Consider the following 57,455-nt stretch of genomic DNA (forward strand, 5'->3'; position numbering starts at 1 on the left):
GGCTGAGCTGCTCCCATCCAGCGGTCCCCCAGAGGGCGTAATGGCTGAGCTGCTCCCATCCAGCGGTCCAGATTCAGCGACCGACCTGCAATGTGACCTTGGGGAAGGCACCACTGCACTTTCTGGGTCGGCTTCCCCTCTGTGTAAAGGCGTGGGAGGAGCAAACAGGTGCAGGAGCATGGGAAGAATTTTGCACACTGTGGGGTCCGGGGCTCCTCTGGTGGGTCCATCAAGGTTTGCGAAAGCCAAGAGGGACGCAGCGGCAGCGCTGTAGTTTGTTTTGCAGCTGCCTGGTGGGGAACAAACCCTGTCCGATCCCTACCAGGACTCCAGCCCCCCCTCTGTGTTAACCTCTTCACTGCCCCAGGGAGATCGGAGGAGGGGGTCCTGGTGGGCCTTGTGGCGCAGAAGACCAGGCAGAACCGATTGGACCAAGGGGTGCGGTACGGGAAGGAGCACTGTGCAGAGTTAAGCCTCCTGAGTTCTGGTCCAGGCTCTCACTGTCACATAGGCAAAACCCTCCCCCAGGTGGAGACTGGAGTCCATGATTCCTAAGCACCAGCTACCAGAGCTTATGACTCGGGGCCAAAACAGAGAAGATGGGAGAGGTGGATGGAGACCGGATGCCCTAGCAAAGCCGAGAGGGACGGAGGACGACCTAAAGGGTGTGGGCAATGTCGTCAACGGGCGGGGCAGAGGCGGGGCCAGAGCATGCCAGGCCTTGATTGGCTGTGCTGGCTATCGCTCCGCCCGAATTCTATAAGAGGCACAGGCGGCTGGCTAGGCGCGGGCGCGGGGGCTGCGGCCACATCGCTTGCGTTCTCGACGTCCATCCTCCCCCGCGCAGGGGCAGCCGGCCTAACCCGAGGACCGACTGCTGCAGACCGCCTGGGGGCGGGGGATGCCGGGCTGCCGCATTAGCGCCTGCGGCCCGGGGGCCCAGGAAGGGGCAGCGGAACCGGGGTCGCCGCCGCCGCCGCCCCGGGAGCCCCTGCCATCCCCTCAGCCCCCGCCCCCGCCCCCAACTCCGACCTTGACCCCGGCACCGACTCAGGCCTCGTCGCTGCCAGAGGCGACCCCGGCGTCGGAGGGCTTGGCCGAGGGGCAGGAGGTGCAGCGCTGGCGTCAGGGCGCTGACGGGGGTGCGGGGGCCACCGGGCCGGCAGGGGGCGCGGGCGGCGGCCCGGGTGCGGCGGGGTCCGGGGGGCGCGCCCTGGAGCTGGCCGAAGCGCGGCGGCGACTGCTGGAGGTGGAGGGCCGCCGGCGCCTGGTGTCGGAGCTGGAGAGCCGCGTGCTTCAGCTGCACCGCGTCTTCCTGGCGGCCGAGCTGCGCCTGGCGCACCGGGCCGAAAGCCTGAGCCGCCTGGGCGGTGGCGTGGCGCAGTCCGAGCTCTACCTGGCGGCGCACGGGTCGCGTCTCAAGAAGGGCCCGCGCCGGGGCCGCCGCGGCCGCCCGCCCGCGCTGCTCGCCTCGGCGCTGGGTCTGGGTAGCTGCGTGCCCTGGGGCGCCGGACGCCTGCGGCGGGGCCGCGGCCCGGAGCCGGATTCGCCCTTCCGCCGAAGCCCGCCCCGCGGCCCCGCCTCGCCCCAGCGCTGACCTCAGCGCCGCGACCCCTGGCCACCCGACCGGCCGTTGCCGAGGCGCGGAAGGAGGACTGCGGGCCGCGTCCCTGGCGCGGATGGATGGACTGGTCGGTCACAGGAAGAGACGGTCGGGCGGCCGGGGGACCAGTAAAGGAGGCTGAGGTGCGGTCTTAGCGGCTGGTGCTTCCAGGGGGCGGGGAGGGTGGTGCAGCGGGCCGGATCTCCCTTCCTGGGGCTCCTGGAGCCCGCTGGGTCCCTAATAAAGTTGTCCACCTTCTGTTTCGGCCTCTCCCAGACCTGGGAAGCGAGGCGGCAGCACCAGGTCCCTAGGATAGAGATGGACAGCTGGAGGGTGCTCAGACCCCAGGAAGGTTTGCCAGCAAACTTTTACCAGGTGGAGCCCGCTGCGCTGACGCAGCACTCCCTCCGCCTCCCCTGCCTCTCCTGCACCTGCATTGACTTTGCTGAGTCCCTTGGGGCTGTAAGAAGAGTCTTGCCCTTGAGGCTGCTGTTTTCTGACACCTCCTAGCTCCATACCTTTGGGCGGACAGAATAATGAAGTCCCAAGATGGGGTGGGGGCTGGTACTGAGTTCTCTCCTAGGCCCCTGTTTTCCATTGGTGAGATGGAATCCCAAAGAGATTGAGGGGTTTCGTCACACAGTGCGGCAGCCCTTCCTCTTCTAGGAGAGGGTTTTTTCTCATGCCCTCATGCAGCTCAGCTCAGAGTACAGCCTTAGATAACCAGTGTTTGGAAACTGCCTAAAGCCTCACTTGTTCTCTGAGGGACCCCTCCCCCCACCTGGCTCTAAAATGGCTCTGCCAGGGATGGAGTCAGGTAACATCTTTTAACAGGCCCAAGGGGGCAGGTATGTCATTGGCTTCTAGAAAGGGGGTCCTTAAAGGGCCAGACCTGAAACGAGCTCTGCTTCTCTTCCTGTCCACATGCCCTTCCCCGGCCCCCACTCAGCTGTGAATGGCCTCACTGCTGCTTTGCTGCTCACCAGCTGAGTTGACTGCAGCCTTCACCTCCAGGAAGGGCTGTAGTGAGGTTAACACAGGGCAGAGGTCTGACTTCTCCCCCATAAGTCATGGAAGAATGGTTTATTCTCTTAAATCACACCTAGAAACAGGCAGGGCTTTCGCTGGTGGAGTCAGGAGCTAATTTAAAGTCCTCATTTTGCAGAGTGGCAAGGTCACATGCCAGCAAAGGGACAGAACTAGATCCCAGGCTTTCTCTTCGTGTCTCTCCCTGCGTAGGGGCAGGGGCTAGAAGAGAGAACCGATGTCCAGCTTGTCCGTCGTGTGACCTGGAACAACTCTGCCTCCTCTTTGGGCTGGTTTCCTCAGCCTCTCTCTGGACATAGCTGCCCCTCCTCACGTCAGGACCTGGGAAGGGGGAGTTGGGGGTAGAATGAGAATGTCCGAGTCAAAGGAATCTGGTTTAATCCTAGAGTCCTGAGGGTCAGGTGTATTGCTCTGAAAGGCAGAGTCCCAGGGGCTCTCACCTGACCCTCCATCCCCCGTCAGCCTTTTCTTTCCCCAGGTACCAAACTTTTGGGTTGGTTTCTTAGCTAACAGCCAGGCCTTCCTGAACCCATTTTTAGCTGGGGAAGGAAAGTCCAGGGGAGGTCTCAGAGACTGAGGAGAGCTTGGGGACCAGGAGAGCAGTAGGTGGCCCTGACATCCTCTGGCCTCCCCAGAGAGGAGAACCTTCTGAAGCTACTCTGGTCTTTGGGGTCTGGAGGTGAAGAAAGGACAATGACTTTGCAGGAGTGACACAGTGAGGAACTATGGCCACAGCACTGGGGTGTAGCCAGACTGTTTGTTTTCTGGGTTGCACAGTAGAGCACTTGGTCCAGAGAAGCTTTTAGCTAATGGTGTATAGTGCTCTGTGCCACCACAATTTTGCCTTTCTCTGGGATTTATTAGTAATCAGCTTTGTCCTGATTTGGAGGTGGAGGTGGGGGGAGGGAATTAGAGATGGTAGAAAATGGAGATGGTGCTGGAGTCACAGGCAGCTCTGCCTCCTCCCTCCACTTCCAGATGTCCCACTGCTTCCCACCAAGGACCTTGGTCAAGTCATGTGGCGCTCAGTGGCTTGAACCCCAGCTCTTGGTTTAGTGCTCTGCCCACTACCCCCTCAGCCCAGGGCCTCCTCTAGGAAGCTCCATTTTCTTCTCAATCAACAAACATTGACATCTACTCAGTCCAGGGGCTCAAGAAGCAGCACTTAATCAGAGGGTGTCTGCTTTGAAGATTCTGTGTCTCCCAGTCCTCCTCTAGGCAGCCTTCCCTGACAGTCACCATCCCAGGGGACCCTCTGGGGGCTGGGCAATTTGTGGTGTTTAGAGGACTATCTTTAGGCCTTCATAAATAAGTATAGCCTCTGATCAAGAAATTGACCCCCTTCCCCGCCCCACCCCCACCCTCACCCCCCATGACTTCCTGAACACTTTCTTGATGGCCTCCAGCCCTGGGGACTGGACCTGTGCATTGAGGACATTATGGCTACCAGTGAATCTGCGATCTCAACAAAGGGAAATGAGGGAGGAGGAGCCTTTCTTCAGGTTAATGCCTGGGGCTGGGGAACCAGTTCAGAGCTCTAGTTTGGGACCTGTCCCTCCCCTGGGTAAGCCCCTTCCCTCTCTTGGCTGGCCCTAGCCAAGTGAAGGCATCTCTGGGTGGCGCCACAAGAGGGCAGTGTGGGGCTGCTTCCCTGGGTACCTGGGCGTAGCCTGGTGCAGCTAGCTAGACTCCCAGTGTCCCCGCCCCCAACCAGCCTCCTGATTGGCAGAAGAGGGGTTAGGGGAGGTCACTTAGAGAAGAGGTTCAAAGGAAGCCTTCTGGTTGGGCCAGTCCCATCAGGAAAGACTTTCCTGGAAAGAGGCTGCCCCTGTTGATCACCAGGAGTCACTTTGCTTCTCACAGATTCGTTAGACTGAAAACTCAACAAACATTGATGAACACCCTCTCCCACTGCCACCTGGGGACCAAGGTGGCTTCCTAAAGATGAGGCTAATGCCACAGGTCTTGGCTCAGGTGCTCCAAGCCCGCAAATGGGCGTCTCCAGGAGGCTCCTTCTCCCTGACAGCAGCTCTGGAGAAAACTGGGGGCCCAGGCTTCTCTGGGCTGGAGAGGTCTTTAGAGCCAGCAGGGGAGGGGGTGTTTGGGAAAGCTGGGAGGCCCCTAGCCTATTTCTTCCCCCATTAGTCCTGACCAGCTGCACCATAGCCAGGAGTCATGGGAGAAGGAATTCTTGGTTCTGGAATAATATATTAACCGCCTCCTCTATGCGGCACTGCTAAGCACTTTACACCCACTATCTATTTCAGTCCTCCTAGCTATTCTGCAACGTAGGGGTTATTCCCATTTCCACAGGTGACTTGTGCAAGGTCATAGAACCTGTATGCGGGAGATCCCTTAAACATCGGGCTATGTGACTTCATTTATCAGATGAATGTGGGGGGGATTCTGGGCTCTCACCTTTATGTCTGGGTCCAGTGATCCCTGGTTCTGGGAGAGATGTGATAAGATGCTAGAGGGGTAGCAGAAGGTGCCCCTCCCCAAGGTCTGGGCACACCCCCAGAGGCTGGCTCCCCAGCCTGGTTGTCTGGGTTCTGGGGGAAGGGATAGGGGTGAGTTAGGCTGAGTCAGCACACCTGGCTTCAGGCAAAGGCAGCCCAACTATGCTGAGGGCCTGTGCTTGCCTTGGACGTCTTCTTCCTTCCACACCTGGGCTAGGATGTTTGGTGCCAAGGAGAGCAAGGACCCTGGGATGGCAGAGGAGGAGGATGATAGGCTCCATAGTGGGGCAGAAAGTACCCCAGGCTTGGAACAAGACAGACCTGGGATTCTGTCCTGGCTTGGAACTTCTCCTCTGGGAGACCTTAGGCAAATAATTTACCTTCTCCCTGAACCAGTTTCTGTGTGTGTGTGTGTGTGTGTCTTGGGCAGCTAGGGAGGAGATAGCTTCTGAGTATGAAATGAGGGGCCACATAGCACATAGTGGAGATCTGTACATGTGTAATGGAGCAGATCTGCCCAGCTTAGGAGAAGCTGCCAGGACATAGCCCCCAGCAGTGTGGGCCTTTGCTTCTGCAGAGCATCACCATATGAGGAATCCCTGGAACCTCCCCGTCTCTCCACCATGGGCCCTGGGGAACTCCATAAGGGGAGAGATGGAGGAAGGGGCAGGCTTTTCATCCCAGGAACATTCCATTCTAGCTGCTCAGACCAGTGGGGATCCCAGCCAAGGACAAAGGCTCAAGGGAACCTCTGCTTACCCCAGGAGCCCCCACTCCTTCCAGGACAGGAGTCAATGGAGCCCAGTTCCATAATATTACCCCAGCACCTTCTCTCTATAATGGCCCCTCTTAAGGAGGTAGATGAAGGTTTTGGGTGGGGCTGGGTGGCTGTGGGGAAGAGGTCATTGAAAATCTTGAAATTGTTCTCTCCAGCGTCTCCCAGCAACTCTATGGATCTGAACTCCTGGGATTCTTTTCCTTCCCTGAGCACCTCCTCCAGGAAGACTCCTTCACTGGACCCTACGCAAGGCGGAGCCTCCGTACTTCACAAGGGCACTTAGTTTTACAGAGACAGGATTCTGGGGAAGTTCCTGTATATGAATTTCTTTATGTATGCCACATTTGACTTTGGCTTATGTTGTACAATTGGAAGTCCCTGAGATGCAATCAGATTATTCTAAGAGTGTAAGCAAACCTTTCCAATGTGAAAGTGAAAAGGATTTCTTTAAAAAATAGAGTCATCACTCTTAAACAAGTCACAACACGGCTTGGTAGCTGCCCTCGCTTCTCAGTCTAACAGCTTGGAGACCTGTTTGAGGGAAACCAGTTTGAGAAATCCCTATCGTCATTCACTGTTCTTGCCCTGTCCCTGTGGGAACATGCCTGTGGCCCCTTAGAAACACGATCAGCTCTGGCTCCTGAGGGAACACACCTCTTTCTGAGAAAGAGGTAGTGGCTACATAGTTCTAAGCAAAGTTTTAAATGAGAAGAGGAACCACGCTTATTCCAATGTCCTGGTAATAGAGGGAAGAGGGTCACATGTACTCACCCACAGCCCAGAACTTATAGAATTCTGCGAAATGAATGTATATTGAGTCAGTCCCCTGATTCATACATTCAGGAAGAATAAATTTCAATGATGTGAGACAACTGCATGTGGTTTTGCGTTTACTTTGCAAGTGTCCTTGCCAATTTTCCTTTATGTGTCTGTCACCACTCTTTAAGTTGGCAATTCCTCGAGCAGTTTCTGTTTAGTTTCATTTGACAGTCTTGGGACTGTTGACTGATTTGCAGACTGATTCTTCCTTGACCTGGCTCAAAGCTGACTCTCTCCAGGAAGTCTCCCCTGATGAAGGCTGTGATGAGGAAGTCAGGGGTTGGGAATGCACATGTGAGATGTGTGACTGGGAGGGAGGTTGTGCATGTTTGTGATAACCTGGCAGCATACGACCATGCTGGCCACGGTATGGACCTGTTTGTCAGTCAGGGTCCCAGCAGGAGACAGGCGCACTCAAACTGGGCAGAGATTTAAAAGGGACTCTTTCCAAAGATGTGGGCTTAAGAAACTAACGAGGAATGGTGCTGCTCTCAGGGGATAGCAAAAGTTGGAAGCCTTTACAACTCCTGGCCCTAAGATGGGGGAGGGAAGGAGAGGGCAAAGGGATGAGAGGACAGCTGTGTGGAGAGTCCCTGACAGGAGCAGTGGCCTGTGACTGAGATAGATGAGTAAGACAACCTGGTAGGGCGGGAACAGGGGAATAAATACCCCATTCTTCTCCAATTTCCTGTGGGGCCTCTCATTGGCCAAACCCAACAGGAAGGTAGGGAACAGGGGAGTCATTGATGCACAGTTCCCAGAGGTCATCCTCCTCAGGGCAAAGAGCAGGGAGAAGGGTGGGGAGTGGGACTGGAGGGGCCAACATTTTGTAGCTGCGTGGGGGCATATCTCCGGTTCCCTAATGTTTACAGCAGGGCTTCTTTACCCCTCTGGAGTCCCCCCACCTGCTGTGGTCATAAGGGGTGGGTGGGTTGTTACTTGGAGAGCACTGTGGGGCATGGGGCTTTCCTTCCTCACCCTTCCCCTCTCTGGCTCTGGGATTTCCAGTTCTTGATAACTGCCTGTCCTGGCATCTTACATGGCTGCAGGAATTGTCCACAAGAGAACAAGGCCAGCCACTGAGTCCGTGTTTTTCTCCCACCCACTGTCCCACTCTTAAACATACCCACAGGCATGCCTGTTAGCACCGCAGGCCTCAGACATAATCACCATAAGTCATGGCTGTTGTCACATGTACCTCAAGAAAATGTCCGTCTTGTCACACTGATACACTCTGCCATAGTCATGCATACAATGGCAAATGTCACAGAAATATAATCTGTCACTTGCCAACATGCCCTGTCACATATATGTATAGGAGACATACCGTCATGCTCATCCATGGGACATCAGAGTGTAGGGACAGGATGGTGCAGGGGTTAACAGCAAGGGCTTTGGAGTCAGACCAACTTCTCTGATCTTTCTGGCATTAGTTTCCTGGTCTATGACATGGAGATAATTCTTGCTCTTGTGGAGTTGTGAGATGAAATGAGGGGTACTGATCGGGGAGACCTAGCATAGTTTTGGCCGGGAGTAAAGCACTCTAGAAACAGTAGCTGTTACTGGGAACTCCTGTCTCTCTCCTGCTTCTCACCCCATGCAGGTTACACATGGACACTAGTGAGCACATGCACCTGCATAAGGCCAGCTAGACACCCTTGGGCGCATGCGCCCTCCCCAAACATGCCTCCTGGGCACATGTGCACATTATCAGAGAAGCTCCCTCTGCCTGAACACTCTTCCCCCGATCTGCATGGCTTGCTTTCCACTACCTTTAAATCTGTGCGATCAAATGTCACACTTTCGATGAGGCCCACCCTGACTTCTTTTAAAATTCGCAAACTCCAGCTATTCCACTCCCTTACCCTGCTGTGTATATTTTTGAGCATCACTGACCTTCTAAGACTATATAATTTAGTTTATGATCTGTAATCTTCAAGAGGGCAGGGATCTTAGTCTTGAGTTTGCTGACATATTCCCAGTCACTAGAACGGGTAGCTGGCTCCCCGGGGGCTGACTGCCGATATATGCACTTAAGTACCATTGGTTCCGGGCTTCTCACCTTCTGAAACAAACATATCCAGGTGAAGCCAGCTCCCTGCCATAACAAGCTAAGCCTCTGTGCTTATACTGTGAGCATCCCCTATGCCCCCAAATCAGGAGCTGGGACAAACTCTGTCCCTCCCAGGACCTTAGTTAGGTGGGCATGGGCAGAGTGAAGACTATTTTAATCACCCAGCAAAGGAAGCCTTTCTACTCACCCTTCTAGCCATTTTGAGCCCAGCAGGGACCCATTGAGCAGGTGAGGTGGCTGGACTTACCCAGATGACCTGGGGCCTCCTCTGTGGCCTAGGTTTTTTTTTTCACTCTGGCTGAAACCATCAAAGCCACCACTTCAGAGGCCACTAATGAGGATGAATGTGTTAAGGGCTTTGCAATTCATGGATCAAAGGGGCTGGGTAAACAGTGGGAAGCGTCCAGGACCATGACTGGCTGATGCCCTGAGGGGAGAGCTTGACATTCACTCTCAGACAGCCTGGTGTGGCCCCTGGTGTTGGAAAGGAGACAACAAACTTGCTTAGAACAAGTTGGAATGTGCCCTTCGGCATTTGGGGGTGACAGAACCGGAGGACTGAGGGAACCTCTCCCAGATAGGGTGGCCAAACCTGGGCTCAAGCTCTGGGGGTCCCTAGAAGTCCCCCAGTCTTAGCTGCCACTATTGGAGGTCGTCTCCAGTCTGGATTCACCCAACTTGTTTTCCACTTGCTTCCTGGGAAGGGATGGGGTAGAGTGGGCAGAAATGGGGCCAAGCAGCTCTGAGCACCACAGTGTGAGACCAGGTCCAGGATCATTTGGATTGTAGGTGGGAAACACTGAAATAATTACTCTTGACCAGGAGACTTGCTGAGGCAATGTGCAGGTGCAAGTCATACTTGTAGACATGAGCTCCTAGCACAGTTGTCAAGCTGGGGCTGGTGTTGATGGAAGAAGGGGCATTCCCTCAGCCACAGCCCAGGACTCAGACCTCCCCCCCAAAGTCCCCTCCCACCATATAAGCCAGACTCAGGCTCGGGGAGGCAGCCACAGCCCCCACAGCAATGGAAGGTCCTTCTCCCAGGAGAAAGCATGGTGCTAGGCTCAGTGTAGACAATTTTTATTGGCAGGTGTTAAGAGTGCAGAGGTGGGGCATGGTTCTCCTCCCCCAATTGAGGACCCTGTAACCAGACCAGTGGGGTGGGAACACTTGACTGTGGCCAATTTGGGCCCTGTACCCTCCTAAGAACAAGCTCCCACACAGGAGGGCTCCTCGTGACATGGGGGAAAGGAGCAACACCCTGGAAGGGTCTTGGGCTGTGTCCTACCCCAGGCCACTTGGTCCTGTTCACCACATACCTTGACTGTTCAAGTTAGGAGTGTTAGGGGACTGGGCCAAACGTATCCCTCTCCAGGTATCTGTCTCGTGCCTCCCTCTCCCTCCCCAGTGATTAGCCAGGTTGGGCTACTAGGCCTGTGAGTGGCCCAGCCTGACCCAAAGTGACTAGTTCCCATAATGCACCATATTTCAGCCACTGTGTGGGCTGCAGACCCTTGGGGCTGCTGGGCTCACTATAGGCTGGCCCTAGCCAAAAAGACCCTTCTTAGGCCACAGAAATCAACCCACGATGATGGACATTGAGACTAACACCCCAAACATGCTTTGTCTCCTAACGGCACTTAACCCCCAAGACAAACAGCTCCTGCACCCCACAATCATGTTGGTCTAAAAGTGTGCTGCAATAAGCAAAGAACCCCAGCTTGGCCGTAAGCCCACAGAGGCCTCACTCAGGGAGTCTGGTCTGTTAGTCGAAGGCCCAACCCTGTAGCAATGCTGGGCCACCTGGCACAGGCTGCCTGTCTCTGGTCATGCCCTCCACACAGGCCTTGAGGCCCCGCTCCATCTGGGGAGACCCAGTCTCTCCTGACCAGGGTCTCAGTCAGTTACAAGGCAGCCAGGTGGGATAGCAGGAGTGGGCCCAGGCCAGCAGAGGCTGCACAGGGGTCACATAGTAATTGAAAGTGGCAGGCACAGCCCCATCAGGGCCTGGAGGGCGCCAGGCCAGGGCAGCGGCAGCCGCTGGGCCCTGCTCAGCCAGTGCCTGGAGTGCCATGGTGGCGATGAGGTCCAGTGTCTGGCGACGCTCGTGGCTCATGAGGCACACAGTGCTCTCGTTGACCACCTGATGCAGTGTCACCAGGCAGGCGTAGCGGCGGGCCGAGTCGGCCCCGCTGAAGTGGGCCTCCAGGTAGCGCTCCAGGGTGCGCTGCTGCTCCACCAGGTCCGGGAAGTCAATGAAGAACCGGGAGCACATGTAGCGTTGCAGGGCGCGCACATCGGTGCTGGGCTGTGGCCGGAAGCCACGCACCAGGAGGTGGCAGTACTTGAGGAGGCCGCCACCGCGGATCTCTTCGGGGTTGCGAGTGGCGATGACTCTGTGCCGCAGGTGCTCCAAGGCTTCGTTGAAGTCCCCGTACAGGCTCTCGCCCGTCACCGTTGGATGGAAGGCCTCAGACATGGGCGTGGATGAGCACTGGCCGAAGAGCAGCAGGGAATCCAGCATGATCTGGAAGGAGTCTACGCTGAACTCGAACTGGCGCCTGACTGAGTCCACAAATTTGAGCTCCATGTTCTTGCCGCTCTTGTTGGACAGCGAGATGAGGCTCCAGCGGTCCGTGTCTGTGCACACTTTCACCAGCTTCTGCACGTAGGCCTCCTTGAGTGTCAGTGGCGTGATCTTGGCCCGGCTCACGCCAGCCGGCAGGAAGTCCAGCAGGCAGGCCAGCACCACCTCCTTGGTCAGCTGGAAGGATGCCTCGCTGCGCAGGTCCACGCGGAACACTAAGTCTAGGTCCTTATAGCCCAAGCCATTCTCGGGGTGCAGCACGTGGCTGGCAGCTGAGCCGTGTAGCCGCACACCATGCACGCGCAGTCCCTGTTCTTCTAGGCTGCTGCGGACGACCTGTGGAGGGGACAGCAGGAAGGAGAGGTGTCAGGAGCTTGTCCCCCATCCCCAGGTCTGCTATGGGCTTCCAGGTAATAGTGATAATAATATCAACCACTGTTGACCACTTATCAGCTGTCGTGCCTTTGGAAAGACATTTAACTCTCTAAGCCAAACTTCTCTAAGCTAGAGGATGGCCTATTTGGAGGAAAGCCTCAGAAAGGACAGCAATAATAACAAATGCAAGCATAGAATTTACTAAAAGCCAGGCACTGATCTAAGCACTTTATACATTAGGATATAAATTTTCGTCATTCTCACAATAACTCTGTGAGGTAGGTACAAATATCCCCACGTTAGAGATGGGGAAATGGAAACACAGAGGGGCCAAGTAACTTGCCCAAGGTCACCCAGCTGGTGAATGCAGAGCTGGGAATTAAACTCAGAGTCCATGTCTTAGCCACTATGCTATCCTACTTTTCTAAAACTGTAAGTAAAACACTTGGTTTTGTGTCAGGCATAATGCTAATTGCTCAAATGTGTTTGGAACATAATTATTAGTTCACATTCATTACTACATTATTCCTCACAATAATCTTATGTTTGAGTATTATTATTCCAATTTACAGATGGGGGACCTGAGGCACAGAGAGGTTAACAAACATGTCCAAGGTCAGAGAGTGGCCAGGGTGAGACTAGAACCCACGTCAGTTGGATTCTCAAATCCATGCATGCTCTTTTGACTCTGAGATCCACATCTTAATTCATCTTTACAAGATCCCGGTGAGGCAAATATTATACTCATTTTACAGATAAGGAAACTGAGGCTTACAGTGGTGAAATATCTAGGGGAAGCCATTCAGAAATGGCAGGCCTGGCAATTAAGACCCAGACCCTTTCCACTCTTAGAAAGCCTCCCCGACCAAGCGGGAAGAGATGTAGCAGATCCCATCTGCTGACACAGGGACACGACAGGCAAACCTACAAGTCATCTTAAACCTGCTCCTCTAGCCAGAGGCGTCTTCCCAGGCCTAGAACCAGGTGGGGAGAAGAGGGGAGCTGGGCTGGACACTCAGAGACCCAGAGTGCTTCATACACTGTCCTGAAAGTGACCAGGCAGCATTCCTACCCTGAGTGATTCTGCAACCCTTGTTGCCAAGTCAGCGCCTGCCGCCTGCTGGAGGGGCTGCCCTCTTAGCCTCAGGAGGAATTACTGTAAAGAATGCATCTAAGTGCTGAGGAGGCAAGATGCAGTGGAGCAATCTGAGGCGGGCGGCTCCCTCCAGGAAGGCTTCCGGGAGGAGGACCTTGACCGTGGGCAGGTATTTTCATGGCTATGGGGAGTGAGCAACTGGCCATCAAAAACTTGTGATGGGGTGAGGGGGACGCTGGGGGCGGGAAAGAGGAGTAATAGATGCCAGGCACTAGACCTTACCAGGATCTATAAGAGAGGTCTTTATGATCGCTAAGTTATAAATTGGGATACTGAGGCTCACAGCAGTGAAGTCACCTGCCCAAGATAAGACTCTGAGTTTAATTCCCAGCTCTGCATTCACCAGCTGGGTGACCTTGGGCAAGTTACTTGGCCCCTCTGTGTTTCCATTTCCCCATCTGTAACGTGGGAATATCTGTACCTACCTCACAGAGTTATTGTGAGAATGACGCGAATTTATATCCTAATGTATAAATCTTCAAATCCAGGTATGACTGACTCCAAAGCATAACCTCTTTCTACCGCATTACCATTTTCCACGGTTCAGAGGATGCAGAGACCAGAAACTAGGGTTCTAATCCTCCCTCCCTCTTAAAATTTCAAAGCGAGGCCAAAGCTTCCAGTCACTGAAGCCCAGAGTCAGAGTAGTTACGGAGCAGGAGGTTAGGGTTGGGGAAGGCCTTGGCCAGACAGACAGGGGAGGCTGGAGGTAAGGAGCCAGTTGCTGCAGTCCAGCCTGTGGGACTTCTAACCCACACCCTGGCAGCTGTATCCATGTAGGCCCAGGAGAGAAATGGCCAAAGACTTTGTCCCAAGGACCCTGGTCAGGCCTGCAGAGCAGACCAGCCCCCTCCCATGTCCCATTAGAGCTGATTAAGCCTTACTCAGTGGCAGCTCCTGCTCCCAGGCGATGCCCACCCCAGGGCATGGCATCTGGCCTGGTGAGTAGGTAGCAGTACCCTTGTTAAATCGCCTGCGTCAGGCCATGGGGTTGGCTGTGTCAGCCAGCCAGACGCTGTTGTCTCTCCCAGGTGTGACTACAGCCAGTTTGGCAGATAGTCCCCAGATACTGCCACACCCAAGGACTGCAGGGCAGCTTGGAGCCTCCTGAATCAGACGAGGGGGCAGTGGCTACACCCTCCTTTCTCCTGTGCCAAGGCCTTCCCCAGAACCACTCTGCTCCCAGGCCACTGCTGAGACCTGCAGGGAGACCGTAGGTGCTGCCAGATAGCAGGCTTATAAAAATTCAGAGCCACCTAATGCAAGTCCTAGGGCCGCAGCTGGAGAGATAAGATTGTGACCTTGGACAAAGGACTTATCCAAGGTCACACAGGCAATAAATGGCTGAACTTAATTAGAACCAGGCTTCCCAGAGGGCAGGGACCTCTTACAAAAGAGTGGGCCCCCTAGCCCAGGTACAAAGAAGAACTGCATTTCTTGCTGCTCAGATTGCTGCTGTAGGCGAAACCTTGCGGGGAGCAGGGGGGGGGGGGGGGGGGGGGACACGGGGGGGGGGGGGACGGAGGGGGGGGCGGAGGAGGAAGAGGGAAGAGGGAGAAAGATTCTAATTCTAGAACTGTGGGGCAACCCAGCACTAGTAAGAAGCCCAAAGTCAATAACCAGCGCCCCCACCACACACACCCAGCACTCCCACAATGCACTTCACACACCCAGCACTCCCACCACACACACCCAGTGCCCCCACCACACACACCAGCACTCCCACCACACATACCCAGCGCTCCCACCACACACACCCAGCGCTCCCACCACACACACCCAGCGCCCCCACCACACACACCCAGTGCCCCCACCACACACACCAGCACTCCCACCATACACACCCAGCGCTCCCACCACACACACCCAGCGCTCCCACCACACACACCCAGCGCCCCCACCACACACACCCAGTGCCCCCACCACACACACCAGCACTCCCACCACACACACCCAGCACTCCCACCACACACACCCAGCGCCCCCACCACACACACTCAGCACTCCCACCACACACACACACCCAGTGCCCCCACCACACCCACCCAGCGCTCCCACCACACACACACACCCAGCACTCCCACCACACACACCCAGCGCTCCCACCACACACACACACCCAGTGCCCCCACCACACCCACCCAGCGCTCCCACCACACACACACACCCAGCGCCCCCACCACACACACCCAGTGCCCCCACCACACACACCAGCACTCCCACCATACATACCCAGCGCTCCCACCACACACACCCAGCGCTCCCACCACACACACCCAGCACCCCCACCACACACACTCAGCACTCCCACCACACACACCCAGCGCTCCCACCACACACACCCAGCGCTCCCACCACACACACCCAGCGCCCCCACCACACACACTCAGCACTCCCACCACACACACACACCCAGTGCCCCCACCACACCCACCCAGCGCTCCCACCACACACACACACCCAGCACTCCCACCACACACACCCAGCGCTCCCACCACACACAAACACCCAGTGCCCCCACCACACCCACCCAGCGCTCCCACCACACACACCCAGCGCCCCCACCACACACACCCAGCGCCCCCACCACACACACCCAGTGCCCCCACCACACACACCAGCACTCCCACCATACATACCCAGCGCTCCCACCACACACACCCAGCGCTCCCACCACACACACCCAGCACCCCCACCACACACACTCAGCACTCCCACCACACACACCCAGCGCCCCCACCACACACACCCAGCGCTCCCACCACACACACCCAGCGCCCCCACCACACACACACACCCAGTGCCCCCACCACACACACACACCCAGTGCCCCCACCACACACACCCAGCGCTCCCACCACACACACCCAGTGCCCCCACCACACACACACACCCAGTGCCCCCACCACACACACCCAGCGCTCCCACCACACACACCCAGCGCTCCCACCACACACACCCAGGGCCCCCACCACACACACCCAGGGCCCCCACCACACACACCCACCCAGCGCTCCCACCACACACACCAGCGCTCCCACCACACACACCCAGCGCTCCCACCACACACACCCAGGGCCCCCACCACACACTTCCCAACAGCTTGTGAAGCTGCCAGCTGCAGATTCCTGGCAGAAGAGGGACTTTCTTCCCTGTGGAGGCAATTGTACAGGCCAGGTGAAGGCACCTGTTCCCTTTGGATTCTAGAACCAGAAAGGGTGTTGGAGAGCAGTCCAATCCATCCCCATTGAACAGATAGGAACACTGGGCCCAGCAGAGGAAAGAGGTCCTAAAGCCAGATGTTCGACCTTCCAGTCCAGCTCTGAAGTCTCTGCTGCCCTCCCCACCACAGCAGGCAGCTCTCTGTTCTGTGCCATCTCTGGCCCTTGTCTAGGAGGACATTATACTATTACCACATTGTAACGTCAGCTCTCCCACTTGGCTGGGAGGATCGGGAAAGCGGGAAGGCTAGGTCCCAGTCATATCTATGCCCCCCCTAGGGTTCCAAAGAGGGCTTGGCACCCGTAAAGGCAGTTTGGATCATATTGGTACTTCCCACCCAGGGCACCTCTTGTCCTTGCAGAGGGAAGCTGTCCCACTGGGCTCCTCACTTCCTTCCCCATTCCTGAAGCAACAGTCCTGGAGGTTCAGAAGTTGGGGCCCCAAGGTTGACCTGACTGTCCCGGGGAGAAAAGCCTCAACTGGTTTCCTAATTACGGAGGCATGCCTCTGTGAGGCGCCATGGGCTGCACATGAGTCAGCCCTGGAGAATCTGCTCCCACCCTTTCCCATTCCTCAGAAGGGAGGGCAAGGTTAATCCCCCAGCGAGCACCCCTGCCCTTCTGTGGAAGCGAAGGCTTCACCTCGCTTGTCAGCTACTGCCCCAGAAAGCCCATCTCTGGTAGGCACGTGCAGGAATTGTGGATGATTTTCTGGTTTCTGCTTATTCCACAGACCTAGACGTTGAATCTTGGGAACTGGGGAAGGAGTGAAAACACCTTGTACCTGCAACAGTGGCTCTTGGGAAGACCCAACATTCTCTGGGTTTGATATTCACCTATTTAGGTCGTCTTAGGCAGCTCATCTCTGGGGCCTCAGCTTCCCCAGCTATAAAATGGGTACAACAATGACCATATTCTGGTATTTCAGAGCATGACAGTGCCTGGTCTATGAAAGAGCAAATTTAGGGTTGCTGAAGGTCAGGTGAAGGGAAGAGAAGTCTGAGGAAGAGGAGAGGGGTTGCCAGAATTCTCTTCTGCTCGTCAGTACAGAAATGGGGCTTGGGATTTGGGCTGACACTCATTTCCAGTCTTGGGAAGGGGAAGAAACACCTAAACCGGACACCTGAGGTTGCCTCCCAGCATGGAGGCATCAGGTCTGGCCTGGTGCTTAGCTAACCCCTCCTACCACAACCCAGCTGAGAGGGAGACTCCTTGTCCACATAATAGCTAGAGGGCTCTTGAGCAAAGGGCTATGGGAGCACGGGACAGAGTCTGCCCCCAGAACTTTGAGGAAAGGAATGAGAATGAGGCCCAGGAATGATGATTTGGGGACGAAAATAACTATTTTGGATGCAAGAATGTATACCTACCCACCCAGGGCTGCCTGGCATCTTTTGTCCTTCGAGGCAGGACTGTTCTTCCCCAACTGCTGTGTCTCTCCTCATCCTGTTCTCCTCTCCTAGCCAGGGCCTGGGTGAACAGTCCGGGAGGAATCCGGACTCCCCAGGGGCGGGGGAAGGGAAAGCCAAGTGGGGAGGGACTATGAGGTGCAGGGGAAAGGGAGTATGGTCTACTATCAATGCTGTGCGGTTTTGTTACAGCCCCTGTCCCTCTCTGAACCTCATTTCCCCTAGCTGTCGAGCGAATCGAATAGACTCCGGGTTCCTTCCAGCCACGAGGGCCTCAGGATAGAGACCCCAGGCCCTCCACCCAGCGCCCTCTCACCTGCACGATCTGCCGGGGCTGCACGCTCAGCGTTGGAAAGTTGCCGCGCCCGTGAATGGGGATTGGCTCGCTCAGGAGCGCGTCCAGCCGCTTCACCTGCGGCCAGCCTAGCCCACTCAGGTGCGGTCCGAGCGAGGCTGATGCGGCTCCCGGGTCGGGGCCGCCGCTTGCCTGGGCGGCCGTGGCCACCGCCGAGGCTGCAGCCGTCCCTACCAGCGCAGCCGCCCGGTCCGAGCGCTCCACTCCGTTCTCCGGCATCATTAGCCCGGCCCGGGACCCCGACGGCAGAAACCCGGGATGGTTAAGGGGAGGAGGGCGAGGAGAGCGGAGGGGCCGGGTCCCAGACGGGAGGCGCGGCTGCAGGGACCGCACGGCAGCGACGGCGAGGCAACCCCAGGGCACACCTGTGACAGCGGCGACCTACCGACCCTAAAGCTTGTTGCTTCGGGCCCAGTTGACTTTTATAGGCCGCGGGCGACATGCCCATTGGTCCAGGTGGCTGTCACACAGCGAGAGCATCTCTCAACAACCCTACCATTGGTCAGGAAAGCCATGGAGATTCTGATTGGCTGGAAGGCACTCCTCCGCCCTGCCCTCCTTCTCGGCTGAATTCCCTGCTTTGGTCCTTCAAGAACTTCTGTTCACGGTGATTGGCCCCAGCGGAGCCGGCCCTGACCCTGGACTTAAAGGGATTGCGCTCTCTAGGGGCAGACGGGAGGGAGTTTGCGGCGGTTTGTAGCGGAGTCCGACCACTAATGAGTTCCAGGTGTTTTTGTTTGTTTTTGGCCCTGGAAGGAATTTAGAAATCACCTGGCCTGGTCCTAGTCATCCACTATTTTCAGAAGCCCAGAGAGATCGCGCTATTTGTTCAACTCTACACAGCGCTCCTTTGCTTTCCTGCAATCTTCCATCGTTGGAGAAAGGTAACAAACTCAGAATATACCGAGGTAGGGACTTTTTAACGCACTCTCTTGATTGTCCCTTGTCAATCAAGAGAGTGCGTTACAGCCTGGCCAGCCTTAAAGTCCAAGTTCAGAGAAGGGGAACAACTGCTTGAAGAAGGGAGGTACCTGCCTGACGCCCCAAGGTCACACAGCACCGAACAAGTCGGGCCTTTGTGCTGACTCTGGGCTGTAGAATCTGTGGGCGCATGCTCATTCCACTACACTTGCACAAACCCAGGCCCTTTATGGAGGATGGAAGGAAGCTGGAACTGGGGGTGGGGGGGGTGGGGGTGGAGGTGGGGTGTTGGTTTTCCTGACCCCGCGTCTCAGGCCCTTCTGCAGCCCCGTCTGCAGGGGCTTCTTGGTGGCTGGCAGAAATCTTTCCCGCCAGTCTGTTCTCAGCTTTCTCAGGTCCTGTGCTTCCTTAAGCAAGTCACTAACCCCCCTCAGTCAGTTCCTCATCTGCCCCAGGGAAGGTGGTCAGTAAATATTTTTAAAGTTTTGATTTATATATAGTTGGCCAAAGATTATTTCAGTATGACCTATGAAAATATGTAAGACGAAAAGAGAAAAAAGAAAAAATATAAGACATTTCAGATAGCGCTAAGAAGAAAATAAAATAGGGTAACGAAGAGGGAGCAACCATGTATGTATGTGAAAAAAGAGAGAGATAATGAGAAAGATAACTGGGGAGATCGATTACATCATTAGATGGTGTAATCATGGAAGGCCTCCTTAATGAGGTGACATTCCCATTGCTTCTGCTGGACTGACTTCTGCCCTATCTCCCCCCTGCTTGTTCCTAGACAGTTAGGGCAGCAGAGAAGGTGCTAAGCCACACATTCCTAGAACCTTGAAAGCTCAAGATGGGAGGTCTTTTGACAGTCATTTTGTTCACCCTCTTTGCACTTTATAAATGGGAAAATTGGGGTCCAGAAAGCAGAAGGGATTTTCCCCAGGGAGACTGGATGGGCCTGGAACTACATAGGGGCAGGGCCTTGTGAGAGTGGCCTGGTGCTGTGACCACCCCACACATTTGAATCAAGTTCTCTAAGGAAAGGCACAGATTTCTTTTCCTCTTTCCTTCTATCGGACCTAGGAAGAGCAATTAACAAATTCATGTACTGTGAATCGCCATTCTGTAGATACCTCTATTCCCAAAAGTAATTGGTCCAATGTTTGCCCAATCACAGGACATAAACATCATTGTGATGGTAGTGGGGTGACTTGAGGTTATAGGAAGAGGAGAGAGAAGATGACAGAGAAGGGGTGGGGGAGACAGAGAGAGAGAGAAGGGGTATACTCAATAGAGTTTTTCTTTTTCACCAAAACCAAAATTTAATTGTCCTAATGAATGGCTGGGTTACATACACTCTGAAAAGTCCAACTGGCTTTCAAATGTTATATATGAGTCTTTCTCCCCTGTACAAATTTCACATATTCATTCTGACTTTGATTGATTTTAAAAGGGAACTTAGTTTCTATGATCATTGAGTCTTTGTGACATGAGTAAGTCACTTTCCCTATCTGGACCTGTTTCCTATTTTGTAAAATGGGAATGAAATAGGAGTCAGTCTCTTCCATTCACACCTTCTATGATTTAAGGTAGTTGGAAGGGAAAAGGAGTTCTGGGAGAGTCTTGGTCCCTACATTGCCTCCTCCTCAGCTTTGGGTTGCCAAACAAGAGCTTGGAATCATACTAGGCACTAAACTTTTAAAAAAATATATTTTTTAATGATTTCAGAGAGGAAGGGAGAGGAGATAGAAACATCAATGATGTGAGAGAATCATTGATCAACTGCCTCCTGCATGCTCCCTACTGAGGATCGAGCCCGTAACCCTGGCATGTGCCCTTGACCGGAATTGAACCCAGGACCCTTCAGTCTGCAGGCTGATGCTCTAACCACTGAACAAAACTAGCTAGGGCAAGGCACTAAACTTTTGACACAGGAGCGGTCTCTCACTTCACCCGTATAAAGTGTACAAGTCAATATTGATTTGTATACTCACGGAGTTATTCAACCAGTGCCATAATCGATTTTAGAACATTTTCATCACCCCCTATGGAAACCATGTCCCCTTTAGCTGTCACTCCCCCATTTTTCCCAACCCCCTCAGTTCACAGTCCTAGGCAACCACTAAACTATTTTCTGTCTCTATGTAGATTGGCCTATTCTGAACATTTCATATACATGGAATCATATAATATGTGGTCTTTGCAATTTGTCTTTTTTACTCAGCATAATGTTTTCAAGGTTCATCTATGTTGTAGCATGTATTAGTATTTCATTTTTTTCTTTATCTGTTCATTGGGTCATTATCACCTACACTCAGGGCAGCTTAAAAGTCTGTGCCAACATGTAGTCAGCACTCAATCATGCTTGTCCTCACAGAAACAAGGCTAATATGCTAATTTGGAGCAAGATTCAGACAAGTGGTGTTTTTTCTTCCTTTTTTTGTGTGTTTTTTTCAGCACAGGAAGGGTGTAGAGAGAAGGAGATCACAGAGAATGAAGCTCTGAGAGAGAATCAGAGGGCTCAGGGCGAACTCTGAAGGACAGAGAGGGACAGCAGAGGGTAGAGCTGTGAGCAGGGCACTCCTGGGTCTCACCTCCCTCAGGTTCCAGGCAGTTCACAGAGCCCCTCCCTGTCCCCCAGCTCCTCTGAGCCTGTGCAACCCTGTGGGGAGGCAGGTGGAGATGACTGATGATTAAGCCCATTTCATGGGTGAGGAAACTGAGGCTTAGGAAGGGGTGATATACGTCTTTGTCTCATCTCCTCTGCTAGAGTGGAAGCTTCTCAGGCTCAAGGGCTGCCCGCTCCTATTTATATCCTCTCAAGGCTGATGTTGCCAATAAAAACAGGAGTGGCTGCTCATCAATGGTTCCCAGTCCCAGCAGATCCCACCTCCCTTTTATAACAAGTATCTTGCAATATCTTCTTCCCTGTAATGAAATGCAATTCATAGATAATAGATACTAATTATACACTCCTAATATTTTTTTTGGGGGGGGTGAAGATAATGCTATAACTGAAATGTAAAGAAGAAAAAGGAAGATAATCTGTCTTTTTATGGTTTAATTTTTCATTCAGATATAATTGACATATAATGTGTTTCAGGTGTTCAATGATTCCATATTTGTATATATTGTGAAATGATCACCACAATACGTCTAGTTATCTCTCACCATATAGCTACAATTTTTCTTGTGATAGAGAACTTTTAAGACCTATTTTCTTAGCAACTTTCAAATATGCAATACAGTAATGTTAACTATAGTCACCGTGCTGTACATTACATCCCCGGGACTTACTTATTTTATAATTGGAAGTTTGTAATGTCTTTTACTTATTTACTAGAGGCCCGGTGCATGACATTCGTGAACTGGGGGGAGGGGGGTCTCCTCAGTCCCACCTACACCCTTTAGCAGTCTGGGAGCCCTCAGGGGATGTCCGATTGACGGCTTAGGCCTGATCCCCAGGAGGAGCTTCCCTAAGCCACAGACATCCTTAGCGCTGAGGCAGGAGAGGCTCCCCCCACCTCTGCCCTGCTGGCCATCAGCTGGGCCTGTGGCTGAGCGGTGCTCCCCCTGTGGGAGCGCACTGACCACCAGGGGGCAGCTCCTGCGTTGAGCGTCTACCCCCTGGTGGTCAGTGAGCGTCATAGTGACTGGTCATTCACCATTTGATTGATTTGCATATTACCCTTTTATTACATAGGATTTTTAAACCTGTAAGTGCATACATAGGCCGACCAACCTCTTATAGAATAGGGCTTCTCAATTGGAATGTGCATAGGAGTCACCTGGGGAGCTTGTTAAAATACAGATTATGAATCAGCAGGTCTGGGAAGCACCTGAGTCTGCGTCTCTAACCAGCTCCCAGGTGTTGTTCAGCTGCCACCCCGAAGGCTGCAGAAGTAGGCGTCTGGTTCCCTGAGCCCACGGAGGGGCACCGCCCACAGCCACCCCTTCCCCAGGACCAAGCAAGGGGCAGCCCTGTCTGGGGCTTCCCCAATGGCTGCCCAGGAAACTGCCCGCCCTGCAACCCAGCCTCATTCCTGGCTGGGCGCCTGCTGCCGAAACAGCAGTTCCCACGGAGGAGCCCGCCCTGGGGAATGAGCCTCGGGGAAGGGAGGGAGGCCAGGAATTGAATTGACGTCCGAGTGGGTGGGGCTTGTGTCCTGCTCCCCCTCACGCCAGCCCCACCCTCCTCCCTACTAATGCTTGGTCAGTAAATCCCAGTGTTCCACCCACCCTCCCATCCCTTTTCTCCCAATGGTCCCTTCTTCTATTTTCCCTCAGTCTGGGCTGGGCCCCTGCGGTGGGGAGCCCAGATGACACTCAGTCTAGGTAGGGGCCAGCAGATAGGCAAACAGACATCTTTTATCTTTAAGCAGTTTTCTGTCAAAGGAGGTGGGTAGGAGGGAACTCACTTCTAGCTTCCTGGGGCAAATCCTTCTCTTGTCTGGGCTAACATAAAGGGGTGGGATCTGAGGATCCCCAAGGCTGGTCCAGCTCTAAAGCCCGGATCCCTTGATAGCGGTGAGGATTTTTCCAACCTTGAGGCGGAGAAGCCATCACAGTCCTTAACTTTGGATATTAGAGCTGCAAGGCTAAGTCTCTCACTATATAGTCGTGCACCAGATGATGAGGTTGGGTCACCTGTGGACCACATACATATACGATGGTGGTCCCATAAGATTATAATGGAGCTGAAAAGTTCATATTGCATAGTGACATCTTAGCCTTGTAGCATGCTGACTTTGCAGAGCAACGCATTACACACTTACTTACCATTGTGTTATAATTGCCTACAGTCTTCAGTACAGTAACATGCTATACAGGTTTGTAGCCTGAGAGCTGTAGGGAAGCAGAATTTGTCATCCTCAAATATGTCTCTTTGGCATAGGATTACTTTAGGCTGCTTAATTTTAAGGAGAGCAGACAGGGAGAAGCTCTGAAAACCAAGTAGAGGTTACACCCTTCGTAAGGAAAATATCCATTTGTGTCTCCCTTGCTGTACCTGGAAGTGGGCGTTGGGGTGACCTTTCCTCTAGTAACTCATATCAATTTAGAAGGCCAAGACTGAAATCTGCATAATAACCTTACTGTGCTTTTCCTGGTAGCCGCCCAGAGCTGTCTCCATCCTCAACACCTTTTATCTTCAGCTGGAAATAATATTGAAGGTGGTGGCTTCAGCCATTTGGGCCGGTTACAGAATTTTCCTGGATCCCGCCCATATATACAGGAGGTATACATATTATTAAACTTTTGTTTGTTTTTCTCTTGTCAATCTGTCTCTCATTAGAGGATATATCAGCCAAGAACCCAGAAGCATAGAGGGAAAATTATTTTTCCTTCCCTACAGAGCAAGAGGCTAGAGGCAGCTAGACCATATCTATAGCATCTAGGTTTGTGTAAGTGCATTCTATGATGTTCGCACAGCGCAATCGCCTAACAACCTATTTCTCAGACTGTATCCTATCATAAAGTGGCACAAGACTTTATAAATGGGGAAACTGAGACTCAGCCCATAAGCCAGATAAGGTCCTAGCCTTCACCTCCCATGCGCTCTCAGATGAAGTTCCTGGGCTTTCACAGCTCCCTCTCCTCCTGGGGACCTGGAGGCTACTCAGAGATAGTGGGGAGGGCGGGTTTAAGGCAAGAAGCCTCCAAATCAAACAGGAAGCCCAGCAGGGGCGGGCAGGGGCCTTAGAACAGAGTCTTTGCTTCTAGGCGTCATTTCCTAAGACGTGATGTGCCGCCACTAAAGCACGGAGGAGATGATGATGGGCTTTATTTGGTTTTGTTTTCACGGTTTGCTCTCCAGGCAGGAGCTCAAGCCCCAACTGCAGAGGCGAACAACGGTGCTGAACCAAGCCGGCTCCTGGCCTGCTCCCCTTTGGGCTCAAGGGTTAGGCTTGTCGTGATTCCAGGGCTGAGCCAGGGCCTGTGTCAGGCACAGATGGAGGTGAGAGTGTTTTCTGTGGCCCAATCAGTGTCCAACCCAGAAGCTGGGTGGGGCTCTCTCTGGGCTTGGGTGGGGATCTTTGTCACCAGGCTCAGACCAGTCTATGACCAAGGTCAGGGCTCCTCCTGGGATCAGGAACAGGGAGAAGCAGCCTTTGGTCCCTCCCAGGACAGACCCACCTCAAGATTCCAACTTTAGGAAGGTGAGTCAGGCTGCTGGGCTGAGAGCCACAGGCCTAAGGCTCCTGGGCTACTGCAGAGTCTCTGGTGAAGGTGATGCTCCTGAGCTAATGCCCAGAGCTCCTGGTCCACCGTCAGGTGTGTCTTCGGGGATGTGACCTCCGACCTCCCCTGCATGCCCCCACCCGATGACCTGCCCTCTGAGCTCAGCGTGTCAGCATTTTGAAAAACCCTAACTTAACTCTGGTGCCGTGTCACATATAGAAATTTTTTGATATCTGCAACCATAGTAAAACAAAGATTTATATTTTTGATATTTATTTTATATATTTAAATGCCATTTAACAAAGAAAAATCAACCAAAAAAATGAGGTGACACGCATGTCATAGGTTCGCCATCACTGCTCTAGAACAATGCACATGTTGACTGGCTCCTTCCATTGGCCCTGCTCCAGGTTCTGGAGTTTACAGAGGCAAGTGGTAGGGATCAAGGTCTCACAGTCCCCAAGGCTCTGTCCAGAGATATGCTGATGCACTGGGAAAAATATGCTGGGAAAAATAGCCCAAAGCCCTCCACTGTGGCTGGTTTCAAGTTGCCCACCTACATTCTGAAGAGATTCACAGAATCGGCTCTTTCAAGCTGGTGGGATCGAGCTCCGGCTCTGACCCAGGGCAGTCCCATTGCCTTCCACAGGCCCAGGAAGGGACTGGGGCCCTGCCAACTCTCATGGTCAGGGTGCCCTTGAGGCTTTCCTATCCTGTCCTTGTGTCTGTTGGTATGAGGTGAGGGTGATTATGATGTGGCTGTAGTTGACTTTGTGACTGTGACTGTGAAGACTGAGGCTTCAGTTGCTACCACTGGCCTCTTCTCAGTGACCAGGGAAGTGTCAGTCAAGGAAGTGCCACTGTTCACCTAGGGCCGTGATCGGCAAACTGCGGCTCTCGAGCCACATGCGGCTCTTTGGCCCCTTGAGTGTGGCTCTTCCTAAGCCTAAGGAATACCCTGATTAAGTTAATAAAAATGTACCTACCTATATAGTTTAAGTTTAAAAAATTTGGCTCTCAAAAGAAATTTCAGTTGTTGTACTGTTGATATTTGGCTCTGTTGACTAATGAGTTTGCCAACCACTGCCCTAGGGAAACTGCCAGGAGGTACCCAGGAGAATGAGGGCCGATTAGGGCTGGCCTCCTCAGGGCTCTATCATGGCTCCTCAGGGCTCTATCAGGGCTCCTCAGGGCTCTATCATAGCTCTATCCAGGACAGCGGAAACCCAATGTGGCCTAAAGGACACATGTCCTGCCACTTTCCCCCTCCCCCTTGCAGTGATGACCTGGTGAGGACACAGGAACCCAGTGTGGGGGGAGCCCTCACCTTACCACCACTGAATCTGTACACCTGCCCGCACTGTGCCCATCTTCTACTTCCTGATTCATTCCTGAGGATGAGTTCCTCCTCTTATCAAAGGACAGCCCTTACTGAAAATAAAATGCCACTTTAAAAAATATTTTTAATATATATTTATTTCAGAAAGGAAGGGAGAGGGAGAGAGAGATAGAAACATCAATGCTGAGAATCATTGATCGGCTGCCTTCTGCATGCCCCCTATTGGGGATTGAGCCCACAACTCGGGCATGTATGCGCCTTGACTGGAGTTGGACCCGGGATCCTTCAGTCTGCAGGCCAAGGCTCTATCCACTGAGCCAAACAGGCTAGGGCTAAAATGCCACTTCTTTATCCAATTGACTTTAACCTCATCTTCTCCTCCTATCCTGGCCCTCATGCTCCAGTAACACTGCCACTTTCCTGCACCACAAGCTTGTTCTTGCCGCAGGGACGTGGAGCCCAACTTGCCCTAGAACTCGGCTGGCTGCTCATCCTCCCAGCTTTAACGTGAAGAGTGCTTCCCTGAATCCACTCTTTTTTTTTTTTTTTTACATATTTTATTGATTTTTTACAGAGAGGAAGGGAGAGGGATAGAGAGTCAGAAACATCAATGAGAGAGAAACATCGATCAGCTGCCTCCTGCACACCTCCCACTGGGGATGTGCCCGCAACCAAGGCACATGCCCCTGACCGGAATCAAACCCGGGACCTTTCAGTCCGCAGGCCGACAATCTATCCACTGAGCCAAACTGGTCAGGGCCCCTGAATCCCCTCTTAAGGGGCTCCCCCAGTCCCTTGCCATCGCATCCTCCTTGTGCTTCCAACCCCACACTTACCTTGTCTACTTGTTTGTTACTAGAGTGTCTTCCCCACTAGATTGTAAGCTCCATGGGGTAGGGCCCTCATTCTCTGCTCTAATGGGTACCCGGTTGGTGCTAAATACGTGGACATGGAATAAGTGAAGAGATGTCGGTGCCTCTTTCCCCTTTGGTCTCCCTGGGCCACTGAGAGCATCTTGGTTGCATGTCAGGTTCCTGCTCTACACTGGGTTATAAAGGGAAGGGGCAGTGTCCCCTCTGCTCTTGACTAGAGTGTGAAAGATGGACCAGTGCCCACAGGGGCCCTTGTGGTGGGGACAGCAGAAGTCCCTGGGTGATCACAGTGAAATTTGGGTCTTGCCAGGGCTGAAAGGTCTGGCTGCCCCCAACCTTGGTTTGGTTTTAGTAAAGAAGGCAGCTTCTCTTTCAGCTTTATTCCACCAACACCACCAGGCATCCTTTCTGTGTGGGCTTTTGTTGGCTTCTGGCTGCCCTGCAGTTAAATCCCCTTTCTTTTTAGGGAGAAGCCCCCACTGTGTGAACCTTTGGACATCACAGCCCCACTGCCTACTACTGAAGCTGGGAGGGACCACAGACCCCTCCTCCCACACTCTTGCAGATAGGACAGGGCACCAACCTGGGCTCTGCCAAGTGGATGCTTCAGCCCAGGGCTTTGAATCTTGAGTGAGTGATGCAAAGACAGGAGGGTTTAAAATTTGCTCAGAAAGGTGGCCTTTGGTAGCAGCGATCAATGTGGTGTCTGATGGTGACTGTCGTGTCCAGGTGTCATGCAGTGGGGTTTGGTCTGTCCATTGCTGTCACTTTCTTTGCTCCTGCCCTTTGTGTGAGCCAGGGTCTCTGGGCTTTGTGACCATCCTCAGAGCTCCCCACTATCTTCTTTCTCTTCATCAGTCAGCCACAGTCAGATTCTATTGCTGCCCTCAAGACTTCTTGTTACCGCCTGCCTCTACCACCAGACCTTGTCATTATCACCATTCCCATCAGTCCCAAGATCCAACATCCATCAAACTAGCCCCACAATCCTCACCATCATCTTCCATGTCACCATAGTTGTTACCTCAAGCACCGACAGCTTTAACCATCAGGCTCTCAAACTGTATTTGTCAGGGATTAGGGCAGGAAAAAGAAACCCCCCTTGGTCTTTTTAGCAGGAAGGTATTCAATATCGGACAATTGTTGGAGAGGCTCAGTGACCACGCCTCCAGGAATGACTCCTAGAACTCTACACAACTGACCCACCAAGAGAGCCACTACCTCTGGAGCTGGGCTGTGAATTCAAGGAGCTTCAATCCAGGGGTCAGGGAGCTGCATTTAAGAAGCTGCTTTCACCACTGCCACGGCCTCTGGGCCATCTGGAAGCTGGAGAGAATGCTGGACACCTGACACCAGAGAGCTCCTGCACAAACACCTCCTGTTCTTGCAGCCTTGCTAGCGGGCAGAAACAGCCAGAAGGGGGCGGGAAAAAGATGAAATAAATTTAAAAAACAATAATAGCAACAACCGCCAACACTTACATAGTGCTTATTATGTGGCAGGTACTGTCCTATTGTGTCCCTATTTTATAAATGAAGCACAGAAACGACTGAGTCTCACTTTAGCTCCCAGTCTTGCCTGCGTGAATCTAATTTGCCTGTTCCACGTGCAAACGCTGCGAGGGAGGGAACTGTATTTGTTGGCTTTCCAACCTTCCCATCTAGGAGGGTGGAACGAAGGCTGAGAGCCCGGCCACAGGGTCATCGCTGCCGCTGTCACCTCTCCATCAATGCTAGGATCTGCCACCAGCATTAGCCATCACCTTAACCACCACCAAGTCAATTACCAGTCCCGTCGCCTCCTCCACCGACATCAAGATCTGACAGAGCTGTCATCTTTCCATCACTTGACAACGTCACCATCCATGTCATTACCACCACGGCCATGATTATCCCCATTACCTCCAGCCCCAGCGGCAGGGCGGTGTCAAGTGACCAATGAAGTCACTTCCTTGCCTTGGCTCTCCCAGAGCTAATTGCTTAATGAGATGGTTGTAGCTCTGAGCTATTAGTTACACTGCACAACTAGGAAATCTTCCCAGGCTTTTGCAAGCCCGGGATGGTTCCTACATGGGAGGGGTCTTCAGCTGTGAGTGTGAGTGAGAAGGTCCAAGACAGGCCTCATCCATCCCCCTGCTTTTGTGGTGGAGAAAAGCAACATAGTGTAGTACCGTACAGAGGGCTGCTAGTCAGCTTAGGTCAGCTCAGACAAGTGGCTTCACCTGGGTCTCGGTTTCTTCATCTGTAAAGTGGGAACTACATATCAGAACTATCTTATACAGCAGTGGTTCTCAGCCTTGGCTGCACATTAGAATCACCTGGGAATCTTTTTAAAATCCTGATTTCTGGGCCTCATCCTCCAGAATTTCTGTTTCTTTGTTATGGGGTGGGGCCACAACATTAGTAACAAAGAAACAGAATTTCTGGAGGATGAGGCCCGGAAATCAGGATTTTAAAAAGATTCCCAGGTGATTCTAATGTGCAGCCAAGGTTGAGAACCACTGTTATAGAGGAATGTGGGGATTAACGGTAATGTAAATAAAGAAGCTGCTACAGTTCTCAGTGCCCAGGAGCCTCTCAAATGGAAGTCGCTAAGATCTTTTATTTATTTTATAAAACGCTTATACAGGGTGGTGTAAAAGTAGGTCTACAGTTATGACTACACAAAACACAGATAATTCTTGTATTATTATTTATTATTTATTGTACTATTTTCCATACGAACAACTGTAAATCTATTTCTGTCCCACCCTGTTTAGTGCTCACTTTGTGCCAGGCATTATTCTGAGCACTTTACACTTTTCCGTTCATCAACTGGCACTTCATGAGAACCCTAAGGGATAGGTACCCATGTTACAGATGAGGAAACAGGGGCACAGAGAGGTTAAGGAGCTTACCTAAGGTTGCACAGATGGTTAGTGATGGAGCTGGGATTTTAACACAGGGAGACTAGCTGAAGTCTGAGCGAGAAGTGGTTGGACTTGGGGTGGACAGGGTAGAGCCAACAGGACATACATATGGCTTGGCTGAGACAGGGAGAGATGCCACATGGATAAGGCCTGTGAATCGAACTCCTGGCTTTTATATGATTATTTGATTACTTTCTGTTTGAAGAGTCCTTGGTTAGTCTGTGTTTTTTTAAAAAAAAATTTTTGTTGTTAATCTTCACCCGAGGATATTTTTCCATTTATTTATATTTATTTTTAAATTTAAATTCTTTATTGTTTAAAGTATTACATATGTCTCCTTTCCCCCCCATTGACCTCTCCCTGGTCCATTTAATTTTAGCGAGAGTGGAAGGGAGGAGGAGAGACAGAGAGAAACATTGATGTGTCTCACACTGATTGGTTGCTTCCTGCACTCGCCCTGACCAGGGCGGGGAATGGTGCCCTTGACCGGAATCGAACCCTGAATGCTTTAATCTGAGGGCCAGTGCTCTATCCACTGAGCCAAACCGGCTAGAGTGGTTGGTCTGTTTTTGCTCACTGCACTTAGTAGAGTGCCCTGCACACTGTAGCTGCTTTGTGAATGTTTGTTGAGTGACTGAATGAAAGACATGTGGCACTTGGTAGAACTTGGCCCCTGGTCTTCCAGCTCCATGCCCAGTGCCTTTTCTTTCCTACCAGGTTTTTGGTGAGGATCAGAAGAGATAGGGGTTGTACAAGGGGTTTGCAAGTAGCAAAATGGAGCCCACAGATTGGTCATTACCAAATAGCAGCTCAATAAACTCAACTCAGAGTCAGCGTAGCCTCTGGCCTGCTCTGCCTGCAAGGTGGACACCTGGCCAAGCCAGCCTGGCACATCCTCCCCTGGGGAGCAACCCTCCCCGCCAGAGTCCAAGCTTGGAATAGCTGTGTGTAACCGGGGGCCCATGTGAACCCAGGGGCCTGAGCCAGCCCCTCACCCCTCAGGTGATGCAAAGCAGATGTGAAGGGACTAGGACTCCATGAAGGTCCCTTTCGCTTTCCGGGCAGCTCGGCCGGCCTCACTCCAGGGGGACTCCTTTGGCAGAGCTCTCCTTCCCCTGGGCCGGTGTCGTGGGGAAGGAGTCAGCTAGATGCTGACTTCCTGGGACCTTCACCCCACCTCATCGGTGCCCTGGGGCCAGTGCCTGCCCTGCCCTGAGGTCCAGGGTCCCCATCCCAGGCTTTGGGGGTGAGAGTTATCCTTGGTGCTGCTGTGCAGGTTTGTTGAGGTTGCATTGGGGCCTCTTGTGATGCTCTCTCCTGGCCCCTCTACATTTTTCTCTCCCAGCCCTTAACCCAGTTCCTAACTCTGTGTTTATTTGTATGATTAACTACTTGATGTCTGCTCTCTGGGTGCAGGGACAGTGTCAGGAGATGCCCAGACCCCGACACTGTGCTGGTTTGTCCAGGAGGCGCTCAGGAAATGTCCAGTGAATAAATGACAGCACTCTGTAAAGTATAAACAAGGGTGATGGACATGCTGAACTGTGACAAATGTACAATAACTGGAGTCCGCCAGCGCATGACTGTGGCTGGGTGGGGTGTAATCTGAACAGCCTCCTCCCCACTCTGTCCCACCCCACCCCTAACCCCAGGACTTGGTAAGATTGAAAATAACAATAATAACAGCAGCTGTTTCACCCATACTACCTCATTTTAATCTGCACAACAAAATCACGAGGTACTGGCATTACTCCCATCGTAGAGATTTGCAAATCGAGGTTCAGGGAGTTCAAGGAATTTACCCATCTATCATAATAAAAGAGTAATATGCAATCAGACCAGATGACCTTCTGGGCGAAGCCGCGGTGGCGGTGGGGGCCGAGCCCCTTGCACGAATTCTGTGCATCAGGCCTCTAGTAGTTAATAAATGGTGGGGCTGGGACTCAAACCCAGATTTATCTGAGGTCATGATCCTTCAGATGGTTAGCAAGGACACTCTCCTGCTCTTCTCCTCACCTTTAAACTTTTAAATCTTCCCCCATATTCATCTTGCCTTCTTCAGACTCCCTGCTCCATCCTCAGCCACTTTCAGCAGGGTCCTCGCAGAACCTCAGCGTATCCATCTGTAAAATGGACACACTAATCTCTGTCCATTTTGTATCAAAGGTCCATGGGGATGCTCTCTGTACATGGTCAAGGGCTGGGTCAGGTGAGGCAGAGGTAGTGGAAGACGCTGCAGGGATCTGCCCAAGGCCACCTGAGGCGGAGTGAGTGTGAGTGTGTGTATGTGAGGGTGTGGGTGAGTGTGAGTGTAGACCCGTCTCCAGGAAACTCTTGGAGGTCAAGGAAAGTTTCCTCTGCTTCCCATGTTAAGGCTTCCAGTTTATTAAATAAAAAAAAAGTAAAAAGTGTTGCATAATACATGTTATCTTTTAAGTGTTTACACTTAACAAACGAATGCTTTTAATACACACAAACACAATGCAATATAATTGCGCTATTCACAAGATAATTACAGGATTTATAGAAAATATTAATTCATGCTGCACTGTGGGAGGTGTGGTTGGGTAATGAGACACAAGTTTCAAGTTGTCTAACGAGCGGCTCTGTGCTTGTGTCCATTGCGCACCTTTGTCACTACGCGTTGTATCCGCATTTGGGCATCCCAGTGGCCTGTAAGACCCTGCGCCATCTGGCTCCCTCCTTCCGGCCTCCCACCCCCCAAGTTTCTTCACTGCTCCTTGAACCACAGCAGGCACAATCTTGCCCCAGGGCATTTGCACGTGCCTTCCCCTTTGCCTGGACACTCCTCCCTCAGATATCCTCATGGCTTACTCCTACCACATCTCTGGTCTCCTTGCACCATCCTATTTAAAATTGCAAACCATTCCCACCTTCCCTATTTCCTTTTCTATCTTTAATTTTTTAGCCCTGGGACTTTTCAGTATCTCATACACCACAGACATGCACACACACAAACTCACACACTGTATTGATTTATTTGTGGCATCCCCAGGGCGTCTAACAGCTGAAACATAGGAGCTGCTTAATAAACATTGGTTGGAGGAAAGGATGAATGACTGGTGTCTAAGTCTCCATCCTGTACCCTCCGTGTGAGGCCCATCCCAGGTCTTTGACCTGGCTCCATGCATTGTGGGATGAAGCTCCTTCCTCTCATGGGTGTCAGATGCTTGGACCCCAAGGAGTCTCCTGATGCTGCCATCTCCGAGGTGCTGACTTAAACCCGCTGGATGCCGTGGTCCCCCCAGCACTGGGTCTCCGACCGTTTCCCACTTGGATTCTGGGGCCCTGAGACTGGCCCCTGGTGGTCATCCTCCTGAAGTTCATCTAGTGGTGGGGAGACCTCAGAGTTACTGTGTGCCAGGCCCTGTCTCGTTCCATTCTTACTCCCGTTTTGTGGATGAGGAATCGGAGGCATAGGCGAGGGAGGGGTTGTTTCCAATGGCTCACTTGATGGCTTCCCTGCAAACCTCCCTCACTCCCTCTACGTTCCTCTTGAGGCTTAGAATTCGTGTGCACACCATGCAGGCCCTCCTCTCCGGGCACTTGCTTATGTGGCCTCTACCTGGAGTATCTTTCCCCTACTTTCCTTCATAGTTCTCAGCTCCACTGCCTCATCCCTCCCCAGGAAGCCTGCCACGAAGCCCTTTGGGCTCCCAAAGCTCCTGTCGTTCCCTCTGGCAAAGCACCGAGGGGAGATGAGGGTGGCAGGGTGGGGGGACAGGAACCACTTTTGCCCTCCATCAATCTGCCTTACGAGGCTGTCAGCACCTTCAGGGCAGGAACTAATTTGTTTTTAAAACCTTGTATTATTCATTGATTTATTAGCTCACTCATGAATGTTTATTGGGACCTATTCTGTGTTCTGAGATCAAGTTAGAGCTCTGGACACACACAGTGAAGAAGACAGACTAGGCCCCTGCCCTCAGGAAGCCCACAGTCTTAGTGGGAGACTGGCACCTGACACGTAAGTCAGGCCAGGCAAACGGTGATTGGCGCTGTGGAGGGGATTAATGGGATCAAGACAGAGGATTACAGGAGCTACCAGTGCCCCATATAGGGTCTGGCCCCCAAAACATACTGGAATAGAGCTGAAATGTCCCAAGGCCAACTGATGTTCAGAGCAGGGCCACCTGCCTCACTGTCCCTCTCCTGTTCAGCGAGAAGCCCTTCTGGTCAACTTCCTAGCTGTGTGGCCTTCGGAAAAGTCCTTCATCTCTCTGTGCCTCCGTTTCCTCATCTGTAAAATGGTATTAAGTGGTACCTACCTTTCAAGGCTGTGCCAAGAATTAGACATGCTAACGTCCTAAAAAGGGCTGAGCACTGAGCCTGGAATACAGTCAGTGCTCAATAAATGGGAAGGGAAAGATAAGGATGAAGAGGCTGAAGACCAGGAATGTTGGAAAAGTGTTGGCTTGGCTCCCTTTGAACCTTGAACATACTAGTAGGGGCTCTGCTCAGCCTGGGTGGGCAGTTTCAGCAATGGCCACAAGGTGACGCCTGAATCCCAGTTATCAGGGAGTCAGCAATTCTTAGCTGATGAAACTGTTTGGGGGTCAGAGAAGCAGATGGACTCCTGTGGCTTGGGATGAGTTGGGGTTGGGGTGGGGACTTGAGGCTCCTTGAAATCCAGCCTCTCTCTCCCTTTGGTTTTCTCTTGGAGTTTCCCTGTTTGTTTCCAGGCATACCCACCTTTCCCTTCAACTCCCCCAGCATCTGTGCCAAGGCTCCTGCTAAGTAAGTCCTGCTTTTTTTTTCTTAACATATTTTATTGATTTTTTACAGAGAGGAAGGGAGAGGGATAGAGAGTTAGAAACATCGATGAGAGAGAAACATCGACCAGCTGCCTCCTGCACACCCCCTACTGGGGATGTGCCTGCAACCAAGGTACATGCCCTTGACCGGAATCAAACTTGGGACCTTTCAGTCCGCAGGCCGACGCTCTATCCACAGAGCCAAACCGGTCAGGGCAAGTCCTGCTTCTTGTCCACTTGATGAGGGGCCCCTCAGCCACCTCCTCTTTCCCTTCTCATTCATGAGCCAGGCAGGGAGAATGAACCAACACTTCCTGTGGGCCTGGCAGGGTGCAGAGCCAGAGGAAATGACCCTGTTCCTGTATGTAGCATCCTGGAGGTGGTGGTGGTTGGGGTGGGGAGGGGGCGGGGGAGGTAGGACTAGAAACTAAAAGAGGGAAATGGAAGACATGCAGTAGTTACTTAAGACTTCCTTCCCATCTGTATGTTCAACACACATGAAATATTACCCTCATTTCACAGATGTGGAAACTGAGGCCCAGGAGTGTTATATCCCATGTAGACCCACCCGGCTTCCTGTTCCGACCTTTCACCAGCAGTGAGGTGTGGTTCAAATTAATGATACTCATAAATTCATTCAACCGAGCTCTGCAGATCCAGAGAGAAGCAGAGCTGCCCCCTGCCCCGGGAGCTGGCAGCCTGGAGGAAGAGGCTGGCAGGGCAGCTTGTCCTTGAAACCTGTGCTGGGCACAGTGGGGACCCAGAGAATGCTTTTTGCTGGTGCAACCTGACAGGTGGGGGGCAGGAAGGGAAGGAAGGTGTGACTTTGTACATTTCTTGGGAACCAAGAACCTGCTCAAGTATAATTTTTAAAAAGAAAAACTCTTGGGCCCTAACCGGTTTGGCTCAGTGGATAGAGCATCGGCCTGGGGACTGAAGGGTCCCAGGTTTGATTCTGGTCAAGGGCACGTACCTTGGTTGCGGGCTCGATCCCCAGTAGGGGGCGTACAGGAGGCAGCTGATCCTGACCGATGTTTCTCTCTCATCAATGTTTCTAACTTTCTATCCCTCTCCCTTTCTCTCTGTAAAAATCAATAAAAAAATATTTTTTTAAAAATATATTTTATTGATACTTTACAGAGAGGAAGGGAGAGGGATAGAGAGTCAGAAACATCGATGAGAGAGAAACATTGACCAACTGCCTCCTGCACACCTCCTACTGGGGATGTGCCCGCAACCAAGGTACATGCCCCTGACCGGAATCGAACCCGGGACCCTTCAGTCCGCAGGCCGACGCTCTATCCATTGAGCCAAACCGGTTTGGCAAAAAAATATTTTTTTTTTTTTTTTTTTTTTTTTTTAAATATATTTTATTGATTTTTTACAGAGAGGAAGGGGGAGAGATAGAGAGTTAGAAACATCGATGAGAGAGAAACATCGATCAGCTGCCTCCTGCACACTCCCCACTGGGGATGTGCCTGCAACCCAGGTACATGCCCTTGACCGGAATCGAACCTGGGACCTTTCAGTCCGCAGGCCGACGCTCTATCCACTGAGCCAAACCGGTTTTGGCAGAAAAATATTTTTAAGGAAGGTAAAATCTTGGCCCTCATACAAATAAGAAGTAAACACATGTCAAAGATTTTCTTGAGCTCACTCTCTGACAAGGAGCCAGCAAGATGCTGAAAATAGTTCAAATGAGAATCAGACTGCAGGTGTTTACATTCTCTACTGGACAAAATTCCTTTGCACGGCTGTGAACAGTAACCACTTGCATTGCAATCTGTTTTGAACAAGCTACCTCTATTCCTATGGCATTATAAAGTCAGTCAAAGGTGATCAATCTTACACACCTTTAAAGAATCAAATCATCATCAGCGGACGCCTAGCAGGGAAAGCCCTCTTCTAAAGGGAAAAGCAGGAATCTCTTTTTCCTTTTCCAAGGCTTTGCTCTGTTTTCTGGACTGACCCTCTGGAATAAGTCAGGTAAATGCTGTTTCCGGAGAGAGACTCCTCCCGCATCCTTGTGACAGGCTCCCGGCTCCAGTAGGAGCTGGCCAGTCAGTGCCCGCCAGCAGGTGGCGCTGAGGCAAACCTCATCAGGGGCTGGGAGCTGAGGGGTAGCTCCCAATTTTCGACCATTGCCAGCCTCTAGGAGTTAGGTTTTATGATTTCACAATTTCTTTTTAAAAAAAATATATTTCATTGATTTTTTTTTTTTTACAAAGAGGAAGAGAGAGGGATAGAGAGTTAGAAACATCGATGAGAGAGACACATTGAGGTACATGCCCTTGACCAGAATCGAACCTGGGACCTTTCAGTCCGCAGGCCGTTGCTCTACCCACTGAGCCAAACCGGTTAGGGCTGGTTTCACAATTTCACAGTGCCGTTTCCCCGAATGGTTTCACCTGGAGCCATGAATTCAGTCGTTCACCGATTCAGTCCCATCAATCATGTTCCTGAGAGTCTCCAGACAGATTTATGAGTGTCAGAACATCAGTCCTTGTCTTTGTTTGCCTGGCTTTGCTGCCAGACTCAGCCTAAATTCTGAAATCTCAGGGTCTCGCTCCATCCCTGCCCTGACTACCAGTGTGTCACTGGAAAATTCACCTCATCAGAGGTTGAATAAAGGCATTACTCCTATAATCTCCTTATTTTTTAAAGTTTTATTTTTATTGATTTTAGAGAGGAAGGAAGGGGGAGAGAGAGATAGAAACATCAATGATGAGATAGAATCATCCATTGGCTGCCTCCTGCATGCCCTGCCCCCACTGGGGATGGAGCCCACAACCTGGGCATGTGCCCTGAGCGGGAATTGAACCATGACCTCCTGGTTCATAGGTCTACACAGCCATGCCGGGACGGGCTATAATTTCATTATTCCTATTTTCCACGTGGGAAAGCAGACTCCTCCTCTTCTGGGGCTATCTTGGCTGTGTGTGCGGGAAGGCCGTGGCTCCATCCTTCTTTGCTGCACCCTGACAATGCTGAGGCCCAGGATGGCTGGGTACCACCCAGACCTCGTCCTTTCTCTGGCCTTCCTATCAGCTCACACTCACAGAGGCCTGCAGCAGAAAAAGCACCTCCCCAGCTCTTCCCAGGTCTAAAAGTTCTCCAGAATGTAGTGGGAATAACTACAAGCTCAGTCCCACCCCAACTCAGTAGTCAAGGTTCTCTGGAGTGACCTCACTCCTCTATTCAGCTGAGACCCCTGCTCTGGGATGGGGACAGCTGGCCCAGGGATGGGGAGTGGCAGGCAGGGTCCTGAAAGCCATCGTGATGGTAAGGTCTGTGCTGGGACACAAGAGTGATGGTGGGGGCTGTAGTGTGGGGCCACCCAAGGGTGCATTTATCCCACTAGGGACTGGGCAGAGGTCCCCAGGAGGGTCCTACCCTGGCTTCTTGTCACTCCTCTGCATGCTGAGCCCAGGATTGTGGGAGAAAATCTTCCTCCCATCATGGGAGGTGTGGAGTGAGGTTGGGTGAGGGTCCCTGCCCCCACACCATGACTATAACATCAGGAGCACAGAGGTCACCACAATGCTGTTGCCACGCCCATCAGAAATTCCCCAAAGAGGAACCTTTGAGAGAAAGGAGTGGGACTATTTAGGAGGTGGACCCTGGGGGTAAAGGTCTCTGAGCACCTTGGGCCTGCAGGCAGTGAGATGTGGTGGGGATGAAGTAGAGAGAGTAGAGTGAGAAGCATGTGGAAAAGTAGAAGGCAGAAAAGAGAAGAAGCAGCAGGAGCCCTCAGAGGCCTGCCTTTCCCTGAGGGACATGGCAAGCCCAGACAGGCCAGGAGAAGTCCCCACGCTATGAGCACACCCGGAGTCTCCCTTCCTTTCCCGGGAAGCATGCAGTCTGACTCAGCATTGCAGGACGGCTTGTACCGAAGGCCTGGACTTCATGTTCTAAGAAATTGGGACACCCCGGAGCCACTCCTTTAGGACGGGTCCCTGGGTGTCTTGTGAAGGCAATATTTCACGTCATCAGAGGTGCTCTGAGAAACTGCTGAAGCTTCTGATTTGGGGAAGGCTGTGCAGCTGAGACTGGGTCCCCTCTGTGGTCTAGACCAGATTTTCTGGTTTCTTCCTCTACTAGGAAAACTAACCATGATGGCTTCCTTTAGATGGATAGGCACTCTGGGATGCTTGGACCTACCTCAGGAAAAAAAGAAGGTGGACCTTTGACGATCCCTGTGCTGGGCACTCAGAAATCCTGGTATTTTGAATATCAGGGGAGTTGTGACTTTATTTTGGCTCTCAGGACGATGAAGCAGGACATACCCTAAAAGGACATGGAAGTTAGCAGCTCTTTCCAAGGATTTGGGAACCCTGCCCTCAACAGCCAGAGGAGCCCCCCTCCCCCTTATCTCCAATATAGGAGAAGGTGGGGGCATCTGCATGGCTGTCTTTGGTGCCTGAGGTCCCTTGAGGCGAGTCTGAGCCACACCATCTTATCCTGTCATCCCTTATGTGACTTCTTTCTGCAGATATTCCAAGTCCAGCACATCCTCATCCTCAGTTGTGTAAGTTACCTATTGCTAGGCCACTGACTACCCCCAAACGTAGCCACAATAAACATGTATTCTCTCACACAGCTTCTGTGGCTCAGAATCCAGGAGCAGCTCAGCTGGTGGTTCTGACTCAGGGTTTCTCATGAAGTGTGGTCGTCATGTCACTCACAGAGAGATGGCTGGCAGGAAGCTTTAATTCCTCGAGTCATGGGCCTCTCCAGAGGGCTGCGTGTGTATCCTCACAACATGGCGGCTGGCTTCTCCATCCAGGAGAGTGAGGCTAGATATAGTCTTGAAAATCACATACCATCTCTCCTGTCATATCCTGTTGGTCACCCAGGTCAGCCCTATTTAATGTGGGAGGGGCCTATATAAGGACCTGACCAATAGGAGGTGGGCGTTTCTGGGGACAGTGGAGGCTGGCCACCACACCAGCCTTCAGGGAAATCTTCAGAAATATGAACCTCATACCTTGAGGTTTCCCTGTCTCGCAGCCTTTGGCATCTCATGATTTCCTCAGGAAACTGACTAGATGCACCCATTTCGTAGGGACAGTGCAGTCTGGGATCATAGAGACAACCTCAAACCCACTAACTCTGACCCCATCTCACTCTGCCAGCCTGTAGCAGTTAAGGTGTCTTTGGAAGCCAGGGACTGAAGCTGATTCAGCCAAAAGTAGAATATATTGGAAGATTGCCAGAGTTTGTCACAGGATGGAGGGAAGCTGAAGAGCCAGGATCCAGGAAGGGCGGGGACCAGGCAACCCTGTAGAGCATTAACAGCAGGTTCGTGGCCTATCACTATGGAGCACAGCCATCAGTGGACTTAATACTAAAGCCCTCTGCCTCTGCTCCAATTTCCTGGCAGAGAGAATCTGATTGGTCCAATTGGAGTCAGGTGCTCACCCCTGGTCCAATCAGCAACAAGTGGGGAAGGGGGGCAGGTCCTAGAGCCAATAATATTGCTGAGGGCCAAGAGACTCTCTAAGAGATATCTATTCAGGGAAGAGGATGGTTCTACGCAGCAGTAAAGTAACTGAAATATTAGGGAGCTCCAAGATCACATTGCATCCCCTTCATTCTAGAATCTCCCTGGGACTTTGAGAGGCTCCTCACTTATTCTTTCCTCTTGCTTATTCTTCCCCATTGAATAGCCTGCCTGGAGTCTTGCACCAGCTTATGGGCTTCAAAGTCACTTCAAAATGTGGTTCAAAGGCTACCTACTTCAGAATCGTCTGGGAAGCTGGTTAGAAATCCAGGTTATAGGGATTGGGGCTGGGGCTCTGTATTTAAACCCACTCCACAGGTGATCCTAACACACAACAAAGGGTGAGAAGCACCACCTTAGGGGGCTTCAGATGTAGCCTCATCCCAGCTGGCATGAGCCCCACAAGATGGTAGAACTCTCTGGGAGGCCACTTCTTCACCCCCATCCCCTCCACCATCTCCTGACCATTTATTTGATCTTGTCCCAGCACTTTCTGGAGATTCTCACGCCCCTCTCCTAGCAGGAGTACTGCCCCGTGGGACACCTTTTGTTCTGACCCTCAGCCTAGTCCATTTCCCTCCCCGGCACCTTCATGTTCCTTCTGTTCTGATTCTCTCCAATACTCTTTTAAATTTAATTTTACCATTTAAAAACCTTTTATATTTACATAAATAATCTGAAATACTTCCTTGAAGTTAGGTGATAAATAACCAAATAAAGGAAAGAATTTCAATTATCCCTAGGGTGTTATTAGTCCCTGTACAGATGGGCCTAATGAGCATTGCACTAGGATGTCTAATTATCCTTAATGAGCTTCCAAAATTCATGGGGCATGAGAGGGTGAGGTTGGTTGTTACCCAAATGACTCAGTGAATCAAGTCTCCTGGTATCTACACCCATCCATGTTGACTCTTGGCTTGACCATGTGACATGCTTTGGCCAGTGGAATAGCGGCAACCATGACACAAACAGAGATGTGATGAGTGCTGTGCTTTGAGACTTCCTCTTGGAACTCTCATGGAACCACCATGTGAGGAAACCTAGCTTGGACGATCTTCCTAGAAGATGAAGGACTTCATGGAGAGGGAGGCCTAGCCATCCTCACTGTCCCAGCTGAACCCAGCCCTCCGCTATTCCTCTAACTGAAGGCAGCTGCACAAACAAGCCCTGGAAAAACCAGCATAAGAATGCAACCGACCCACAGAATTATAAGAAATAATAAGTCATTGTTTTAAGTCCTAAATTTTGGGTGTTTTGTTATGCAGCAAGAGTCAACTGATACATAGGGTCATAATACTAACCACAGAACAGTATTTCTGTGCCACTAATTCCACCTGATACTCTGCAGCAGTGGTTCTCAACCTTCCTAATGCCGCGACTCTTTAATACAGTTCCTCATGTTGTGGTGACCCCCAACCATAAAATTATTTTCGTTGCTACTTCATAACTGTAATTTTGCTACTGTTATGAATCATAATGTAAATATCTGATATGCAGGATGTATTTTCATTGTTACAAATTGAACATAATTAAAGCATAGTGATTAATCACAAAAACAATATGTAATTATGTATGTGTTTTCCGATGGTCTTAGGCGACCCCTGTGAAAGGGTCATTTGACCCCCAAAGGGGTCTCGACCCACAGGTTGAGAACCGCTGCTCTGTAGCCTCACAGAGATCTACAGTAGGGAGCAACCCCAAACACAGTGATTTAAAGAAGGTTGTTTCTTTTTCTTGAATTAAGAGGTCAGAAGTAGGTGATTCAGGGCTGGTGGGACAACTCTGCCCACCCTCCAAATGGATCTGGATCCAAGCTCCAGCTCTTGCTATCTTCCCACCAGTTAGAAGAGAGAAGAGCGAAGGGAGGGCATGTCCATTCCTTTTAGGGGCCAATCCTGAATGTAGCCCACATCACTTCCATTTACATTCCCTTGGCTTGAACTTGGGCACATGGCTTCACCTACTTGGAAAGGAAATATAGTTTCTAGCTAGGCAGCATGTGCCAGCTAAAATATTGAAGTTTTTTTTTATATTAAGAAAGGAGAAACTAAATATTTGAGAATAATCAGCAATCCATGCCACAGTCTACCTCCTTGGTAAGTACTCTCATCAATAAATATGAGTGTTCCATAGACTAATGTACTAATTGGTTAGGATGCTTTGGGCTGCAAATAACAATACTCAACTACAAGTTGTCTAAGAGTTGGAAGTTTTACTATCTTCACACTTGATCTTTGCCAAAAGGAGATTATTATGAACTTAGGAGGTCTTGAAGTAGACATTTTAAAATTGATACTCATTTCTTCCTTCTGCCTTCCCACCTTCTGTGTCAAGGGTCCTTTCTTCATGTCTAGAAGATGGCTACAGTGGCTCCAAACATCATATCCACAGATAAAAATAACAACAGCTACCACATATCTGGTGCTCACCAGGTGCCAGAACTGTCTAAACATTTTTGGTGAATTCACTCATCTGATCTTCACAACAACCCTATGAGGAAGGTACCATGATTATTTTAATTTTGCAGATGAGGAAGATGAGACAGAAAGATCAAGTAACTTGCTCAAGATTGCACAGCTAATCAGAGGCAGGTCCACACTTTTAACCCTGATGTTCTGAACCCTCCCCTCCCCCCTTCTTATTTATTTATTTATTTATATTTTTTAGTTATAGTTAGGTCTTTATTTTAAAATCTCATCTGCCAACTTAGTGTTTTCCACCAACATTGGGAGCAGAAGTCTTCACAATCTTTTGCTTAGGTGCTGCCTTTGTGGGGGCCGTAGGAGCAGCCATTGCTGTCTTTTGAGATGCTTGCTTAGCCTTTTTTGCTTCCTGAGCAGGCTTGATAACTTGTTCTTGCTGAGCTTTCCTAACTTCAGGTTTCTGGTTCCTCTTGGCCATTATATCAGCAAGATGTGCACCAGTGATGGCCCTCTGGAATCTGACTGCACAGCAGGTTCTTTTCTTTTGAATTTCTTCTGACTGTACCTTTTGGTGCTTTCTTCTGTAGAGGACAGTCTAGTTTATCTGCCCAGGATTCCTCTTGGAAAGGAATACCGACTCCCGTGGTTCCCGGCATAGCACTTCCCGTGTCCGGGATGGAATTTGTACCCACTGAAACCACACAGCTCTACCTTCATGGCTGTGGCCGCCTGCTCGGCCGATCTACCACCGACAGAACCTCAGGAAGGAAAGCTGAGGCAGGGCTTGGCCTAACTCCTCATCTCCATTTATTAGAGAGGGAAGACCTTCCCAACAGCCCCCAGGAGATTGCCCACTCTGCCTCATTGGCCAGAACAAGGTCTACCAACCCCAACCCAATCACAGTGGAGGGGAATGGAAACACATATGATTATCTGTGACCCATCATAATGCCCCCCTACCTCCACCCTCTCACCTGAACAAAACAGACTTCTTTTAGCCTAAGAAGCTGGGGCAAACTGTCCTGAAGGCGGTGGGGGAACCCAGGCCTAGCTGGCGGTTCCCAGCTCACTGGGATTGACATAAGGGTGGCTCAAACCCCACCTCTCCCCCTCCACCAGACTCCTGCTATTTCTCAGGCTTACAATTGTGTGGCTCTGGTTTCCTGCGTCTGCTGAGTTCTAGCAGTTGTTCCCTTTAGTCTTATCTTGGAATTGACTCAAACGTAGGATGCATTTCTTCTCCCAAGAAACCATGACTAGCAGGCTGCTCTCGGAGCCGAATTTCATTGGAGACGTGCGAGTCTGAAAGTGATAGCGCTGCTCAGCACACAACTGAGAGTGGCACTGGGGCATACCTGTGCTGTGGCCACCAGGTGGCCCTCATCCATCCTTCACCGCCCGCCCGCCTCCTCCCTCTCCCTGCCGCCCACGCAGGACTGCCTGCTCCCCTCCGCTGGCTCTACTCCACCTTCCCTCCTTCCTTACAGCTTCCCCGCCACCTCGTCGCCCCCATGGGCTTCGGGTGCTCCCTCCTGACACCAACAGTTTGAGCAGTTTGGCCCTTCCCAGCCTCTCCTCCGAAACTGCTACCAGGCTGCCTCTGCAGGGCCAAACCCAGCAAGGGCCTCAGGACGTAAGTCTTTCGCTTAACAAGGCAGGGTCTGCTCTCCTGAGAGGGAAGCGGGTTGTAAATACCAACGCCTCCCTCTGGACTCCGCCAGGTGCATTGGAAATTGAGGTTTCAGAATAAGCTGACTTCCAAGAGGGCCTCCCTCCCGGTGCCTGGACTGCGAGGCACCCTCAGTTCACAGTGAAGGGCATGGTCACTTTTCCAGAATCTGAGGAGATGAGATCAACTGCATTAAAAGATACTGTCTTCCTGGAGTTTTATAACGCCCGTCCCCCAAACTGGTGCCTCTGGACCCCTTCAGGGGTCACCCCTCCTGGCCAGCCGGTTCTCAGCCTCAGAGGCTCAAAACCCTCCCAGATTCCTTTTAGGAGCCTGGGAATGAGGGGTGTGTGGGAGGAGGGAAGGAGGAAGGCGGCAGCCGGCTGGGCGCTGTGTGGAGCGAAGGGCTGTGAGAACGTGAGAACCCTGCGTCAGGGCGGCCTCAGGGCTGAGAACAGGAATGTCTCTTGTGCTACTTTCCATTGTGTGCTGCTCACACAACAGCCTGTCCCCACGGTTGCTCTGGGAGCAGGGAAAATGCTCTCCCTCCCCCGTCACTCATTTGGTTCAATTCCAGGTCAGAAAGAAAGGCAACAGCTGCAAGAAATCAGCAGAAGCGGGATGGTGGCCATAAGAACATAAGCCCTGAAAACTGGCAGAAATCTCCAGGAGGCCTTCATATAGCCACTGTCTCACACACTCCATTTCAGGGGTGGAGATGGTAGTAGGGGACTGGGTTACTGTTTGCCTGCCAGGATTCTCAAACTGTGGTCCCTAGCCACCCGCATGGGCAGCATCTGGAAACTTGTGAGAATGCAATTCCTTTTTTATTTTCTTTAGGATTTTTAAAATTGATTTTTTTGTGTTTTTTGTTTTTTGTTTTTTTTTTAGAAAGTGGAAGGTAGAGGGAGAAAGAAACAGTGAAAGAAACAGCAATGTGAGAGGGAAGCATCGATTGGCTGCTTCCTACATGCCCCCTTACTGGGGATCAAGGCCTGACCTGGAATCCAACCTGCAACCTTTCGGTGCACAGGGGCAGTGCACAACACCGGCCAAGCAAGAATGCGATTTCTTTTTTTTTTTTTTTTAACATATATTTTTATTGATTTCAGATAGGAAGGGAGAGGTAGAGAGAAATAGAAACATCAACGGTGAGAGAGAATCATTAATCGGCTGCCTCCTGCACATCCCCCACTGGGGATCAAGCCCGCAACCTGGGCATGTGCCCTTGACCGGAATCAAACCTGGGACCCTTCAGTCCGCAGGCTGACGCTCTATCCACTGAGCCAAACCAGCTAGGGCAAGAATGCAGTTTCTTGGCCCCACCACGGACCTACCTCATCAAGCTTGCAGGGTGGGGCCCTGATATCTGTGTTTTATGAAGCTCCCCAGGTGACCCTTGGCAAACACCTGGAGTCTGAGAAGTGCTGCTCAGAGCTAGCAGGAGGCTGATTTGTTCAGGTGTTGTGTAACTAGGCTGTTCCATTTATTCCCTCTCTGCTGGCTATTCATTTAGGGGCAGGTGTGGGATCCTGTTCTGGTCAAGGAGGCAGTAGGGGCTTTTGGAAAGACCCGCCCCCCATGTTCCCCCATAAAACAAGGAGAAGCCTTGCCGTGCTGTTTTGCCTTCGGATGCTGTCAGAGGTCACGAAGCCGAGGGGTTGTAGGTGGGGGCTTAGTCAGGCTGCTGGGGTGTGCATCCCAGGGGAGAGGGCAAAGGGAATAATGGGACAAAACAATGACAGTAATCGCTGCTGACATTTCTCAAGGGCTTGCCATATGCCCGGTGCTGTTCTGCTCACTTAGCATATTTGCCCTCATAACAGCTCTGTGAGGTAGGTCCTGTTGTTCTCATTTTATTCGAGAAAAGTAAGGCACAGAAAAGTCTAAATGAATTGTCCAAAGTCACACAACTAATATATGGAAGCCAGGATTCAGACATAGGCCGTCGTGCATGGCTTCAAGGTCACGGTGGGGATCTTGGCATTTTCCTTAGGGCAATGGGAAGCTGTTGAAAGGATCTAACCAGGAGGTAGCAGCTCTGATCACCATTTATTTACTTGTTTTTTTTATTTCAGAGCGGAAGGGAGAGGGAGATAGAAACATCAATGATGAGAGAGAATTCTTGATTGGCTGCCTCCTGTACACCCCTTACCCAGGACTGAGCACAATATAGTGTGTGCCCTTGGCCAGAATCGAACCCGAGACCCTTCAGTCCACAGGGTGACGCTTTATCCACTGAGCTAAACCGGCTAGGGCTCGGATCACCTTTTAAAATTCACTAAAATGCTTTGCTTATAAAATTCTCTGGGTGGCTGGGGACAAGCCAGACACACTTGCACAGCCTGTTCTTCAGCCTCTTTCGCTTGTCTCTGAGACGTCACCACCGTGAGCAAACCCAGAGGCTTGGGTGACTGTTTGGGACCAGGGTGACTCAGGTGCTGACAGGGCAGGAGAACCACTAGTCCCAGTCACCCTCTGGAAGTAGGGGACAGAGAAAAAAACACCAAATAACTATGATATTAGTTAAATTGAAGAATAGAAGATGGCCCAGCCGGTGTGGCTCAGTGGTTGAGTGTCGACCTATGAACCAGGAGGTCATGGATTGATTCCCGGTCAGGGCACATGCCCAGGTTGTGGGCTCGATCCCCAGTGTGGGGCATGCAGGAGGCAGCCGATTAATGATTCTTTCTCATCATTGATGTTTCTATCTCTCTCTCCCTCTCCCTTTCTCTCTGAAATCAATAAAAACATTTTTTTTTTTAAAGAAAGATAATCTTTGAAGAGTGGGATTGTTGGTGATTTTTTAACCTGAATTTTTACATTTTCTGACAGTTGTTCATTAAAGACGAATTTTATTATGTGCAAAGAAGAGTCCTCAGCCCCCTGTGGGGTGGTTGGCCTCTGCTGCTTTAGCTGAAATAGTCCTAATGGTGGCTGACGCTTCGAAATTGTTGACAGCGCGCCAGCCCCTTTCTCCATGCTGTACGTGATGTGTATTAACGTACTGAATCCTCACTGGCTTGGTCAGGGTCAGGAAGCTGAGGAGTGCCAGGCTGGAGTCCAGGCTCTCAACTGTACGCTATTCTGCGTTTCTGGAAATTGTTTCCACGTCCCCTGTGGATGAGAGGCCCGTGTTCCCTCGCTGCCTCCGCAGCGAAAATGGCCTCCATTCTGTGCTGTGCAGGCTCACGCAGCGGGCGTGAGGGGGCTGGGGAGGAAATACAGGAGACAGAACAGGAGTGTCCAGCAGTTGTTTGAGTCCTTGGGAGCCCAGGCAAAGCTCATTCTCCCTGTGGGTGTCGGCCCACAGGACCACCAGCCTCGACCCAGGCTCTGTGTGGGTGGAAAAGGTGGCTATTTGAGGGCTGTAGACATCTGGGCATTGGCTTCAATCCCAGTTCTGCCGAGTAGCAGGTGTGAGACCTTGAAAGTGCCTTGCTTTTGTGAGTCTCACTTTCTTTGGTAAAATGAAGATCTTGGCAGTTGTTTGTGTCAAATGGCTCTGAGCACAGTGCCTGGCACATGGTAAGCACTTATTAAGTAATGGTTATGTCCAGGCCGGGTAGCTCAGTTGGAGCATCGTCCCATACACCAAAAGGTTGTGGGTTTGATCCCTGGTCAAGGCAGGTACTGAAGGCAGCTGATGTTTCTCTCTCTCATTGATATTTTTCCCTCTTCCTCCTTCTCTCTTTACAATCAATAAAAACATATCATCGGGTGAGGATTAAATAATGGTTATTACCATCCTATATAATAAAAGCCTAATGTGCAAATTGTTTGACTGGGAGTTCGACTGGAAGTTCAACCAGTTCTACTGCTTGCTATGATGTGAGCTGACCACCAGGGGGCGGAATGGAACAGGGTGGGTGTTGGCGATGTGGTGCTGGCAGCAAGCAGCAGTGGAAGCGCTGCTGGCCCTCATGGGCCCCGACGAGAGTGGGACCCCGGCGGGATGGTGGAGCAGGTGAGCCGGTGGTGCTAGGCCAAGGCATGTGCATGCAGGGAGGGGGGGGGGGTAGAGGTCAGGGGGAGTCGGGGGTTGAGGGGGGAAGGGGGTTGGGGGTGAGGGGGGGAAGCAGGGAGCCTGGCCCCTATCGATTGCCCCGCAGGCAGGTGAGGGGGGATGCCAGGCCACAGCAGGGTGCCAGCCAGGGCTGTGGGGCTGCAAGCCTGGGAGTGCAAGCTGGGGCCTGATCCCCACAGGCCACCCCAAGGGACCCCACCCATGCATGAATTCATGCACAGGTTTCTAGTTATTATTGATAAACATTTATGGAGCATCCAGTTTGTGCCCAGCATTGTGCCAACAGCAGACCCTGCCCCCAGGTGCCAGAGCCCAGCAATTACACCTCCAGGCTCCAAACATCACAGACAGAATTCAGCAGAAGCAAGAAGCCCAAGCCTGAAATCCCTAGCGTGTCCAGAGGCACAAGATGGGGTTTGAGCAAAACTTCCCTCAGTCTCATGGGACACCCCTGCTGACACCTGGTTTCTACCCTTCCTCCAGGCTGGCAGAGGCTCTGTCAAGGTTTTGGGGGGCATTGTATCCAGGTCTTGGGGGTGTAAATTATGTCTGGTCTGAACTAAGTATGGTTTTCCTCCTCTCTTTTGTCAGCAAAGAGCTTGCTGAGAGTCAGTTAGGGAGTAAGAGGCAAGGCTAATCTTCCAGTCTGTGTGTTTTCGGGGTAGGTGTGTGACCCCATCAAGGCACATAAGATCACAGGATTGTTAGAAGAATGAAATTCATGGTTATGTATAAAGTGCTTAAAACGGTGACTGGCAGCAGTAAGTACACAAGTGATGTTAGCTGATTTGATCTTTCACTTTTGTCACCCTGTCTGTCTGTCTCAGCTACTTTGGACACCCTTTCTGTGCCTAAATCATCCTATATAATAAAGATGTAATATGCAAATGATCGTTACGCCTGAAGTCTAACGACCGACCACGTCACAACTGGATCAGCAGGAGGGTGGGGCAGCGAGCTACAAGCGGGTGGCCAAGAGGTACAGGAGGGGGCAGGGCAGCAAGCTATGGGGGGAGGGAGGGGGCAGCAGGTGGAGAGCTACAGGAGGGCGGCAGCAAGCTACTGGCGCACGGATTTGTGCGCAGAGCTACTAGTCATTTATAAACAAATAAAAATCTACATGTTCTCTCCTTCCTTGCAGAATATCTAGCCATATAGCCAAGTCCTGGCCAGTGGGATGTAAGTGGAAGTGGTGAGTGCAACCTCGACGAATTACCCTTAAATGGAGGACTCGTGCTCTTCCCTTCCCTCGTTCCTGCTCCAGGAAACACCAGCATGATGGCTGGACCCGGAGCAGCCATTTTGGACCAAGAAGCCAAAGCTGAATGTGGAGGATTTGTTAACAGGATAGACAATGTCTATGTCCTTAATGACTGTGGTGCCACCATACCAGCCGGGACTGCGTTCCTAGACATTCACATAAGGGATGTAATCTTCTATCCTGTTGAGACCCCTGTTCTTTTGGATATCCATCGCTCATAGCTGAAATGGTGCCAAACTAGCACGGGAACAGAACTTGGATTTGGACCCAGGCTTGCCTGGCTCTGAGGCATTCCACCAGCGTAGCTGGCAGGCTCCCCGGATGAGAATCATAGGGTGGGGAGCGTGGATAAACTGTGTATTTGAGTCCCACCTCAGCTCTGCTGCTTTAGGCTCTCCAGCGCTGGGGCCTGAGCAGCTCTATTTTAAGCAAGCTGCCCACATAGAGGTTCTGATGTACACTCAAGTGAAAACGGTGTGCTATTCTACTTCCTCTAATAAGTTGTAAGAAGATCAGGGGTCCATTCTGATCCGTTGGGTGGAACTAAAGGCAGGTAGAGCTCAGGGTCCCAGTAGGGGATTCTGGGGCTGGGGAAGGCTTGTGGGCAGAGGTCCAGGCCCAGGGCCCCAACTAATCTGTATCCCTTCCTGAGGCAGGCGCTGTGCAGCCCTCTCCCAGGAGGCAGCCCTGTCACCCGGGTCCCGGATGGTGTGAGGACCAGCTGCCTGTCCTCGCACATGGCAGTTGCTCCAAAGCTGGAATTGTTCGAGGCCCCGAGTGTCTATGGCATATTGAGATGCCCTTATGGAGCCTGGGACAAGCCCCAGGAGGCAAGGTTCCGCTCAGGAGCCAGGATTTTAGAGCAACGCTGTGTCTCATTCTGCAAGTCACTGTTCTCCTTTAGAGAAACAGCTCATTGCTTTCATAAGCTGCTGGGCCCTGGGGAGACGGCAAGCCTGACGCGAGGCACCTGGGGACCATGTGATGAGAGCTGAGTGCTGTCTGACCTTGCCACAAAGGCAGGTCTGCCCAGCAGCATCTGTCGTCAAGGGGAGCAGGCACACATGGGAGAGGGACTGGGTCCAGGCATGTCCTGAAGCCCAAGCGACTGCTGAGCACGCAGCTCATTCCCCGGAGTCCCTCTCAGGCTGCCCCTCCCTCCACCTGCTCCTCAGGGGCAGGTCCCTAGGACCAGTTGCCCAAGGATTGAAGACTCTAGTCTGTGCTATGCAAAGAGCTCGGGGACACTCAGGTCTCTGGCTGAGGCTGGAGGCAGCACCCTGGTCCCCCTGCCATGTTTGCCCTTAACATTGGCGAGTATGAGAATGACCTTGGGGGCAATGGAATGCGGGGAATGAATGGTAAGCAGTCTCAACTGAGTGTCAGCTGTTTGGGAAAGTGCTGGCCTGGAGGTCCTGGCCCTATGCCCCACCTCAACCTCATCCCGCGGGAGGTTGAGTTCAGGCACAGCCCCTCCTTAGGGACAGGGAGCCATTGGTTGGCTTGCTAGTTGCCAGGTAACCCAGGATGAGCCTCGGAGGTCATTTCTCAGACAATTCTGAGCTCTCTCCACAGCCTGTTAGCAGATGGTTCTGCAAGCAGCCAGCCCCAGCCAGAGATCGATTGCTGTGACGCTGCTGCCCGTTTCCGGCATGGGCAGTGACGAGAACCCGTTCCATTTTGCACAGAAGGAGAAGCAGCCTGAGGTCAGGTCTGGGCAGTGGCTGGTGGCCTTGCCATGCGAGCAGGAGGGCCATGGAAGGAGGGAGACTGGAGGTGGTGACAAGGAGGTGCTTTGTGGTTAGACTCTCAGAACGGGCCCAGATTGTGAGAGAGTGCTTGTGCCAAGTGGCGGGCCATCAGAGAGCATTCCTTGAAAGGCAATGTTAACAGTCAGGGGACACCTGTGGGCACCACTACTTTCTTCCCCTCTCTGGTTTCAGGACCTGGACAAAATTCAAGAAGCTATCTCAGCCTCAGCTGAGCCTAACCTTTGATGCCTCTAATTGCAACGAGTCTTCGATTTGAGGACAAGAGACCCCAGGCTTTTCCCTGCCCCATTATCATGATCTAAGATAATACTAAGCCACGTTTGGCTATTATTCCCTGGGAACAGAATCGGTCATAACTTGGTTGTGACTCTTACTAGTTTGAGGCAGCTACAGAGGTGACTTTCCTGTCTTATTGGAGGTACAAAGAGCTTCAACTTTCTAATAGAAACGTTAAACAGCAAGCCAGCATTTTTTTTTTTCAGGACAAGGACAAATTCCTGTAAGAATTTTGCAAACCTCACATGTTCTCCTTCCCCTTGTTGCAGTATGTATAATTTATCTTCTGGTAGAACTTGCTTGATAGTCACAGCTTATTAATTCCATCTGCTTCCCAAGAGGAGGACAAATTGTTGCATGGTGATGTCCTGGGTTCTGAGAGTCTCCCACAAGCCGCAGATGCTCAAGAACCGAATCAATGGGCCCAGGAACAAAGTGGCCAGGGAGGCAGGCGGAGCCTCTGCCTGGCCTCTCAGCATGAATATGCCCCACCTCAGCCAGCCTGGCCACCATCACCTCTGAGTGGCCAAAACTGTGTCTTTGAGGCTCAGGCAGGCATCAGATGATAGCTTATGTTTTGGAAAAACCCACATTCTTCCTTCTGTGTTGGGGAAAACCCAGTTCTTCCTTACTACATGTCTTTCTCCTGTGTGTTTCTCTCCCGTATCTCCTTTCCTAGTCACAGAACACTTCACACTGAAATATGTGGGAGTTTTTCCCCACACCAAGCCATTCTCCAGGACAGCAGCTGGGTGTCCTGAAATTTAATTCAGTTGTGACCCAAGTTCCTGGAGATAGTGTCAGACCCCACAGGTTAAGGGCTCGGTCCCAGGAGACAGCCCCCCACTTCAGAGGCCAATCACAAGTAGTAGGTCCCCAGGGTACCCACAATGTCTGTCTGACTTGGGTAAAAATCAGAGGTTCCTATGACCTCCTCCTCTTGGATTTGATTAGTGTGCTAGAGAGGCTCACAGAACTTGGGAAGACACTTACTTATATTTACCAGTTTATAAAAGGCTACGGTAAAGGATACAGATGAACACCCGGATGAAGTACATAGGGTGAGGTCTGGGAGGTTCCCAAGTGCAGGAGCTTCTGTCCCATGGAGTTGGGGTACATCACCCTCCTGGTATGTGGATGTGCTCACTCACCTGGAAGCTCTCCGAATCCCATACTATAGGGGTTTTATGGGTTTTATAGTATAGAATTCCATACTATAGGGATTTCATGTAGTCATGATCCATTACTAACCCCATGTTTAGCCCTTCTCCCCTCTCTGAAGGATGATGGGTGGTGCTGAACATTTTAAGCTTCTGATCATGGCTTTTTTTTTTTTTTTTTTTTTTTTTGGTGACCAGCCCCCATCCAGGAGCCATCCAATAGCCCACCCAAAGTCATCTTAATAGAACAAAAGATGCTCCTATCACTTATGAAAAAAGGGTTTAGGGGCTCTGTGCCAGGAACCCAGGGGCAGAATATATATATATTATATATATATTTTTTTCTGACTTCACAGTCTGATTACACAAACTCCCTCCATGGAGGGACAGCCATTTGTCCACCTACAATGGATCCTATTGTAGAGTTGGATTTGCTTTCTCATCCTCCCACTGCCTCCCTCAGCACCTCCACTCATAAACCGACTGATGCCACTGTTAGGCATTGTCTAACATCAAGAAGCTCATGTTCCTATGAAGACTAAAGGTGTATGCAAATAGGCCATTGCCCATGGGGTTCCCTGGTCTTTCCTTGTACTCATTATCCAGGACCAGGTGGCCTTAACGCATGGTGGAACACCCTCCTGCAGGCTCGGTTACTATGTGAGCTGAGAGGTACCACCTGTGGGACCTGCTGGTCTGCAGATTGTGGAGCACGCTGAACCAGTACCAACATATGCTGCTAGTTTTCCTGGGGTCAAATATGTGAGCCTGAGAGCGAGTGGTGGTGGGGGGTGGGCAGAGATTGAAATTGTACATCCTTACCACCCAGTGGGGAACTGGGTCCCTCGAGAGATGCAAAAATGACTTATCTGAATAGGAGCTGAGACTGTCACTGGCCACTGAGAAAACAAGTAATAAGGTGGATGATGGTATTGGCTGGGGGGTTGACCTTGACTATGAAAAAGAAATGGAGGCTGCTATTAAGTAGAGTTGGGGAGAAATCTGGAGAGAGCCCAGGTTGGGTGAGATCACTTGTGATGTCTCCTTGTTCCCCTGGGCCCAGTAGTAAAAGTAAATGGAGGATTTTCACGCCTACATGGGTGGAAATACACCCAAGGGTTGTGATTCTTCAAGAATAAAGGTTTGAGTCATGAATGAATCCTCCAGATGTAGTGCTGTAAGCACAAGGAACAAAGGATAAGTAGTGCCAGAGAGAAATATTGTCCAAAGACGATCAGCAGGATCCAAAGCCCCTTGGGTCTTGTGGAGGGTAGTGGGGGCTAAACTGGGACAGTCAGAGGAAGCCTGGTCAGACCAGTCCAGACAGTCCTAGAGTAATCCATGACCCTGAGTTCTTCCAGCCTCTCTTCCCTCCTTCTCCAGCTCCCTGTGCCCAGCTGTCTCTTCCTGTAGGAAAGGACAGAAGCCACCGGCCCTAGAGAATAGTTTGGTTTGATTTCCACCTTTCCCCACACTTTTTGAAAGCGGTCCATAGTGGTGTATCAGAGTTCGGGTCTGGCCTCTGGCCTGGATTCCAGTCCCAGTACAACTACTTACTAAGGATGTGTGTGTGTGTGTGTGTGTGTGTGTGTGTGTGTGTGCCACGTGCAAGTTACTTAGCCTTTCTGTGGCCCCAATTTCCTCCCCTTTAAAGGGGGAAAAAGCATCTAACTCCTAGGAGTTGTTGAAATTAAATGTCCAATTAAAGCCATAAAGCTTCTAGAATAAAACATAGGAGAAAAGCTTTGCAATCTGGAGGTAAGCAGAGATTTATTGGACTGGACTAAGGAAGCAATAACAATTAAAAACAATTGATTGGACTTCATCATAGTTTAAAACTGCTCATCAAAAGTCATTATTAAGAAAATAAATAGAATTGCCCAGCCAGCGTGGCTCAGTGGTTGAGTGTAGACCTATGAACCACGAGATCATGGTTTGATTCCCCTCAGGGTACATGTCCCGGTTGCAGGCTCAAACCCCAGTAGGGAGGTATGCAGGAGGCAGCTGATCAATACTAGTATTTCTCTCTCATCATTGATGTTTCTATCTCTCTCTCCCTCTCTCTTCCTCTCTGAAATAAATAAAAAATATTTTTTTAAAAAGAAAATGAATAGACAAGCCATAGTGTGGAAAAAAATATTCACAAAGCACACATCTTGGTAAGTGGCTTGCTTCCAGAAAACATAAAGTGCTTATAAAATTCAATAATGGAAAAACAATTTTTTAAAAAAATATATTTTAGCCAAACCGGTTTGGCTCAGTGGATAGAGCGTTGGCCTGCGGACTGAAAGGTCCCGGGTTCGATTCCGGTCAAGGGCATGTACCTGGGTTGCGGGCACATCCCCAGTAGGAGATGTGCAGGAGGCGGCTGATCGATGTTTCGCTCTCATCGATGTTTCTAACTCTCTATCTCTCTCCCTTCCTCTCTGTAAAAAAATCAATAAAATATATTTAAATATATATATATATTTTATTGATTTTTTTACAGAGAGGAAGGGAGATGGATAGAGAGTTAGAAACATCGATGAGAGAGAAACATCGACCAGCTGCCTCCTGCACACCCCCCACTGGGGATGTGCCTGCAACCAAGGTACATGCCCTTGACCGGAATCGAGCCCGGGACCTTTCAGTCCGCAGGCTGATGCTCTATCCACTGAGCCAAACCGGTTTCGGCTAGAAAAACAATTTTTAAATGGACAAAAGAGTTGAACGGATACTTTGCAAAGAAAGATATGCACATAGCCAATACGTGTGAGACAAGATATTCAACATTTTAGTCATTAAGAAAACGTACATTGAAGCCACAATGAGATGCCGCTGAACAACTCCTCAGAATGAAAAGATGAAAAGACCACCAACCCCAAGAGCTGATGAAGACATGGAGTACCTGGGAAGTCCATATAGTGTTGATGGAAGGAAAAAATGGCTCAGCCACTTTGGGAAAAGATTCTAACCAATGTAATATGGCAAAGTTGACAGAATGTCACTTCCATGAGTAGGTTACAGAAGACTGTAACTTCTGTCTTGCAACAGGCTCTCCCTCTTGCCTTCCTGGCTTGCACCCTTTGATGAAGCAAGTGGCTGTGTTAAAGAGATCCATGTGGCAAGAAACAGATAGTAACCATAGGCCACCAGCCAGCTAGGAACGGAGGCCCACAGTCCAACAACCCTTGAGGAACTGGATTCTGCCAACAGCTATGTGAACTTGGATATAGATCTTTCCCTAACGCAGCCTTCAGATGCGATCCTAGCCCTGGCCAACAATTGCAGCCTTGTGAGAGGTCTTGAATCAGAGCACCCAGTTAAGATGCACCCAGACTCTTAACTCACAGAAATCATGAGGTAATAAGTGTGCTTTTCTAAATTGCTAAATTTGTGGTAATCTGTTACAGAGCAATAGATTACTAGTTATAGAACTATTCAGATATCTAATTTCTTTTTGATTTGATTCAGTTTTGGAAAGTAATCATTTTCTAGAAATTTACCCATCTTGCCTACATTTTCAGGTATATCAGCATACAATTGTTCATAATATCTTGTTTCTGTTTAAAGATTTGATTGTAAAATATAACTCACACACAAAAAGTTGCACTAAATACAAATGCACAGTATCTACACTAATAAAAGAGAAACATGGTAATTGGCGTACGACCGCTACCCTTCCCATTGGCTAATCAGCGTATCCTTATGCAAATTAACTGTCAGCCAAGATGGCGGCCGGCAGCCAGGCAGCTGGAAGCTAACAGGAGGCTTGCTTGCTGTGGACTCCAACGTTCCCCGCCAGCCTCTGAGCTTCAGTTGGAAACATAGTAACATTTATAGAAGATAAACAAAACTCCAGAAACCTCCTGTCAGTCAGCCGGGATCTCAGAGCTGGAGTCGCAACATTGTTTAGAATACAGAAAACAAAGGCCAGAAACCTGCTTTCAGCCGAGCCTCAGAGAGAAAGCCGGCTCTCAGCTCCAGTGACAGCCATAGAAGGTAAATAAATGCCAGAATAAAAAAGAAAAAGAAAAAAAGGAGAGGTTTGGAGCTTCAGTCGCCCGCCAGCCTGAAAACAGCCCTCAGCCCCTCACCCAGACTGGCCAGGCACCCCAGTGGGGACCCCACCCTGAAGCAACAAGATGGCGGCTAATTTGCATACTGAAGGCAGGCGGCAGCAGGCAAGGCTGTCTGCGGTCTGGGACCCGGATCTGTGACCCTGCCGGGCGGGATCAGCAGAGCCTCGAGGCTTCCCGGCACCGGGATCAGCGTGACAAGGGGCAACGCCCAAACGCCCTGATTGCCCTGCGGCTCTGTGGGTGATAGAGGGCGGCGCCCCAACCCCCTGATCAGCCCTGCGGCTCTGTGGGTGACAGGGGGCAGCGCCCCAACCCCCTGATCAGCCCTGCGGCTCTGTGGGTGATAGAGGGCGGCGCCCCAACCCCGATTGCCCTGCGGCTCTGTGTGTGACAGTGGCGGCGCCCCAACCCCGCCACGGGCCCTG

The 57,455-nt window shown here is 51.4% G+C and overlaps 2 protein-coding genes, 1 long non-coding RNA gene and 1 pseudogene across 5 annotated transcripts; 2 read left to right on the forward strand and 2 right to left on the reverse strand.

Moving 5' to 3' along the window:
* Positions 1–800: 800 nt before the first annotated feature.
* Positions 801–6,759, forward strand: TRNP1 (TMF1 regulated nuclear protein 1). Of its 3 annotated transcripts, XM_070403192.1 has the most exons (4): positions 801–1,507; positions 1,575–1,746; positions 4,057–4,152; positions 6,043–6,759. In XM_070403192.1, the coding sequence occupies exons 1-2, from the start codon at positions 902–904 to the stop codon at positions 1,743–1,745; spliced, it is 777 nt and encodes a 258-aa protein (XP_070259293.1). In that variant the 5' UTR covers positions 801–901; the 3' UTR covers position 1,746; positions 4,057–4,152; positions 6,043–6,759. The 3 variants fall into 3 exon arrangements, with proteins under 3 accessions (XP_070259293.1, XP_070259292.1, XP_070259294.1); XM_070403191.1 differs by lacking the exon at positions 4,057–4,152; XM_070403193.1 differs by lacking the exon at positions 4,057–4,152 and having other exon boundaries at positions 801–1,746.
* Positions 6,760–9,844: 3,085 nt separating this feature from the next.
* On the reverse strand, positions 9,845–18,253 carry TENT5B (terminal nucleotidyltransferase 5B). The gene is made up of 2 exons (XM_070403194.1): positions 17,845–18,253; positions 9,845–11,703 (listed from the first exon to the last, which is right to left on the reverse strand). Exons 1-2 carry the CDS (start codon positions 18,103–18,105, stop codon positions 10,681–10,683), a joined length of 1,284 nt encoding a protein of 427 aa, XP_070259295.1. The 5' UTR covers positions 18,106–18,253; the 3' UTR covers positions 9,845–10,680.
* A 339-nt stretch (positions 18,254–18,592) lies between these two features.
* On the forward strand, positions 18,593–28,660 carry LOC139001680 (uncharacterized). The gene is made up of 4 exons (XR_011470088.1): positions 18,593–18,767; positions 23,916–24,040; positions 24,620–24,760; positions 28,311–28,660. It is a non-coding gene; the product is annotated as an uncharacterized lncRNA (long non-coding RNA).
* Positions 28,661–43,087: 14,427 nt separating this feature from the next.
* On the reverse strand, positions 43,088–43,521 carry LOC139001564 (large ribosomal subunit protein eL24-like; annotated as a pseudogene).
* Between the last annotated feature and the right edge of the window lie 13,934 nt (positions 43,522–57,455).

Source organism: Myotis yumanensis, unplaced genomic scaffold, assembly GCF_028538775.1.
Source record: "Myotis yumanensis isolate MYYU_CA2020_CCGP unplaced genomic scaffold, mMyoYum1.0.hap1 SCAF_2, whole genome shotgun sequence".
In the NCBI taxonomy this organism is placed as follows: domain Eukaryota; kingdom Metazoa; phylum Chordata; class Mammalia; order Chiroptera; family Vespertilionidae; genus Myotis; species Myotis yumanensis.

What these genes read in the sequence shown, in the direction of transcription:
- TENT5B (XM_070403194.1), bottom strand. Translation starts at nt 18,105, where the DNA reads ATGATGCCGGAGAACGGAGTGGAGCGCTCGGACCGGGCGGCTGCGCTG. An exon ending in AGCCCCGGCAGATCGTGCAG is followed by an intron (nt 11,704 to 17,844) that starts GTGAGAGGGCGC and finishes TCCCCTCCACAG; the next exon opens with GTCGTCCGCAGCAGCCTAGA.
- TRNP1 (XM_070403192.1), top strand. Translation starts at nt 902, where the DNA reads ATGCCGGGCTGCCGCATTAGCGCCTGCGGCCCGGGGGCCCAGGAAGGG. An exon ending in GTAGCTGCGTGCCCTGGGGC is followed by an intron (nt 1,508 to 1,574) that starts GCCGGACGCCTG and finishes GCCCGCCCCGCG; the next exon opens with GCCCCGCCTCGCCCCAGCGC.